Below are 51,986 nucleotides of genomic sequence, written 5' to 3' on the forward strand. Positions count from 1 at the left end.
GTGTCAAATAATTGATTTCAAAATACTCTGTTGGTCTATATTGAATGGTTTGGGGCCAAAACCCAAAATGTATTTCTGATCTTGTACGATATCACAAACCATCCAGACCTCTCAGGTCATCTGGGATAAAAGATCTGCTCTCTGTCTCTAAAACCAAACATAAACGTGGGGAAGCAACATTTAGTCGTTATGCACCACATATAAAGCCTAGAAAAGGGCTGTATAAATCATATGTATTATTATAATTATTATTATTATTATATCTGGAACAAAAGCTTGAAGATCTGCTATTCTTTTTAAATCGTGTTTTTTTTTCTTCAAATCTTTGAATATATATATTTTTTTAAAGCAAACATTTTTAAGTAAAGTCAAATAATTGGAGTAATCTTTCCACCACTGCGTGGTAATAACATACACAGCATGCACACGCAAACGAGACAGATGTAGAGAGCAATTACATGCAGTACCTACCTACTACTAATTACCTGTATATCTCTGAGATATACAGATAATTAGTAGTAGGTACTGTATGTAATTGCTCAGGGGTTTCAAAATAGGTGCGTCAGTGTTTATTTTCACATGTTTTCAAATTACAGACCTCTGAAAGGGGGGGTGGGGGTGTTGTTGTTGGGAGGGAGGGAGGGCTCAGGAGGAGAGGAAGTGGTATTTTTGACAAACAAATTCATCACGACAAACTAGGTCAGGCTCAGAGCAGCCCATGAAGCCAAGTTATTCTCAGAAACGCTTTCCGCATCAAAAAAGAAGGTTGAAAAACGGTGAGCACTAGGAGGAATGCAAAATAAATAAATAAAAATCCCTCAGTATGAGTAATTACTGACTTATCACTGAAATGATGCATGGCTAGTGAGCTCAAAATTGGTAATAATGGCTACTTTTCTTTTATGCATTTTCTTTGATTCAGGTAGGCCTACAAGACAAACTGTGATCTTCATGGTCGAGTCATATTTATCATTTTCCAGGGGTCGGCAACCTGCCAACATTCAGAGGTGTAAAGTAACTAAGTACATTTACTCAAATACTGTACTTAAGTACAATTTTGAGGTATTTTTTACTTTACTGGAGTATTTCCAATTTACTTTTACTTATTATTTAGAAAACTTTAGTTACTAGTTACTTTGTAGATTTGGATTGTTATTACAAAACATGCATTACCCACTTCAGCCCTATATACATTTCGACCATTTGAAAATAGCCGATCTACAAGCTCACAATGCGTTGCGATGCGACGCATTGTGAGCTTGTAGATCTGCTATTTTCAAAAGATTTTTATATACATTTGAAAACTTGGGACCTTATGCATAATACTTTCTACTTTTGGTACTTCAAATACATTTTGATACCAATAGACTTTTGTACTTTTACTCGAGTAAATTTCGAATTCCAGACTTTCACTACTACTTCTACATTGCACTATTGATACTTTTACTTAAGTAAAAAATGTGAGTACTTTTTCCACCACTGCCAACATTGGCACAGGGGAAGGTGATCACTGGCAGACTGGCATAAGTGTGAGAGAGAGGATTTTTATTTTTAAATAAACTTCTTTTTTTTTTAAATGTAGTCAAATAAATTAAGTCCCCTCATATTTGTATTTAAATTACATCCTGCACATAATTCTACATTAATTCAAACTCTCAACTCTGACTGGGGAGGGAGTCTGGGAGATAGGTGGAGTCTTTTAATAAATGTCAAAAGAAATATTTTATGTTGATGTGGTGTCATTATTAAACATAATGTTGATATGGCACACTGGAAAATAAAGAAAAGAAAAGAAAAACATGGCACTTTGTGTCAAAAAGGTTGCCAACCACTACCTACAAGCTCCAAAATCAACCATCCAGAGACAGAACTTTCTTCCTATGACTAATCCGCCAAACGTTCTTCCTGATAAGACAGTTTTCATACTCGTTTTACTGCCAACCAAACTCCCCTGCTCAGTAATCTGATTGAATTTGTCATGTTGTGGTTTTGAAATGGTTATAGAAGGGTTGGAGTATTAGCCAGGCCTCCCTCTCACAAAGTGGTGGAAAAAGTACTCAAATTCTTTACTTAGGTAAAAGTTTCAATACCACGATGTAGAAATATTCCATTACAAGTAAAAGCCCGGAATTCAGTACAAAAGTATTGGTGTCAATACATATTTAGTACCAAAAGTAAAAGTCAACCTTTTGAAAATAGCAGATCTACAAGCTCACAATGCGTCACATGTAGATCGGCTATTTTCAAATGGCGGAAATGTATATAGGGCTGAAGTGGTTAATATATGTTTTGTAATAATAATAAAAATCTACAAAGTAACTAGTAAAGTTGTCAAATAATTGTAGTGGAGTAAAAGTATAATATTTTCCTCTGAGATGTAGTGGAGTAGAAGTAAAAGTACTGGAAAATTGGACATACTCCACTAAAGTAAAAAAATACCTCAAAATTGTACTTAAGTACAGTACTTGAGTACATGTACTTAGTTACTTTACACACTGCAGTTGGTCCAGAATGCTGCAGCTTGTCCTTTTAACAGGAAACATCTCCCCCACACTGGCCTCCCTTCACCTTTCACTGACTCCCTGCATGTTTTGGGATTGATTTTCAGATCTTATTGTTTGCCTTCAAAACATTAAATGGGATTTTTTGCCACAACCTAATCTCTCTGACTTTTAACAACCACACATCCCATCACGGTCACTGGCTGTCCCAAGATGTGACAGTTATGGTGTAATTCATTTTATTTATTATCTATATTTATCTTTTTAAATATAGAATTATTCATGTTTGGGCACTTATTACAATACATTTATTGTGAATTCAGAGCAAATAATTCACAATAATGTGGGTGGAAGAGGAAACTATCAACATTATTTTAAAGATTGTTTAAGAAAAGTTTTGTTTAAACATTTAGTCTTTAAACTGGGAAGGAAGGATAGTAAGCTAATGTGTGCGTATGGTATTCTGACGATATTCATATGGAAAGAAAGAGATAAGAAATGAGGGGGATTTACAACTTTAGTTACATCATTTACATCATTCTCATGTGGCATAATAACACAAGTGTTTTTATGTAAAGGTATAACTAAGAATCATTGACTTGTGGTCTGCTTGGTTTGTTTGTATAAGCAAAGCACTGAAAGTATTATTATATTTGTAAGAGTTATGTCTCCCAACCTCTGGAATGAGTTTCCTCTTGTATGTTAAGACTGACCCCTTAATGGGGGAAATGAGACATGGGGATGAATGCATTCTACTATTATGCCACCAAACTGTGAATGCCCTACCACCAGACATCAAAAAGTGTGACTTCCACTGACTTCCTATACCCTCCTTCAAAACCACCATAAGCTCAGTGGTTCTCAAAGTGGGGTCCGGGGACCCTCAGGGGTCCTTTGGGGGGTTCCAGGGGGTCCCCAGCTAAGTAGTATTAACCTCTTTATCCATTTATATGTTGGCTATTCAAAAATAGCAGATCTACAAGCTCTCAGCATGTCACTTCCAGCGAGCTTATACATCTGCTATTTTTGAACATTTTAGAAATGTTCAAAAATAATCAAACTTTTTCATTTTTTTTTAACACAAATCTTATCTTCTGGGGGTCCCTGACACAAAACATTTTCAGATGGCGGTCCACTGTGAAATACATATACATTTGGGGGTCCTTGACGTGAAAAGGTTTGAGAACCACTGTTCTAGCTTGCCAAAAAAACTGTAGGCCTACTGCTGTACTGCTCCTAGTATTGATGACCTCATGTATAGATAGTATTGTATGTCTTTATATGTCTTGATGAATTGAATACACAGGACCACAATGGAAACAAGGCCTCAGGGCTTTTTTGTGTTATCCTTTTAGCATCATTGTATAAACTGTACTTCTGTACCTTTTGCAAACTGTTAACCCATTAAGACCTGAACGCATCTGTGTCACTTTAGATTTCTTTGACTATTCAAAAATAGCAGATCTACAAGCTCATAGCGCGGCACCGAGTGCCGCGCTATGAGCTTGTAGATCTGCTATTTTTGAAAAATCGTGAAAAATATTTTTTTAATATTTTTTTCCGATGGGTTAATGGGTTAATAAAGTATTCAATCAGCCAATCAGAAGCGCCTCCTCACCTGAGAGCTTGGCGTACTTGACCTTGTTCTTCTCCTTCACCAGGGTGACCTGCTGCTCGATGAGCTTGTCGTCCACGTCCACGCAGGGCGCCGCGCCGCCGTTCTGCGTCTCCAGGTAGTCCAGCTCGCGCTCCACGCGGTCCACCCGCGTGCCCACGCCGTCCAGGTGGGTCCTCAGCGCCTCCTTCTCCTTGTCCAGGTTCTCCAGCTGGGAGACCATCTGCTGCTTCAGCTCCCGCAGCTCCGAGGCGTAGCGGGTCGTCTGCTCGTGCCACAGAGAGATGCGATCCTGTTTGTTGCAAAAAAGGAGATCAATCAATGGAACTGTTTTCCATGTCCACAGCCCACACATATACATAGATACTGCCAGTGGCGTGCACAGACATTTTGAGGGGCAGGTGCTCAAGTAAATTATACTTTTTTTTGTTTACTTGGTCTGCTCTTTTTTCCCTCTACACCTATACCTCTTTGCCAAAAATAGCAGATCTACAAGCCCACAACGCCTCGCAGCGCGAGGCGTTGTGGGCTTGTAGATCTGCTATTTTTGGCTAAAGTTCTCCTCAGAGAAAAGGGATGCTAGGTTTCGAGTGGTTATGGTAAAAAGAAAAATCATATCACATAAAGCCCCTGTAGTAGCTCTGAGGACTCCCTAGGGGTCCCGGACCCCCTGTTGAAGACCCCTGCTGTAAACTGAAAAAAACAATGTTTTTTTTTCTTCTTTTTTTCAAAAGGGCACTTCTGGTCAAGAGGGCAAAGGGCAGGTGCTCTAGCACCACCTAGAGTTTATCTGTGCACGTCCCTGCATAGATACTGCATTTAGACATACTCATTTCGTTGGTGAAAGGGCCTTCCTGTGTGGAGTTTGCATGTACTCCCCATGACTCCTAGGGTGGGTACCCTCACCAAAAACATGCCGTAATCCTGGTCTCTATACTGCCTCCCCCTGGTCAGTCTGATGGAGGGGAAAGGAACTGGTTGGAATAACATGTTCCTTCCACACGCTACGTCCTACCAGGGAAACCCCCCCCCCTGTCAGGTGATAAGAAGCTGCCTGCTCACTATATAGCGCTTTTATCCAAAGCGCTTTACATTGATTGTGCCATTAACCCATTCACACACACATTCATACACCGATGGCGGAGGAAACCATGCAAGGCACCAACCTGCTCATTGGGAGCAATTAGGGGTTCAGCGTCTTGCTCAAGGACACTTTGACACTAACTCTAGGGGAGCGCCCCAGCCCGGGATCGATCTGGGGACCTTGCGGTTTTCCAGTTCACTCTACCCGGCCACTCTACCCCTGAGCCACTGCCACCCCGTAATGTAATAGCTAGATGTGTTTACATTTTGGGAGTTAAACTAAAGGAATTGCCTTAATGATGGGTTGAAGTTGTGTACATCTCAGGGGAAATTTAAAAAATCACACCCTGTGTGAAGAGAGTGGTGCCTTTGATGAGCCCCGTATTGATGTTGTCATCAATGTTTGTTTATTGGACATACATACGGACGGACACACAGACAAAGTCAGATATAGGAGTGGTTGGCACCACCCAAAAAGCCTTAAAAAGTAAAATATTCCAGTAGTACAGTTTTGAGTTTTTTGTCTCCGCCAGGCCGAAGGCATGGTGGAGAGTATGTTTTACCCTCCGTCCCTCCGTCCGTCCGTCCGTCCGTGTGTGTGTGTGTGTGTCCGTCCGTCTGTGAACACCTAACATTGGTCAAGCTTCACGTGACATCACAATATGTAATATAAATAGGTAAGACAGAATTAATCAGGAACAGTACTTTCTTTTACCACCTTGCCTGACGGAGACCTGTGTTCCGAGGAGCACATTTTCTAGTTTTTTCTCTTTTATCTTGCAGCATGTTTTAAGGGTTTTTAATATCAAAATAGATATGTTTTAAGGATTGTAAAAGGATAGGCAAAGAATAAGCATTGTGATTCAGCCTATTCCTTTTTTTCGGTCATTGAATTTGGATTTTGTGTGATGTACATTGGTGATGATGATTTGTGTGTGTTGTAAGTCCACACAAGTGTTTTGATTTGTTGTAAACAAAGATAAACCAAAAATAAACCATTCATTCATTCATTCATTCATTCATACTTCTCCCCCAGCCTCATGCCAACAGGTGCAATCCTTACTGCAACTCTCCTATTCCTTGTTTGCAATAGTAAAGGGGGCTTCATATAGTTAATAATATCTGGAGGGCTTGAGGGAAGGTAAAGTACAATCCAATTATGGAAGTATCCATACACCTGGCTTCATAAAGGGAAAGAATGTAAGGAAACAAGATGAGACTTGTGACTGATTAATGAGGCGTGCATATTGCAACCTCAGCATGTACAGTACAGTACAGTACAGGCACCGTTTGATGTGATTTAGATAAGCACAGTATAGACTATAGAGACAGGAAACAGAAGGTGTGAGAGAGACGCCACACAGGTCTCCAGCTGGAATCGAACCAGGGATGTTGCAACGATGTGGTTCACAGACACACTGTACCCGGTTATCTACAGCATTGGTTCTCAAAGTGGGGTCCGGGGACCCCCAGAGGTCCTGGCGGAGGTACCAGGGGGTCCCTAACAAAAGTGATTAATATAGCGTCACAATAATTTTAACCACTTTATCCTTATTTCATACTTAGCCGATTACAGAATAGCAGATATACAAGCTCATAGCGTGTCACTTCGTGCCGCCCTATGAGCTTGTAAATCTGCTATTTTTGAAAAATCGTGAAAATGTGTGCAAATCTTTGATTATACTTTTTTTTTTTTTTAAGCGAACATTTTTAACTCTAATCTCTGCTTCTGGATGTCCCTGGCACAAAATATGTTTTGAGATGGGGGTCCGATCCGCAGCCAAATACAATACATATAATTTTGGGCGTCCTTGACAAGAAAAAGTTTGAGAACCACTGATATTCTACTCTACAGTGCTGTGCAACCCATAGCTTCAGCTGTTTTCTTTTTCTTTTGTTGCAAAGGTTACGGTTGTGGTTTTTGCTACAGTGTAGTTTCCAGGAAATGATTGTGTCTGGGAGGCATCTTGCTCTGGTTTACTGTACCTCTGACTGGTTTACTGTATCTCTGACTCAATTGCTTTCTCATGTACTTTTTATTTGGATAAATAAACACATGATACTGAATTTGTCATAAGATTAACCCATGCAATCCAGGAACCCATGTGTGTCTCTTTAGATTTCTTTGGCTATTCAAAAATAGCAGATATACAAGCTCATAGCCCAGCTCGTAGCTTGTAGATGTGCAAATCTTTGAATATATATGTTTTTTAAAGCAAACATTTTAAACTCAAATGCTACAAATGTCTTCTAAATCCTAACAGTTTTCTGAAAAACATATGTTGCTATATCAGTGGTGCTCCAACTTTTCCGTGTCAATTTCAAGGACCCCCAAAATGATATGTATTTGGCAACAGACCCCCATCTCTAAATATGTTGTTACAGGGACCCTCCAGAAGCACAGATCGGAGTTAAAAATGTTCACAATATATATATTCAAAGATTTGCACAAATTGTCACGATTGTTTTGAAAATAGCAGATCTACAAGCTCATAGCGCTATAAGCTTGTATATCTGCTATTTTTGAATAGCCAAAGAAATCTAAAATGACACCGATATGTTCCCAGTCTTAAAGGGTTAAGATAAAAGGTAGGCCTATTTAGGATCAGGAAACTTTAATCAAACCCAAACCTGCAACTTGCAATAAGCTCTCTGTGTCTCATACAGACACAGTGACAAGCTTTATGCTGCCAGACAGCAGACTTAAAAAGAAATACTGTAGCAAAGGCAGAATAAATCATAATGACCTTCATACTAAAGATGAATTCATCAACCCCTCCTTGTTCAACATCCATTTATAACATTCATGCTTCACAAAACACTTGTAACAGTCTTTCAAGTAGGCTATACTTAATTGCATCAGATCTTGCAAATTGCTCCTTTAAAAATAATAATCAATCCTCATTGACATTAACCAATTCTGCTTTGCTAATCTTAATCAGTCCCTTGAACCAGATTGCAGTACGTTTTAAGAGGAGCTGCATTTCTCTGTATTTTTCCTGAGCATTTCTCTGCACACATCTGCGTTCCATTGATGGAATCCCCATGTTCCTGGAAAATTATATTTCCTGAGAGCCACTCTCTGGACTCTGGAGCCCCGGGTTCGGAAGCAGTGGTGGGAAAAGTACTCACATTTTTAGCAATACCACATTATACAAATACTCTATTACAAGTAAAAAAGGTCTGTGTTCAAAATGTTACTTGAGTAAAAGTACAAAAGGATTGGCGTCAAAATATACTTAAAGTACCAAATATAAAAGTACTAAAATGTTTGAAAATAGATCTACAAGCTCACAACGCGTTGTGAGCTTGTAGATCTGCTATTTTCAAACAGTCTATGTATAACATCAGGGTTAAAGTGGTTCATGTATGTTTTTTAATATGGTAATTTATATCTGCAAAGCAACTAAGTAACTAAAGTTTTCAAATAATTGTAGTGGAGTAAAAAAGTACAATATTTGCCTCTGAGATGCATTGGAGTATAAAGTAAAAGTATTGAAAATTGGAAATACTCCAGTAAAGTAAAAAAAAATACCTCAAAATTTTACTTAATTACAGTACTTGAGTAAATGTACTTAGTTACTTTACACCACTGTTAGGAAGGGAGGAAGAGAAAGGGAGCGACAGTCTTACCTCAATTGCGAGCAGTCTCCTCTCCAAGTAGTCAATCAGTGCCTGGTGTTGTTGAGCGTTGGAAACGCAGGCCAACGCTGCAACAACCAACACGAGAACTGCTCTCATTTTGTCTGTCTGTCTGGATGGTAGACAGTCAGTCACTGCAGCCTCAGAGTGACGATCGAGGCTAGAGGAGAAGTGAGGGACCAACGTAGGAAGCAGACAGATTTCCCCAAAGCTTCACTGGAATGTTTTAGTAAGCACTCAGAGGAGGAGCTCAGGACTCAGCACATCTGGCACTGATGGAGCCATAATTATTATTCTCTCTGAAAGAAACACACGTTTCACAGCCCACCTACACTCTGCTAATTTAGAGACTTTGATGTGGTCGATTTACAATTTACAATTAAGGCATTTAGCAGACGTTCTTCATCCAGACCGATTTAGGCCTACAGTAAGCAAGGTAAACACAAGGTAACACATCAAATGCATAGAGACAGTGTAGTGAGTCAGTAATCTAGGATCATAGGTAAACTGAAGGTCCTATCATCAGTCTTTTTGAATATTTATTAGGCAGAAATGTAAAAAAAAAGTACAGTCAAAACACTTTGTCTAAAAGGTACGTCCAAAAAAGTCTTGCGGTCTTGTTTCCATTGGGGTTCCTGGTATTCAATTCATAAACATTATAGTATCAATAATAATATTTAATGAATATTTAATGATCAATACTCAACATAATACTGATGTTAACCTAACCTTGCATTTTGAGCTTGCAAGCTACTTTTGATGCTTTTGTGTGACGCTGTAGTATGATCAAGAAGGGTGTTCATTTACAAAAATAACATAATATATGTTTTTGCCTAGTATTTTATGTCTGTCATTAAATGTTTTGATGAATTGAGTACAAAGGACCCCAATGGAAACAAGCCATAGGCTTTCTTGGGTTTAAAATACTCTTAGCAGACCATTTATTGAAATGTACTTTCCTGTGCTTTTTTTTTGCAAACTGCTAATAAGGTATTCAATCAATCAATCAGAGGTTTCTGCCCCGACAGCAACAATATAAAAAACGTGCTTCTAGATGATTGGATTAATCAGAAAAGGTAATCGCTAAGAAGAAGATCTCTAAAGAAAATAATCGATAGTTGTTGCAGCCTTTGGGTTGCACGAAAGTCTGGAAAAACACTTTGACACAGGATCACCTTCCTCAGCATGAGAGGAGAGACAGAGAGGAAGAGGAATGAATGTGAGGGGGAAGTGAGGAGGAAGGGGGGGAGGGGGGCGATGTGAGGGGGAGTGAGAGGAAGTGAGCCCTGTAGTTTAACACAACCTGCACACCCACTTACACTACAAACCAATATAATATATGATGTATTGTTGCTGTCCAGCAGAAACCTGTTATCTCCATATTCGTTTTGTGTTTTTCTCGTAAATTAACGCCCCTACTTGATCATACTACAGCGTCACACAAAAGCATTAAAAGTAGCAGATCTACAAGCTCGAAACGCCTCGCAAAGCGACGCGTTTCGACCTTGTAGATCTGCTTTTGCTATTTTTGGAATTTGAATCCTGAAAAGTTACGGTTTTGGACATATGAGGTTTCAACCCCGAGACGATTAGGCACTGTATAAGACACCACTGTGTCATTATGTAATTAAAGACCCCAAAATGTGACCATGTCATTAACACCCACACAGCATGGCCTCTGCCTTTTTTAGGTATTTAATCATTTCTTCTTCATCAGTACTCTCTTATTTTCCTGTTTTCTTTTTTACTTCTTCTTATTGTATGTACAACACTGCCTCATCAAAGTTGATACTTTGGTGACTTAAACATTGTCAGATACTTGAATGTCTCCTTATTTTATCATCAATGAGGCGCAGTTTACGGAGCTAGTTCAGGCCAGGCAACTCAAGGGATTGGGCCAACCGATCAGGTGACTAGTCATGCACTTTTTCTCCTGGTCGGGTGGTTAAAGGTTCTGCGCTATTACGTGCTCACTCTGGCTTCCCTAGCTGAGCTGACGTGCGTCGCTACTGCTGCTCAGCTGCTGAGCAGCAGTAGCGACGCAGAGTCCCTACATTCTGGGGGGAGAACATTGAGCAAAGATGGAATCTACAAGCTCAGAATGCTTCGTGAGCTTGTAGAGTGCCAACTTGTCATCACCAAAGGGACGCCACGCCCCCTTTTGACGATGCAGCCATGACGGGGGTCAGACAGATATTATGTGTGGCGTCTCTCTCACACCTTCTGTTTCCTGTCTTTATACTATCCTTATCTAAATCACTTCAAAGACTGCCTATACATAATACATGCAATCTGCACGCCTCATTAACCAAGTCTCATCTTGTTTCCTTCAAGTTCTTGCCCTTTATGAAGCCACGGTGTATCTGATACTTTCATAACACATTAGTCTTCACGTATAACTTAAGGTTAATTTATACAAATGGTTTATGCTCTTTGTCTAAATGTCTCAATGCTTAATGCTTTGTGAATAGCACGCAACTGTTGGTGTAAATAAAAAACATCACCTGTATGCACTTGGGACGTATCATCAGTGTTGTAGCCTGGGGTCGACGGGTGTTTCGGGTCTCACAACATACACCGTCGCCCAGGTGACCCAGCCGGGGTTGATCAAGCCCCCGACTTACGCCGCAGTAGCTAGCCATGGTCAGTCCTCTTAGGGAAAGACGAGCGGCTCAGTCCGCTTCTCCGGAACTATACTCTGCTGGGACCGGGGGAGGCTCTGGCACGTGGAGGGACTAGGCTCTGTGGATGGCCCCTCCTTCGTCTCAACAGGTCCAGGACCTGAGCGTTGGACCAGACTCCCCCGTCTCCTGGGGCCGTGGTGGTACTGCAGGCTCCACTTGCGGCTTCACGGAAGACACAGGCTGGGGCGCCAACCCATACTGTACAGCTCCCGGGTGCAACGTCTACATTCCGGCTGTCATCCATCTCTCCGGTGGTCACCAGACTGTTCCTGGTTGTCACATTGTTGAAATGTGCTGTGCCTTGCCTTGCAACCATTTGGATTTGGTTCTGCTGTGTCTTTCGGTCACTTCTAGAACCAAACCATGGTTCGAGAAAAGTTCATTTAATGTTGAAAGAACAGAATGCAGAGCAGAGAGGATTAGCCACAGAATAACTAGCTTTGTTTACTTTAGTGGGAAACTGAAACCATTCATCTGTTCTCAGACTTCCCACTAAACGTTTGTCTATGCTTTCAAAACCACTTGATTGTTTACAGGCAGGTTTCATCAATTCATTCATCATCATTACTGTAATGTCATCTCAAAACATTATCTCTGTGGATGAGAGTTCATCCTCAGTGTTATAACTTAAAAATGGACTTAGGGTCCTAAATTAGACACGGGTTAAAGTACTGTGTAGCATCATTGTTTGACTGGTGAATCTTGTATCACTGTAACACATCTGGACATCTGATGCAAGACAAGGCAGTTTTATTTGTACAGCACATTTAAACAACAAGGCAATTTAATGAGCTTCACACAGAACATCAAGCAAAGGAAACGTATACAATGGCATTAGGATGCATAAAACAAAAGAAGTACAAAGTAACAGATACAGTTACAGTGCAGAAGAGAAAAGAAAAGTAACTTGATCAAAGGCAGCGGTGGGTTTGTTCCACATATGTGGTGCATACAAACTATACATGCTGCTTCCCCGTGTTTATTTGTGGTTGCAGGAACAGAAAACAGACCTTTATCCCAGATGACCTGAGAGATCTGGATGATTCATGATATCGTACAAGATCAGAAATGCATTTTGGCCCCTAAACCATTTAAAGCTTTATAGATCAATAGTAGTATTTTGAAATCAATTATTTGACACACAGGGAGCCAGTGTAAGGATTTAAGAACTGTAGTGACATGCTCCACTTTCTTGGTATTAGTAAAGAGCAGCTCAAAACTAGTCACAAAAGAGTCTCAAAACTAATACAATACAGTATGTTCAGCTTGTGCTGACTGTACTGTAGTGCAGTGGTTCTCAAACTTTGTCATGTCAAGGACCCCCATATTGACACTTATTAGCCCGCGGACCCCCATTTGAAAAGATATGCGGACCCCCATTTGAAAAGGACCCCCATAACAGAAGATTTTTATGGCTCTAGCAGTGATTCTCAACCATTTTAATTTCAAGGACCCCCAGTTTGACATGCATTAGGCCACGGACCCCCATTTAATGGCATTTCTATCTCTGGGACTCCAATTTATATTGTAAAAATCTATGTTAATTTAATTCTGAGAGTGTACAAATGGAACCAAATGGACCCGTTAGGGTCCATTTGGTTCGCTTAGGATGTATTATAGATTAATTAAAGTTAAGAAAAAGATATATTGATGGGGGTGGGGGTCGCAAATACAGACTATATATAAAGTAGTTAAAATAAGACCCTCCTTTAACAGCTGAAATATTAACTACACATTAATGCATCAGTATATTTATACTGATTACACTGAACAAACGATTGAATGTCCTATAGTTTCTTTGATGCAACCATTCTAGTGTCAGATATAACATGTGATATACAGTAACACAGCTGTGTTTTAAAGACTGTATGCGGAGCTGAGAGCTCCAAGAAGCTCCAGTGCAAGCCAGATGTTTGTTAGTGTTGGGGTTCCTGCACCTGCTCTGTGCTACGCAATATCTATGTGTAGGGCATCTGAGTCAGTGAATGACATCATTGCTGTCATAACTAACCCCGCCGGTAGTTCTGTCAGGTTCTCCTCTAGACTGTGGAACCATTGGCGCACTTGTCTATTTGAAACTGAACATGGTGGAAGTCTTTTTATTGTATTTCTTTTTCTGTAATTACATTTCTTTGTATGGTGTTTTTATTGTGATATGGATCTCCCTTGGGTCTGAAATAAAGATTGAATTGAATTGATTAAAAAATATATACGACTATAATGCTCCCCCACTACCACCATCACCACCACCACTAGTTTGTTGTTTTAAGGCAGTATATGATCATTTGCGTACAGTCAATCCTGCTCTGGGATCATTTGCCTGTAGGGTTGTGTATGTGTGCCAGTGATTGGACGGAGCATTACCTGGTCCTGGAATATGCAAACCATCAGGCAAATCTCCTGGGCTCTGAAAAGAAGAAGAAGAAGAGAGATTTGTGTGTCTGTCTGCACAGTAGATCACAGTATCCTGACTGTATGATTGATCATATTGGCGCTACATTGGTTTTTCCTCTGGCTGAATGTACGTAAGTCTCTCACGTTGACATTAATGGACCCGGTGAAGTGATTTAATGTTGTTTTCCTGTACTAAAAGGAGTTTATAAATGACAGATTGTTTATTTGATGCTTAACCACTTAAATCCCTCTAGATCAGTGGTTTTGCAAACCTTTTAGCTTGAGACTCAAAAGAGAAATTACTGCAGATGTTTGCCCCGGGACCCAAAACTAGTGAAAATAGCAGATCTACAAGTGAGCTTGTAGATCTGCTATTTTCACTACCTCTTAAACTTTCTTTAAAAAACGTGTCTATGGAATTGTTATTTGTATGTATTAATGCAGATATATATATATTTTTTTTTTTCAGAAAATCTCTATTTTGATATTTACTCGTCGTGACCCATAAAAAATGTTATCTGTGAGGGTCCCGACCCACTGTTTGGGAAACAGTGCTCTAGACTTAGTAAATTGGACCTGAGCTGGCTCTGTGTACTACCATTTCCCCTCTACACCAAAATAAATACACGTGTTGTGAAATCTGCAATTCTTGGCTATAATGTCCCCCCCCCCCCCCCCCAGACTACTGATGCTGGGGTTCTAGTGGTTAAAATCATCAATACTGTCTGATATACATATATAATTTAGTCATATATAATTTAGTCATCATTTTGACAGAGAGCTGGAGGGTTGATATAAACAATTATCTTGGAAATTCATTATTATCATTATTACATATTTGCATTTCTTCCAAAGTATTTTGAAAATGTATTTTGTGTTACTATTCTCATATGGTGATAATGATTTCTTCTTCATATTTTCCAAGAACTGGAAGAAAATTGACTCTGACGTTTTGAGCACACCTTGAGAACCATGGATTACACATTCAGAGCAGTGACTCACAACCCTGGTATTATCATCTGGAGAATTGAGGTATTTTGACTTTTGAAAATAGACATTTTAAAGGTAGGGTAAGTGATATTTTTTGATTAAAACAAAAGGTGTTTTTTCAAATGGTTAAAGCACTATATTCTGACAGTCATTGTAGAGCAGTGGTTCTCAACCAGTGGTCCGGGGACCACCAGTGGTCCCCAGCTAAATGGTGGCGAGTTTGTAGCCAAATGGACCCTTCTGTGAGATCTGTGACTTTGTCAAACATCTTGTCAAACATTTTAGTACTTTTACTTTTGGTATTTTAAGTACATTTTGAATTCTGGACTTTTACTGGTAACAGAGTACAGTATTTCTATATTGCAGTATTGGTACTTTTACTTATAAGAATTTGAGTACTTTTTCCACCACTGTCTGTACATTACACTTTTTTTTGCCGTGTTCCGAAGCACATACAGTTCCTTTTTGTTGGAAGAAACGGTAATAATACAACGTTTCTATTTGCTCCATAGAAAATGGAGCTTGTCCAAGTACCAGAGAAATCTTATGGGAATTTTTATGAGGGAGACTGCTACATACTACTCTCTGTAAGTCCTGAACGTTTATAGATGAATTACTGTTACCGTGTGCGTGTGTGTGCGTGTGCGTGTGTGTGTGTGCATGTGTGTGTGTGTGTGTGTGTGTGTGTGTGTGTGTTTGTTTAGCTCATGTGGTTTGCATATTTACAATAGGGAACTCTGACAACATGCAGTGCATTTTCTTATGACCTCATCCCAGTTGTCTTGTATTTTGTTGCTGTCGGGCAGAAACCTTCTAACTTTTTGTGTTTTTTCATAAATGAACGCCTCCAGCGTCACACAAAAGCATCAAAAGTAGCAGATCTACAAGCTCGAAACGCAACGCTAAAAGCGACACATTTTGAGCTACAGGTTTAGACATACTTTTACTGAGGTTACATTATTACGGTTATGTTTAGACATAGTTTTACTGAGGTTAAGGTTAGGTTTAGACATAGTTTTACTGAGGTTAAGGTTAGGTTTAGACATAGTTTTACTGAGGTTAAGGTTAGGAATAAGGTTAGGTTTAGACATAGTTTTACTGAGGTTACGTTTAGGAATAAGGTTAGGTTTAGGCATAGTTTTACTGAGGTTACGTTTAGGAATAAGGTTAGGTTTAGACATAGTTTTACTGAGGTTACGTTTAGGAATAAGGTTAGGTTTAGACATAGTTTTACTGAGGTTACGTTTAGGAATAAGGTTAGGTTTAGACATAGTTTTACTGAGGTTACGTAAAGGAATAAGGTTAGGTTTAGACATAGTTTTACTGAGGTTACGTTTAGGAATAAGGTTAGGTTTAGGCATAGTTTTACTGAGGTTACGTAAAGGAATAAGGTTAGGTTTAGACATAGTTTTACTGAGGTTACGTAAAGGAATAAGGTTAGGTTTAGACATAGTTTTACTGAGGTTACGTTTAGGAATAAGGTTATGTTTAGACATAGTTTTACTGAGGTTACGTTTAGGAATAAGGTTAGGTTTAGACATAGTTTTACTGGGGTTACCGTAACGTTTAGGAATAAGGTTAGGTTTAGACATAGTTTTACTGAGGTTAAGGTTAGGAATAAGGTTAGGTTTAGACATAGTTTTACTGAGGTTACGTTTAGGAATAAGGTTAGGTTTAGACATAGTTTTACTGAGGTTACGTTTAGGAATAAGGTTAGGTTTAGACATAGTTTTACTGGGGTTACGTTTAGGAATAAGGTTAGGTTAGACATAGTTTTACTGAGGTTACGTTTAGGAATAAGGTTAGGTTTAGGCATAGTTTTACTGAGGTTACGTTTAGGAATACCTATTGGCGACCGTTCCGAGGTCGCCGGATTTTGACCCGGGGCGAACGTGTTTTGGAGGGAGCGTTCTTGTATTCCATGTAACAACATTAATTACTACCCAAACCTCTTTCCTCCAGACACACAGACTGGGCGGCAGTGCTGTGACCTATGACCTCCACTACTGGATAGGCTCTCAGTCCAGCCAGGACGAACAGGGCGCGGCCGCCGTCTACACCATCCAACTGGACGAGTTCCTGGGCTCCGGTCCGGTGCAGCACCGCGAGGTGCAGAAACACGAGTCTGACACCTTCCGGGGATACTTCAAACAAGGAGTTATGTGAGACAATTTGCATATTCTGATCAAAATGCAACTATTGATTCATGATAGGTCACAGGGAAATGACAGTGTTTTCTTCTTGTCTCGGGGTGGGGGGTTACTGCTTCAGCCAGGAGAGGGCTGCTCAGATGGAAGCTGTTAGAGCTGTGAGCTTGTAGATTGGCTGTAGTGTAGATAATTTACTGTAGAGGGAAAGACATTTCGGGTTTAGTTATAGAGCCCTGGGGGTCAACTAAGTAGGTTAAGGGTTAAGTGAGTGCCTTGCTCAGGGACTCTTCGACATGCAGGCTGGTCAAGGAGAGGGTGTTGAACTGGCAACCTTCCGATTCTCAGACGGCCACAGATTTATCACATAAGCACTGTTTGTGTCATCCATCCACAAAGCAGGGAAAAGCAGAACAAAACAAAAACATTGTGTTATTTTGAACATTATTTCTATAATTTAGCCCAGTTTTTTCTCCCGTTGTTAAGTTATAGGAAAGGTGGAGTTGCATCAGGCATGAGACACACAGAGACCAACTCCTACGACATCCAGAGGTTACTGCATGTGAAAGGAAAGAAAAGAGTCACTGCCATGGAGGTGAGCAACACTGTAAAGCACTATACAGTATGTCTCAAAGTGGAACCACCTCAAGGACCTCTAGGGGTACTACTAAAGTAGCAGGATGAACTGTCTGCATCAACGTTGTGTTTCAGGTGGAGATGAGCTGGAGCAGCTTCAACACTGGAGACGTGTTTCTGTTGGACATGGGCAAGACCCTGATCCAGTGGAATGGACCAATGAGCAACAAACAAGAAAGACTGAAGGTACCGCATATCATTTATACTGCAAACTGTTTGTACGTCTGTGTAAGGCAGAGGTTCCCAAACTGGGGTTTGGGAACCCCAGTTCCAAGTGATTTTTTTGGGGGGGTCCCCAAATGATTAACTTATGTGCACATTTCTAAAGTGACAATTTAGGACTTTTAAGACCTTTTCAATACCTCTAAAATGAAAAAACATAAACTAATAATAAGACCAAAAGTAAACATTGTCCAAATTGTCAAATATTACCTAAGAAAGAAGCAAACATGTTGTAAATAGCCGATCTACTAGTAGATCATCTATTTAGACAATATTTATCTGTGGAACCGAGTCAAAGTATATGTAATGCCTCAATTTCAAGTGCTTGTCAGGGTTGGGGGTCCCCAGTTCAAATATGATTATCTTATAATAATAATAATAATAATAATAATAATAATCTTACATATTATGGAAGCTGGATTAGATGAGATTTTGAATTGGACAATAATGAATAGAGTAAATGCATTTGTAAACTTGCGTGCCAGTGTCATGCACCAAAAAATAGCTGATCTATAAGTTCACCCACAGAGTTTTGACATGACTTGGTGGTATACCTTTTCGTTCCCAGGGCATGATGCTGGCCAAAGACATCCGTGACAGAGAGCGAGGCGGACGGGCAGAGATCGGGGTGATCGAGGGAGACGTGGAAGGCGACTCCCCTCCTCACCTCATGGAAATCCTGACCAGCGTTCTTGGGCAAAGAACGTCTGAGCTGACAAGTGGAACGTCTGACGAAACATCTGACCACGAGCAGCTGGCACAGCTCACCCTGTACCAGTGAGTATTGCTGACTGTCCTTTAACCCATTAAGATCTGAGGCAAATGCCTACAAAAGGCCTTCTAAAACAGTTCTCAAACGTTTTCGTGCCAAGGAAGACCCCCAAAATGATAGGTATTTGCCTGCGGACCCCCTACCCCCCATCAGAAAATGTATTCCCCCCCAGAAGAGAAGATTTGTGTTAAAAGAAAATCAAAATTATTCAAAACTTTTCAAACACTGCAATCACCAGTCTCAATGTTTCATATGTTTTGTTCCATTAATGCAATCTGTATGTTCATTATCTTCAGTGTGACTGATGCTGAAGGTCAGATGAAGGTCACAGAAGTCGCCATCAGACCGTTGGTTCAGGACCTCTTAAATCACGACGTGAGTTTACGTGGCATAGTTTATACTTACTTATACGTACAATGGTATCGCTGGTCAGCAAGAAAATAGCCGATCCACAAGCTTGTAGACCGGCTATTTTCTTTGCTGTACTACACCGTTGTTCGATGGAGCATAAATTAGGCAAAAATATCTTTCCAGGACTGCTTCATCTTGGATCAAGGAGGGTTGAAGATCTTCGTCTGGAAAGGGAAGAAAGCGACCAAGGCTGAAAGGCAGGCAGCCATGTCCAGAGCTCTGGTAAAATGACAATGTTCAGGGTTACAAACATGTACAGTATGTCAAAAATATATATTTGTCGGTATAAGTTAGAGTTGTTCCGGTACCGCTACCAGTATCGGAGAAGCTTCCGACACTAAAAATGCTGGCAGTCTACTGGTATGCCAGTCTACGCCATTCCCATACCACATCATTTATCACAGGGGTCTTCAACGTTTTCAGGCCAAGGACCCCCTAGCTGAGAGAGAGATGAAGCAGGGACCCCCTCTATATTGTATAAAATTGTGTTTCAGATTAAACTTCTTTTTTTTTTAACTTGGTCTGCTCTTTTTCCCCTCTACACCTATACCTCTTTGCCAAAAATAGCCGATCTACAAGCTCACAACGCCTCGCAGCGCGAGGCGTTGTGAGCTTGTAGATCTGCTGTTTTTGGCTAAAGTTCTCCTCAGAAAAGGGATGCTAGGGTTCAAGTGGTTAAGGTAAAAAAATAATCATATCACACAAAGATTTGGCAGACCCCCTGTAACTCTGAGGACCCGCTAGGGGTCCCGGGCCCCCTGTTGCAGACCCCTGATTTATCACATGATGATATGTCACTAAATGTACAGTTGATTTAGTCGACTAGGATGTATTTTGTCTGTGCCTTGATGGCCTGATTTTACACTTGGTTGCCTGCTTAAAATAGCAGATCTACAAGCTCACAACGCGTTGCGTTGTGAGCTTGTAGACCTGAGCGCAACCAAACATAAAATGACGTGTCTTTTAGTTCTACTGGATCTCTTCTCCACTAGTCACTCACTAACATTTTAGTCTAGTTTTTATTTGTTGACGAAATTGTCAATATATTTAGTCTTAGTTTTTAGTCATCGTAAGTTAGTTTTCATTTAGTTTTTATTTAGTTTTCGTCAGTGAAAAAAGGTAGTCGACGAACACTTTTCGTCAAATTTTAGTCGACGAAATCAACACTGACCGTTATGATACTATTACAGGAATTCATTAAAGCAAAGAAGTACGCCGTCAGCACCAACGTGGAGGTGGTGAACGACGGGGCGGAGTCGGCGCTCTTCAAGCAGCTGTTCCACAGCTGGAGGTCCAGGGAGCAGACTGTAGGTCTGGGGAGGGTGCACACCCGGGGGAAAGTGGGTATGTGTCCGTTTCCTTTTTTTCCCCCAATTTACTTCCAATTAGAGATGTTCGATAATATCGTCCCCCCAATATTATCGTCCGATATTAACATAAAAATGTAATATCGGAAAATATCTGTATTCTTTTTTATTTATTAGTTCAACTGCTGTAGGATTTTTTTGCACAGAGAATGTTTACATTTTGTCACCTTGCTAAACTAATGGCCTAAGTCATTTTTTCCCCCATTCTTTTTGAGGAAAATTATATTTTTGCCTAAGTCAGCTCCTCATGACACTGGCCACCTCTGGTAAAAAAATCTCCTAATTGAAAAGGATCATGCTGTTCCCTCCCCTTTTAGTAAAATGGCCTCCCTAGTGTGACTTAGGCCAAAATAGGCTTTTTTTTTTGCCTACGTCACATGGTTTTGTGACTTAAGTAAAAAAAAAAAAATGGCCTAAATCAGTAAAATAATTTGGCCTAAGTCAGATTGAATCCTATTTAAACCTATTTAAATCTCTTATGTTACATAACTGACAGACAGTGTTATTTTTAGCGGCGCTAGCCGCTAGCGGATCCTGCTCTATACCTGACTTTGTCCGTGTGCGTCAACGTTCTGATTGGTCAGGTGCGTACGTCAACAAAGTGATTGGTCAAGCTTGATTCATGTGACACGTGGCTATAAACACATTATAAACACATATCGATGACAAAATGTATCAAAGGCGCCGCTACCTTCACACAGGGTGTGATTTTTTATTTTAATAGTAATAATTTGTTATAAACGTTTTGGGTGAAATGATTAATAAATATCATATAGTGTTGGATCGGTTTTTAACTTTTTCTGAAAAACTTTAAAAAATGACATAGGCCATTAGTTTAGCAAGGTGACGATTTGGAAAGCCTTGTTGTCATTTACGAATGCATCCAGTGAAGAGTTTCAAAGGGAGTGCAAAACACATGAGGAGGAGGAACGTGCTTTTCTGATTTTGGCCTAATAGCGTAATGTTGCAAAATGATTTGTTTTTACAGCCGATATCACTCAGGAGAAATTCGACGCCACTCTGATGCACGTGATGCCAGAGGTGGCTGCACAGGAACGCATGGTGGACAACGGTGATGGACAGCTGGAGGTAGGACTCTTAAGCCCCGACTTATAGGGGAACCTTAAGGCGCAACAAAAAAAGTGGGACTCGCCTCTTTCCAGCTCCCAAGAACCTGCAGCATTTTTATGGGTTTTCATGAAGAAGCCAGTGACTTCAGAGTGGGCGTTTAAGTCAGAACAATAAACCAAAGAAACCTTTAACCTGAACCATCAAACCTATCAAAAGAAACCAAGTTACAAATCACTAACCCAACACCTACTGTGATCAAAACACAGGAGAAAATCTGATCAAAAAGAATGACTCCCCACTAAAAATCCAAGGCTATTCAAACCATCAATAACTCCTAACAAACATTCTGCATAGTACAGGTTGGCTCCCAGTCTTGCTGGAACAGAAATGAAGAGCAATTAGGAAAGCAAGCCTTTTAAACTTCCCTTCAGAAGGCTGGAGCCAATCGGCTCCCTCCAGATACCTGCACAATCAGTCCCTCACTCATTCAATCAGCCAGGCACACCTGCATCCCGTTACTCACACACACACACACACACACACACACACACACACACACACACACACACAGGTGCACGCACACACGCACGCAGGCTGTCACACACACAAACACACGCACACACACACACAAACACACGTGTAGGCTCGCGCGCGCGCGCGCGCACACACACACACACACACACACACACACACACACACACACACACACACACACACACACACACACACACACACACACACACACACACAGATTAAAGACATATCCTACAGGCATAGAATTAAATTATGACCTCAGGGTCATTACAAGGATATTTTTTAACCACTTAAACCCTATACTTATAGTTGACCAGATTCTCAAGGGCTCCATAAGCGCCGGCCCCTCCTATTCTTGCTCAACACTAAAATAGCTGATCACAACACGTTGTGAACTTGTCATTGTCGTTGTGAGCTTGTCAATCGGCAATAGAATAGTGATGCTATAGGGTAGTGAATTATGACTTTTTCACATTATAACGAACAGCTGCTCCAATAATATGATCATGCATCAAACAGGTGTGGCGGATTGAGAACTTGGAGCTGGTCCCTGTGGAAGCGGAGAGGTACGGATACTTCTATGGAGGAGACTGTTACCTGCTCCTCTACACCTATGAGGTCCACAGTCAGAGGAACTACCTGCTCTACATATGGCAGGTAGGTGTGAATACAGTATCTAAAGTCCTGGGTAAACGGTTGTGCCCTTCTTTGTCCTTTGTTCAGGGTTGACTGCAGGTGCGGTGGTCTCAAAAACATAAAGGAAAACTGGCAGAAAAAGACTTGCGCTTTACATAAACTTTTAAGGAAGATTCCTTAGACAGAGACTAAGAACATATATTATATTATATATTTTAACATGCTCATAAAGTGCTCTGTGCTCAAAGTGAAAGGTGCCATAAAGCAGCAAACGTTTCTTTGTCAGTGTTGTATGCACAGTGAACTTTATGAGCATGTTAAAATAAAATACAATCTCTGTCTATACTTGCCTTTTGTTTAGTAGGGTCGTCATGCATTGCTTAAATACTTTACTTGCCTTTTGTTTCAGGGCCATCATGCATTACAAGTTCACAGATTAGCTATTTTCGCCAAATGTTTGCCCACACCAGAATAGGGATGCTTATAGGGTTCAAGTGGTTAAATATGTGTTCTTTTTGTTCCAGGGTCGTCATGCCTCACAGGATGAGGTGGCAGCCTCTGCCTTCCAGGCGGTCAGCTTGGACCAGAAGTATGACGGTCGACCTGTGCAGGTCAGACTGACCATGGGCAAAGAGACCCGGCACTTTATGGCCATGTTCAAGGGCAGAATGGTCATCTTTGAGGTACATCTGTGGTACTCAAACTTTTTTTCTTGTATTTCTAAACCTCATGTACATAATGTTTGGATGGATATCGTCTCTGTCGGGCATCCAAAACCGGAAAATCCTTTCCAGGATTCAAATCAAATAAAAAAAATAACAAGTAGCAGATCTACAAGCTCAAAACGCTTTGCTTAGTGGCGCGTTTCAAGCTTACAGATCTGCTATCTTTGGTGCTTTAGAATATGGAGATAAGAGGTTTCTGCCCGACAACAACGATATGCTATGTGTAAACGCATGGTGGACAAAACAACAAGCTCCCACTGTTTAAACACCTGTAAACCTGTGATGTGACAATAAAGACGATTCTGGTTCTAATCTGGTCTCTTTCAGGGGGGCACGTCTAGAAGCTCGACGTGTGAACCTGAACCTCCGATCAGGTTGTTCCAGGTGAGCGGCGCTGACCCCTCCAACACCAAGGCCATCGAGGTGCCGGCCCTGACCGCCTCGCTCAACTCCAACGACGTCTTCCTGCTCCAGAGTCAATCTGGGATTTATCTTTGGTATGGCAAGGTAGGAAGTCTATGTTTGTCATACATTTACACACATCCCTCTCTTGGCAACGCATTCTCACTCCCAAGACAGCAAACGGGTGACTTCTTGGGACGGATTGGACCAAACTTCAACACTAGGGATGATATGAGTTAGGATTCTGTCCCTATCGAGACATAACTCGAACGGCGCTGAGTCGACTGACTGAAGAGGACTTGGTAATGCTTGACTCGTTGCTCAAGTCCACTTTAGACGGTGTGCCTCGGTCGTTTTAACTGTTTTTAGTAGACCCGTCCCCCTTTTACGTCTTGGGTTTGAGAACGGCACTTCCGCATTCCTGGAGTGTGGAAGTGCCCGGATTGCAACTGTCGTTTTACAGTTACATACAAAAATGTTACGGGAAACATTTTGATCCTTTCCGGATCTACTTCAGGTTAAAGATTGACAAATCAGGAAGTGACATCTACTTAACTCAAATTAGTCATTGGCCTCACAGGTGGAGCCAAAGTTGAATTGAAAACTACATCTCATCTATAATTTTCATAGTCTAAAAGACTCTTGTTTCTAAAACAACCATAATAACAAAGTGAACAATATCCCATATTTCCTTTTGTGAAAAATATATAGATGGACAGGCGTCGGGCGTGGCTTGAGATGCACTCACTCAGCGGCGATCTAAAATCAGATTACTCTGAAGAAAAATAAATTCAGAGAAAATATTTATAAAGACTGAAGTTTGGGTTAAATGTGAACGCTAGAGGGTGGCAGTTTGCCATCCATCCCCTCGGGACTACAAAATGACACCCCCCTGCCTGCCTTATCACTATAGGGATCGAATGGAGACGAGAGAGCCATGGCGAAGGAGGTCAGCTCTGTGATTGGAGGAGGGAACGCAGACTCTGCTGAGACGGTGGCCGAGGGTCAAGAGCCCGCTGAATTCTGGGATCTGCTGGGAGGAAAAGCTCCTTATGCCAGTGACAAGAGGTACAGCATGGGTTCACAACTGTTAATAGAACTCGTTCAGTGTTGCCAGATTCTGTGAGAGAAACAAGCAACCAGGTCTAGGAAAACCAGCCCAGAAGAAGCGACTATGGTCCACACGAGTACTTTAACATGTACATCAGCTATTTGAAAATAGCAGATCTACAAGCTCACAACGCGTCGCGATGCGACGCGTTGTGAGCTTGTAGATCTGCTATTTTCAAATAAAATCTTGCGGGGAAATTATAATAAGCAGATCTGGCAACCCTGAACTCGTTGCTGTCGGGTAGAAACCTCTTATCTCCATATTCTAACTTTTTGTGTTTTTCCGTAAATTAAAGCCCTACTTTATCATACTGCAGCGTCACACAAAAGCATCAAAAGTAGCAGATCTACAAGTTCGAAATTTGGGGGTTGGAATTTAGAGTTAAACATGATTTATACTAAAGTTACGTGCCAGTGTCATGCACCGAAAAATTGCCGATCGATCTGCTCCAAAATATCATAAAATTGTCGTCCAAAATGTCCTCACAAAACGCGTGTGTGTGTGTGTGCGTGTGCGTGTGTGTGTGTGTGTGTGTGTGTGCGTGCGCGTGCATGTTCCCCTCCAGACTACAACAGGCCGTGTTAGATCACCAGCCTCGCCTGTTTGAGTGCTCCAACAAGACGGGCCGTTTCGCGGTGACAGAGGTGACCCAGTTCTCACAGGATGACCTCAGCGAGGATGACGTCATGCTGCTGGACACATGGGACCAGGTACTGCATGTGACTGACTGACCGGTGACACAGCGTTTGACCAACGACATTCATTTTGATCAAGTCACAAATGTATGTTTTTAGAAATCAGTTCAAACTTTTTCATGTCAAGGACCCCCAAATTAAAATGTATTTTAGCCACGGACCTCTCATCTGAAAAGGTTTTGTGCAAGGGAAGAGAAGATTCATGTTAATAAAAATTCTAAATTATTCAACATTTAACTTTCAAGATTATTATTATTATTATTTTTAAATAGCAGATGTACAAGCTCGCAGGGCGGCACATAAGTAGGTCGGGAGGTGGCTTATTGTCGGTATCAGCCGAGTAACACGCAGGAGTCTGCCCCTGTTACAATGCGCTAGACCCCTGGGAGATGGATTGCTGAGGTGGAGCGCCACACCTATCCTCAGCTCCCAGTACTTACCGCACGACTTGCCGCACCCAAGCCGTGCTACTCATGCGCTGAGTTGGCGGTGCCCGGGATTCGAACCCATGACCTTTTGGTCTGAAGGCGAGAGCTCTACCGACTGAGCTACCCGGACACTAAACATACTTGTACTCAAGTAAATTTAGAATTCCGGACGTTTATTTGTAACTAGTATTTCTACATTGCAGTATTGATACTTTTACTTAAGTAAATACTGTGAGTACGTTTTCCACCACTGGGAATAAGTACATTATGAATTAGGCACGTAAGCCCTTTTTCAAATGATATTTGAAATCTACAAGCTGACAACGAGTACTGATGTGATGTGTTGTGAGCTTTTCACTATTAATATTTTTGAAAGTATCTGGAAAATCTTTGAATTTTGTGGGGAAATCTCTAAATTTGTATACAGCAATGCATTGATAATAAAAAAGAAAATGTACTTTTCAGTACTAGTACTCCAGTACTTTAACTCAAGTACAAAATACAAATTTGACAGAGCATCTTTCACTTGTACTTGAGTAATGTTTGACCAAGACCATCTATACTTTGACTCAAGTACTTGTTGAGTTGAGCATCTTGTCCACCACTGTGTCTCCTCTCAGGTGTTCCTGTGGGTGGGCGAAGACGCCAACGAGGTGGAACGAAGGGAAACGGTGGTGACCAGCCAGGAGTACCTGCGTACCCACCCCGGGTCCAGAGACCCCGACACACCTGTCCTCCTGGTGAAGCAAGGCTACGAGCCCCCCACCTTCACCGGCTGGTTCACAGCCTGGGACCCCTACAAGTGGAGTGTGAGTCAAATGTGTTACTTCCTACTAGTGGTGTGTGTGTGTGTGTGTGTGTGTGTGTGTGTGTGTGTGTGTGTGTGTGTGTGTGTGTGTGTGTGTGTGTGTGTGTGCGTGTGTGCGCGTCTGTGTGTGTCTGTGTGCGTCTGTGTGTGTCTGTGTGCGTCTGTGTGCGTCTGTGTGTGTCTGTGTGTGTCTGTGTGCGTCTGTGTGTGTGCACGCGCGCGTGCTGTGTTTGTGTGTGCGTGTGCGTGTGCGTGTGCGTGTGCGCCATTATAATGGTCATAAAAATACATTTCTTTTTCAGGAAGGAAAAACCTATGCAGAACTGAAGAAGGAGTTGGGAGATGTAACATCTCCCATAAAAATTGTAAATGTAAGCAACATAATCATTTTTATTACTACTTTACATGTGTACTGTAAGTGATATTCTTTTATTTTTCATGGCCTTTCCTCTAGCACCACCCACAGTCCAACATATGCATGTGCACAAGGTATCTCAGAATGTAATGGGTGGAAAGAATTCTGTTAAACTCACAGATCGTGTTCATGCTCCCTGGAGGTTGAAACCCTATGACCCCATGACCTTTCCACTGGCTCCACCTGCAGGCCAAAACACAAAGATAGTTAACTTCTATTACTAGATAAGTTTATATCTAGTAGTCTAAAACATGAATTCAGAATAATTAGTCTTTGAATGTTATTCCTATCTGCAGGACCAGGACTGTGTTCCGGGCGAGTGCAGTTACCAGCTTTACCCACCAGAGGCTCTGGTCAGCAAACTTGCCAGTGAGCTACCTGATGGTGTTAACCCTGCTGAACAGGAGGTACACTCTCTCTCTCTCTCTCTATTACTCTCTCTCTCTGTGTGTGTGTGTGTGTGTGTGTGTGTGTGTGTGTGTGTGTGTGTGTGTGTGCGCGCGCGCGCGCGCGTGGGTTAGGGTTAGTTATAATGGGGCCAGTCGGACCAATGGGCCTCCAGGAACCCTGAGGGTCCCTGGACCCCACTTTGAGACGCATTGTCCAAGACTTTTTTCAATCACAAACTGTTATCGGATCGGTACTCGGTATCGACTGATTGTATCGGTACATCTCCAGTTCAAGTGATTTAAATATGATTTTCTCATTTTAAACAGAAACACCTGTGTGACGCAGACTTCAGCCAGGTGTTTGGAATGACCAGAGAGGAGTTTGACCGTCTACCTCAGTGGAAACAGTTAAACGTTAAGAAAAACAAAGGCTTGTTTTAATATGCTCCTCTGTTATGATTATACTGTACATGCCAGTGGAAAGAAACAATAAAGTCATCTTAAAGATGTCATGAAATAAAAAAAATAAGATATAATTAACAATAGTGCAAATGGCAAAAATGTGTATATTTATGTCAAAATCCCTAAAAAGTTCAATTTTTTTATTACTTCCTGTCAAACCTGTGTGATTGATTCCCATAGCTCATGTTCTTCCGCACGCAGCTGATTATCATTAAGGACACAGTGTTGGCCTGCCACTCTGTTCTGAATCTAATTCAAGATGGCGGTTGTACGCTGCATTACAAATTTTTGTTTAATTTTAGTTTTAAACCTAAACAGCTAGTACACTAAAAATATGTATATGGGGAAAAAAATGGTGAGAAATAGGCAATGCAGAAGTAACAAACATGCTTCGTTACTGCCTCTCTATCTCTGCCTCATGAGTGCAGTGTCGTTTTACATTCCATAGGCCGAGGGGACGGTATAGACTGTGATTGGCTGAGACACAACCAGCCTCTGTTTGACTGGGATTTTCTAAATCAAGGTAGCAAAAAAAAGCTATTTCATGTGACTACTACAGTATGTTTTAAATGTATCTACATTACTCTGTTAAAATTATGCATGCCAGTGACTATGTTTGAAATGTATTTACATTATTTAAAAAGCATTTGGAACTTACTTTGTGGCCATGATAAATTGATTGAACTCCATCGATAATGTTATACAGGTATTCTCTTATTATTGTTTGTAAGGCAAATCCGGATGATTGTTGTTCTAATAGTTCTGTGACAGTTTTATAACTTCAAAATGTGAGACAATAAAGGGCTTTTGTTCTTGTCCTGTTCAGTTTATTTGCCCTGGAGCAGCCTGCTGTGAGCAATGAGCGTCAGAAAACATATCTGTAGATGTATAGAGGCTATGACGTGACATCATTGTACACAGAAGTTATGCGAGAACGCCTACAGAGTGGCAAAAAAACACAACTTACTGGCCTTGACAGCCCATATAGCCAAACAGAAAGGTCATTTCTGAATGTATTAAAACAACGTTACGCTCACCAACATGGCAGCTGTACGGAAAGCTTGAATTATCCTCTTTCTATCTGCAAAGTTTTTGTTTCATAAAAATCCACTGTAGACATGTTTTTGAGCTACTTTGTCTATACATTCCGTGTCAGAGGTTGAAAGCTCTCATTTTCAACAACGCAACGTCCTGCTGCCGTCGGACTTATGTGCAATAGGCTCTATGCACAGCAGCCATATTATCACTTCCTTCACAGATGTTGCCAATGATACTAATGAAGGCTCTGTTCCATTTAGTGTAGCACAGTGGTTCTCAGATTTTTCAATTTCCACAACCCCCATAACTCTGAGTGTACAAATGGGTTCCATTTGACCATTTGTACACTCTGAGTTACACACATTTGAGACCCACTGGTGTAGCAGAGTGTTTCCAGTGAGCCAACATGCACAATATCAGCACCCTGACTCTGTTTGACCAGAATGGAACAGAGCCTTCATTAGTATCATTGCTCAATGCTAACACCTGTGAATGTCTTCACAATATGGCTGCTGTGCATAGAGTCTATTTATAAACAGGTGGTACGCAGGACTATTGAATGATTTCCAACGAGCGCTTCCAAACTCCCGAAAGTGACACACGTGCATACTCTCTATTCCAGCTTTTCTTGGATCACTGCCCTTGAGCCAGGCAGCGATCCATCTGATTTCGAATAAATATCAGTTTTAGATAAGAGATTAAAAAAAGGAAAATAAGTGTCCACATAATGATCAAGAAAGTAATATTTATTTTAGGCCTGTAAATATGAAAAATACTGATATTGGCACATCAAATTTACATTGGAATTGATACGCTGGAGTTACAAACAAGTTATTAATAGGAGCAGTAGGTCACAAATAATTTATTACATTTTACATATAATTTATATCAGTGCCTTTAAATAGAAAATAGTGCAGGTCAAAAATAAATATATTCTCTTCTTGTCACAAATGAGACATTGTAAGAAACATTTATTCATCAACTTGCAGTCATCAGGTTCCCCAGTATTCAGAATGTTTATTTCACTTTTTATTTCAACACATTGAATAGTTTATGGTTTCAGTTTATCAAACAGTGTGGCTGCTTCTGGTTTAATGCTTAAACTTGGACATTACCATAACATTTACTCTACATGGGTTAGAGCAGTGATTCTCAACCTGTCGGTCGGGACCCCCAGGGTGGTCCCCAAATGATTGTTTTGGGGGGTATTTGCTTAATGTGCAACATTGTTCTTACTTAAACAGTAAACAAACCAACATACATTATTATTATTATACAGAAGTGTATACAGGGTATCTGCACATTTCAGCTAAAATAAAAATAATATTGTGAGCTTGTAGATCGGCTATTTTCACAATATTTATCTGTGGAACTGAGTCAAACTCCTACAATTCCAAGTGCTTGTCAGGGTGGGGGGGGGGGGGGTCCCCAGTTCAAATATAATTATTTTGGGGGGACTGGGGGTTCGCGGCCTGAAAAGGTTGAGAACCTCTGGGTTAGAGTTCTATGTCTGTATGGCTACTGTGCTTATTATGGAGGTGGTGTTTTATTTGGTACTGTGTGATTTGAAGAGTCCAGTGGTGGAAAAGTAACATTTACTCAAGTACTGTACAATTTTGAAGAACTTCTACTTTACTTTTCACGACGCAGCACGTCGTGGATCGATCTGCTATTCTCAAATTCTTGACAGAAATGGTGAAATTGGGCCATTCATAATGAGTACTTTTACATTGGTACTTCAAGTATATTTTGCCACCAATACTTTTGTACTTTTACTGAAGTAAAAATTAGCAATACACGCATTTTACTTGTAACAGAGTATTTCTGTGGTAAAAAATATTTGAAGTAGTTCTTCCACCGACTGGAAGCTTTCCCGGCGGTCGTATCACACCACTCTGCCCAGTAACGGACGGCTCTCTCCGGGTGACTGTCGGCTCAGCAGGTTCCACAACAACAGAGGTACTGACGTTATCACAGAGCTGGCTCCGCCGTTGCTGTCGCCCTCCTCTGTCAGTGGATGGTACTGCTTGAACCTCCTGCTAAAAACAATACAACGTAAGGCAGGGGTCTTCAACGTTTTCAGGCCAAGGACCCCATAGCTGAGAGAGAGATGAAGCAGGGACCCCCCTCTATATTACCTAAAATTGTGTTTCAGATTAAAACAATGTTTTTACTAGGTCTGCTCTTTTGTCCCTCTACACCTTTACCTCTAAAGTTCTCCTCAGAAAAGGCATGTTAGAGTTCAAGTGGTTATGGTAAAAAAAAAAAATCATATCACACAAAGATTTGGCGGACCCCCTGTAGTAACTCTGAGGACCCCCTAGGGGTCCCGGACCCCCTGTTGAAGACCCCTGACGTAAGGTGATTTAAATTAAACTCAGATGCTTTCATTTTTACAGTAAAATGTAAGTAAGATGTGTAATTTCTTTTGTGATGATATATATTTTTTTAATGGCGAAAATAGCCGTTCTACAAGCTCACAACGTTACGCATTGTGACTGTGAGCTTGTAGATCAGCTATTATAGCCATTTTTTTGCAACACACCAGCGTATACACAAAGTACGAATTAGAGCTTACGTGGTTACACGTAATTAAATTAATAAATGTAGTCAATTATAAAAAAAATCTATGAAATGTTTTTGTTGTGTCGATTCGTTGATGTATATATAAAACATTTTATGTGTTGCTTTTTTTACATTTTTATAATTGACAACATTTATTAATGTGTAACCACGTAAACTACTTATCGATTATTTGAGAAATGGAAAAAGTTTTCCACTATTATATATATTGGATAATGGCAGCGCTACGTACCTGTACATCAAACCAATAGTGCCAACAACAGAGGCCAGAACGATGACGCTCAACACTGCAGCCACGGTCCCTCCGGGGGAGGCTCCGGAACCTGGAATGGAAGGATAGAAGGACAGGATGAGACCCAGGAAACAGATTCATATACAGTATACTTATCAGAGCAAGACCCATGCACATTTTGGGATCTGATGCCGATCTTGAGTTCGGAAAGGTGATTTCGGACCTATTCAAAATGTTTTTGTTTTTTTTATTGCGGTTCCACAAGATACAAAGCAAAATTGCATTGTGAACTAGATCAGCTATTTTTGAAAATGTTTGAAAACCTTTGAATATTTTCTCCTACAATATATTTCGCCAAAATAGGGACACCAGGGTGAATGAAGGCGGTTAACCCATTAAGGCCTGAGTCCGATTCTTAAAATGTTTTCTAAATCCTAACAGTTTTTTGAAAAAAAAAAAAAAATAGAAAAAAAAAATTCATAATTTTTCAAAAATAGCAGATCTACAAGCTCAAAGCGCGGCACTCGGTGCCGCGCTATGAGCTTGTCGATCTGCTATTTTTGAATAGCCAAAGAAATCTAAAAATGACACAGATGCGTTCCAGGTCTTAATGGGTTTAAGATCAGTACACACTGTCAGCATAATTGCCGACACCGATGTTGCCAAAAAAGTCGAATAATAATGACCGACATATCGGCCAAACTGATATATACGTATATGGGTCTGGCTCTTATATGGGTCTGGTCTCTTATACCGATGGGATGTTTCCGTCACTCACCCACTGTCACGCTGACTCGAGCGCTCGCCACGGCCAGGCTGACGTCGTTGGTCAGGGAGACGTTTACGCAGAACACTCCAGAGTCGTTGAAGAACTGGCGAAGGATGAGCTGACAGTCTGGAGAGGGCGCGGCCTCGCTGCACACCGTGTCCATGGGCGTGATGCAGTCGGCGTCCGAGATCACGGTGCAAACCGTACTGGGCAGACTGAACGACAAGATTTACAATTTTAGCAGACCAGACACTCTTCTGCAGAGTGATTTGCAAGTGCGAGATCGGAATAAGCAGAGAAAGCATGAGCTCTAGTAGTCAATAAACAACAAGGTGAATAGTAGTCACATATGTAGAGCCGAGGTAAACAATGAACCTATAGCATCTTAATTTATTTTTTTTGCACATTTTAAAACAACACATTTTTAGCAACAGCATAATATTGTGTTGGATGTGCAGGTGAGATTTAGAAAACCCTTTCGGGTTTATAAGGTTAATCTCACCTCCCTTAAGAAATACAAGAAAGACATACAAAGCATCTGTCTAAACAACCTGCTATCTAAATAACATTCTTTGTGGTGAAGAAAAAGCTAACCTATGTAACAAAAACACAAGAGAACAACTTGAAGTGACCAAGACATATCTGCATAGACAGTCTGAAGAGGTGAGTCTTCAGACTATGGTGGAAAATTGGGAGTGAGTCTGCAGTTTTGCTACAAAGTTGCAATGATAGAATTTGCATATCGAGCACTATATGAATGCCAGATTTTCATAAATTGGACTTTATAATTACTTATTTACTCATTTGAATGTTAACTTCCTTTAATCTGTGTGTAATTATACTCTTAGGAACTACTAATTTGATATATGGAACTAATACTATATTCCATATGCATTGTTGCATCGCCTTTCATCAAAGGTGAATTGAGTTTCAACAGTTGTGTGACCTGATACTCACCTTCCTTGACAAGTAATGGTGAGGTCCACAGCATTCTGCTCCAGCTCGGTGGTCAACGACACCACATTGGTCATCTGTACGATCTCCACACTCTCAATGCCCTCTGTGTGCCGGTTATAAGACAGGACAAATCACGAGAGATCACTACTTGAACCACATAGCGTCCATCCATACAGTACACTAGGCATGCCATAATAGGCGAACATTTGGTGGAAATAGGCAAGCAGTCTGTGAAAATAGCCGATCTACAAGCTGACAACGCATCATGTTGTGCAGGGCAGTGAGCTTGAAAATCGTCTATTTTCAAAAAGGAGATTTGGGGAAAAGGAGGGGGCCAGGGATAGATCCTTGGGGCACCCCGGAAGTAGGCTATTTGGGGTTTAAGTAATCTCTCAAGACAGATTCAGATCTCCTCAGTTGAATCTGTTCGGCAACTCCCATTACAACGTGTAGAGTTGTTGTTATTAGGCATGAAAACAAAGGCACGCCACCGGAAGAGGAGGGCTGAAGGAGAGTGAACGGGCCGACATCCGGTCTCTACACAGGGAATTGGGTGTTGCAGATGGGTTCCCAGATTGGGGTTTAAGTGATTGAAACTATATCCAGTGTTCCCGTTATGAAAACATGTATCATGAGAAGGATGTACCGCAGGAAAACTAATAATAATAATATCCTTGTTGTTACTCACGGATGATAGCCACAGAGGTGGCGAGGGAGCCATAGCGGTAGACCATGCAGTCAGACGTCAGCTCTGGCGCTTGTCTTTTGGCCACGATGAGAGGAACCTGCGCCGGATCAATCTCTGCCTCTGCCTCCGCTTCCACCGGAGCCGCAGTGACCACAGGTTGTTCTAGACAAGAAAGACATAACACATTGTGAAAAATTAGATTTCACGGCCAACACAGGCGTTTGCAGAGACACCTCTTCAACAGCATGTAATTATCTATATCAGTGATTCTCAACCTTTTTTAATTTCTAGGACCTCAGTTTGATATACATTCGGCCACAGACCACATTTTATTTTTACCAGCTTAGTGGTCTTGTGGTTAGAGTGTCCGCCCTGAGACTGGGAGGTCAGGGTTCGAGACCCAATGCCTCCCTGCTTGGCAGCAAGGGCTGGATTGGGGGGTAAATCCCAGCGACATACTAGCGTTATGTCCAGGGGGTGTACAGTACTTGTACATCAAGCTGCTTCACACTACAGAAACTGGAGATAGGCTCCTGCCATGTGGGCCATATGGCTCAGCAAGGCTTACTTACTAACAGACCCCATTTGATACGTTAATCGCTGGGACCCTAATCTCCACTGCAACATTCTCAGACAGTGTTCATTTAACTGTGAGGGCCCTAATAAGCACGTCTTACAGTAATTAACGCATAAGACGTGGAAATAAGACGTGCTTAATGGGGCCCTGAGAGTGTACAAATGAGAGCCAATGTGGTTCCATGTGTACACTCTCAGAGTTACATGTTTGAGTCCTAACTATCAATCACTTATAGCTGAGGACCCCCCCTGGAAACCCCATAAGGACCCTTGGCCTGGGGGTCCCCAGACGACAGGTTGAGAACCACTGACCTAATATAAATCCATACCTTCTACGTCTGCCACTTCGTTGACTATTTCAGCCTCGGCATCAGCTGCTAGCTCTAGCACCACGGCGGCCTCGGTGGCAGCGGGAACAATGACATTATCAGCAGCAGGGGGCGCTACAACCACCTAGGGACGGGACCATATGAAAATGTCATGTCACTATTATTGCGACCAAATTTTACGATATTATGGTGATAATCAAAATATGCTTAAAACTCTTAAAATGCCACTTTTATTAACCGCTTTAAACCCCAGCATCCATAGTCTGGGGTGGAACATTTGCCCAAAATAGCAGATCTACAAGCTTGTAGATCGGCTATTTTTGGCAAAGAGATTTAGAGAGCGAAAAAAGACGTTCTTTACAGGTGAGTTTTACCAATTCTAGAGGGTTTAAGTGGTACCGGTTATGCAGCTCTGCAATGGTGAATTGATCTCAGACGGAGGACAATTTCACGATAAATTAAAATCTCTGCGATACGATTATTGTGAGCGTTTTCTTATCACGATAAAGGATAATAACGATTAGCGTCCCATCCCTACAACTATACCTCTGTGGCAGCAGCTGCAGGAGCCACTTCTGTTGCTTCAACGGCAGGAACGACCTCCTCTGTTGCAGCAGCAGCTTCAGCATCAACAGCAGCATCCGTCTCCTCTGCTAGCGCTACCTCTGTCGCAGGAGCAACGGTGGCAGCAGCAGCAGCATCGGCCACGACTTCTTCTTCTTCAGGGACTGCGGCCGCCGGCTCTTCTTCTACTGCGGTCTCCTCTGCCTCTGCAGCAACGGGGGCGACGGAAGCGGCGGCGGCGGCGGCATCGACCACTGGCACTTCGACGGTGTCGGCAGCTGCTGCGTCCACGGCGGCTGTTTCATCCTCTGCGGTTTCAACTGCAACAATAGGGATGTCACGATTATGAAAAGTTTACTTGACGAATATTTGTCGCTGAAATAATTAGCGATTAACGATTTTAATGTGTTTCTGTCGTTAAACGTTGGAACATTATGCATAGAAATTAAATGTATTTTTGGCTTTTAGGCTTTCGTAAGGGCAGACCTAGCTAACTTACACTTTGAATTACTTTATACTAGGGGTGTGCCAATATATCGCGGGACGATATATCGGTTCGTTTTCGTGACGATATGTATCGTTATGGCGTTTCTTTTTTTTTCTCCAAAAAATATATATTTTTTGCAATAATAATAATGCAAAAACAGAAGTATTTGTTTACATTTTGTGGTGTACTGATCAAGGCCAAGACTCACACAGTTTGGTACAAACCCATATATGGGCATTTATTTAGAAAAAACGCACAGAAGGTAGGGGGAATAAGGGGGAATAATGCAAAATCAAAGGTAAGTATGATGTTCAACAGAGGTTCTTCCCAGGTTTGGGGCACACAGTCCAATCATCACATAAAGGAATCGATCACGTTCCAAAGGTTGCCTACAAGAATAAAATAAATAGCGTTTTAGTATAATGTTAGCCTGGCTCCAGCCCCTGAATCGCTAGTCTCTCATTCAGGGTCTGGTGACGCTGTCGAAGGCGGGGTTTTCTCGGTTGAAAATCTAACCGGCGGCCCGGCCCAATTGAATTGTTATTGTGTGTTGTATTGTATCGTGAAATGAGTGTATCGGCACACCCCTACTTTATACCAAAAAAAAACCATTAATAGTGGAAATAGCACATCTACAAGCTGAAAGCGCATCGTGATAAAAATATTGCGATTATCTCAAATAATTGCGATTAGGCGTTTATGTAATAAACAGGCCTTACCTGCGACAGCAGCCGCGTCGGTCGGCTCGACGGGAACGGCCAATGCTGCGCCGAGCGTGTCGTCCGCGGCGGCGTCTACTTCTGCGGCGGTGTCTGCCACCACGGTGGCCGCTGGGTCTTGTTCTGCCACGGGGACGTCCTCTCCTGCTGCTGCGGGGGCCACCGAGACCACCTCCACCACCGCCCCCTCCTCCTCCGCGGCCGCCGGCTCCACCGCTGCCTCCACGCCTTCAGCAGCGGGGTCTGCGGCTACGGCTACGTTAGCGTCATCCACCACCGGAGTGGCCTCAGAAGCAGCAGGAACGTCCAGAGCGATGGCGTCTCCTGTGTCTTCAGTAGAGGCCACCACAACCACGGTTGGGACGGGAGACGATTCTACAGGGATTACTGAAGGAAAAAAGTACAGTTAGAAGTATAAACCTCAGCATATTTCTTATCTTTATAAAATGACATCTGCATTGTATGAAAAGTAACTCAGCCAATACGTGGGACAGTGTAAATGTCCTGTGCTGTAAATTATGAGCACAGTCACACAAATATTACATCTCCATAAAGCCACGTAATCATTATTCGGATCAAGATCGACTTTTCTGAGCTTCCACGCCGCGAATAAAGGCCTTTCCGAACGAGGCATCAACTATATGAATAGTTTTGATAACAGAATACTTGCCGGTGAGTGTTTCGCATTTTCATATTGTTTATTCATCATGCACCTGGTATGTAATGGCCTTAAAGGGGTAGTTCACCCCTATCGATTAGTCACCCCATTCATGGATATTTTTTAGTTTTTGTCGCATTTCTAAAATAATAATTTGATGACCAGCGGAACGGTAGGCAGCGGTTCCGGTAGGAGATACAAAGGAGACTCTTTGTGTCTCCTCCCGGAACCGCTGCCGATCATCAAATCATTGGCTTAGGAATGCAACAAAAACTAAAAAATATCCATGAATTCAAGTCTCCATGGGCTGACTAATCGATAGAAAAAAAATCATTTTGGGAGTGAACTACCCCTTTAAGGTAAAAATGAAAATCCAGTGTGATGAATTGAAGCTCTCACCAGCAGTGGTGTTTCCAGTGCTAGTAGGGATGCTTGTCACAACCGCAGTTGGAACAGGAGTTGAGCTACTAGTAGGGTAGCTTGTCACAACAACCACAGTTGGAACAGGAGTTGAGATACAAGGGGTGCTTGTCACAACCACAGTTGGAACAGGAGTTGAGCTACTAGTAGTAGTGGTAGTAGTAGGGATGCTTGTCACAACCACAGTTGGAACAGGAGACGATGCTACAGGTATTACTGAAGGAAAGTACAGTAGAAATAAACTTCTAGCATATCTCTTATCTTTTTAAAATGACATCTGCATTGTATGAGAAGTAATTCAGCCAATACTTGGCAGTGTAAATGTCCTCACACGCGTGAGGGGACGTTTCTTGTTTTGCCTTCGATTAATTCTAAGAGAATATACCGTACATTTTTAAACTGTTGTTTGTTGTCATGAGCACCACAGTCACACAGAACGCAAATTTGACATGCCGATGAAGCCATGTAATCATTATTCGGATCAAGGTCGACTTTTCTGAGCTTCCACACCACAAATAAAGCATCAACTTTTGTGAACATCGTCATGCACCCGGTATGTAAAAGCCTTAAAGGTTCTATGACATTCATTTTCACTTTTTTTTTTGGGGGGGGTTTTATAACCTCAATTACACCCAAAAAAACAGAACTTTGAACATTCAGTCTGTGGTCTGGGGTTTTCTGAATAATTAGGCTGAAAAGTAATCTGAGATTGCCCCTTAGAGAGTGAAGTCACAGGCCATTAATCCCGCCCACTCTCCTCCTCGCCCCTCCCCTCTCCTTTCGGGGCGGGGGGGGGGGGGGGGGGGGGGGGGGGCGGAGCAGAGGCGATGATTGACAGGCAAAATCCCTCAACAGCGACACCCACAGGCAAAGATGTATTTTTTCATTGCAGTTGAAAAGGCTTTAGAAATGTGAGAGAAAAACACCTGCAATGGCTCACTGGAGAGGAATTTTCAGTTAAAACTTTTTATACACGTTTTAAAGGACCATGACAAAGATTTTTAATGTGTTGTAAAACTGAATGTCATGAAACCTTTAATGCAAAAAATGAAAAAGCCAGTGTGATGAATTGAAGTCTCTTACCAGCAGTGGGGTTTCCACAGGTACTGGGGATGCTGGCCATGATGACCACCTGAGGTTTGAAGGCCCCCAGGGAGACGTACGTGTGCGTGACGGTGCGCTCTCTGGAGATCAGAGTCCCACTGCTGTCCCCAAAGTCCCAGTTGAAGGTGATGTCGGAGTCGCCCAGGTACAGGCTGGGGTCGTGCACGTTGACGCTGAAGGCGATGGCTCGGTTCTGGATGAAGCTCGCGTCGTTCTGGTTGACGTCGTTCACTTGGGCCAGTGAGATGGTGAAAGGGATCTGGTCTGTTGGTGAAGACAGAGGAGATAAGACGTGGTTATCTTAAGAGCTGCAAAACTTGATGTTTAATTATTTGTCATATCTTGGCTACTAGTTTCATGTAGCCAGGCAACTGGCCATGCGACACTATAGACCAGTGTGTCCTAATCAATGAGTCGGGACAAAGGTTTAGGGGTTGATACTAAGGACTCAGAGACACTTGCCTGTCAGGCAAGTACAGGTACCGTTCTACTTGCCCAAAGGTCATGCTCACCCAATGATAGATAAACTTTGAATTACCATTCATTTTAACATTTTTTTTTACTTTCTACTTCAAATTCATGGGGCTGCACAATATGGACAAAATTTCATACCTCAATATTTATGCCAAATATCTCTGTTGCAATCCCCACTCAAACACACTTGCCCGTAGGGCCAACCTGAAAGCAAACTCCACCTGCCCGACCGTTTTATAGGGCATCGCAGTTCCCGCCCACTTCCTGGTTCCACTGCAAAATACTCAATGCAATTTTCCCATTGACATTTGCAAAAATATTTATATCAATTAATTTAAGCCTAGAATCAAGCTATCCAGGGTCCTGGTGAATCATGACCATAAAACGTTTGATTCTGTGAAAAAAACTTTTTTGAAAACGGCAAAACAAAGGGTATTTATTAAATATAGTATATCATATAATTAAATATAAAATAAAATAAATCACAGAAAAAAATGTTTAATGTTCATGATTCACCAGGACCCTGGATGGCTTGATTCTAGGCTTAAATTAATTGATATAAATATTTTTGGAAATGTCAATGGGAAAAATGCATTGACTATTTTGCAGTGGAACCAGGAAGTGGCCGCAACTGCGATGCCCTATTTACCTGCCACGGGCAGTCGTGCAATCGTTAGTGTCAACCCCTGTTTACGGTAAACATCCCTTTCTTTTCTAGTACAGCATACAGTATATCAGGACAGACAGATTTAAATATTTTAAGGGCATTGTTGGTGTTGGTTGTTGTTGTTACCTGTGATGGTGAACACAGTGGAGGCGTAGCCCAGAGGGATAAACCTGGTGCTGCTCCTCATGTGGTAGATAACAACCTCCATGTTGTAAGAGCCCAGAGGGATGTTGTCTGTTCCGATAGACAGAGAGGAGGAGGGACCGTCTGCAACCTGCCAGTAACGTCCTGGGATGAGGAAGTACAGTAGTATTTTATATTTATTTATATGTTTATTTGACAGGGACAAGGCAAAACAACATTGTTTCAAGTAACAACAAAATATATATAATAAATATAAACAGATGTATTACTTATAGAGTCTGTAGCCAGGGCTAGTATATGTAAATTATAAAAGAAATTAAAATGATAAAATCCCATTTGTGTGTGTATGTGTGTGGGTGCGCATACTGTATGTGCAGGCGAGCGTGGCATTTTTTTCTGATTCGTTTTTTAATAGGAATTGTTATTATAGTATATTTAGAATAGCCTGATGAGCAATTAGGTTTTTTTATCACTCCATTTTCATCAGGATTTTCTTATCTTTTATTTTTTCTTTATTAAAGCATCAATTACAAACCTTTATACTTAAACAAAACATACTTAATCAGTATCAGGTGTTTCTTTAGTTTATAATCCAGTGACACGCATTTGGTGCTATGTAAAATGATTGCCACAATATTTTAGATAGTATCACCATTGATTAAACTGACTCTAGATTTACACGTATGTATTACTCTCTCATATCATTCATTCATTTAATGTTATCTCAAGCCATGTTAATACTTGTGTATTTAGCTATCAAGCATCCACAGAATACTGTTAATAAAATCATCTTTACCCCAGGCCTTCCACACGTAGACATAGAAGGGTTTTCTGGGGTTGGGCATAGCGTTGAGTGGGGTTCCATCAGGGAAGACCTGAGTCCCATCAGTAGCCTGGTCAGGATACACAGCCTGACCCTCAACATACTGAGTTCCTGGAAATGAGCAACAAAACGTGTTTAAATGTTATAAAAATTAAACTGTTTTCAATTTCAAAGCAGCTTTATTGGCATGAGAAAGTTTACATTGCCAAAGCAAGAGTCAAAATATAATAAAAACAATTTAAGACAGGTACGGCATTGTGTTAAACAGAGCTACTGTATGTCACATTGCGATGTTATATACATGTTATATATACATGTTATACATGTTATATACATGTTATATATACACGTGTTACATACATTATACAGGGTATAAAGCTTTTTGAAACAAACAGCAGAAATCTTTCAATCTTTTGAGGAAAATTAGCAGCATTTTTCCCAAAACCATTTAAATAGTATACAAAAAAGCCTCAGATTTCAAATGTGTTTAAAGGTAGCAGCTCTGCTTATGTGCAGTGGTAGTAGTTACTAAGTACCATGTATTGTAATAATAATCCAAATCCACAAAGTAACTAGTGGAGTAAAAAGTAGAATATTGTATGTAGTGGAGTAGGAGTAAAAGTATTGAACATTTTAAAATACTCCAGTAAAGTAAGAAAATCCTCAAAATTGTACTTAAGTACAGTACTTGAATGCTAGTTACTTTACACCACTGATCTTACCGTTGATGGTACAGTTCCTGGCCCAAACCACCTGGCCATCAGCAAGAACCGTTTGGTTTTGTGGGAATTTGAGGTCAATATTGAAGGTGGCTTTGGCTCCAGTGAGGGTGGGGGCATCGTTTCTGATGTCAAAGGCAACTTCACCACCTGGAGATAATATGACACACACACTAATTATTCACATGACAACACAAATAATATTGGAACTTGTTTCAATGAATGAAATGTTATTTCAACCAGTTTGTGTGGTATTATGTTAATACAATATAACTAGTATCTGCAGTGGATGGAGGCGGTCTTCCAATAGGACAGCTTTCGTTCTTTTTAAGACCATTTATTTAGATTAAGGCTTATTTTCAAGACATTATTCAAAATCTCACCAAAGTCATCATACGGACAGTTCATAAAATGTTATAGGCCTATAGCAAATTACATAAATAAGTTATATAGGGGGTATTAGGGGTGGGACGATATATCGTTATCGCAATATATCGCGATACTTTCTCCCGCGATAAATAATCGATATACTGCCGAAAGAAATCGATATTAAAAAAAAATATATATATCATTTTTTTTATTCGGCAGTATATCGATTGTGATACTTTGTTTTTCCGACTCTGTATTTGTGTAATGATGATTTTGAACAGTTTGGTGCTATTTTAGGTGTTTATGAATTGAATACAAGGACTATCGTGATATATCGTTGGTGAAATTTCATGCAATATATTGTGATATCGCAATATATCGCAATACATCGAATATTGTGATATTATTGTTATCAAGGGCCTAATATCGTCACAGATATCGTATCGTGAGATACCCATATCGTCCCACCCCTATAAGGTATATAGGACAGGTATATTGTAGTAGCCCTGCCTGAAGCTGCTAAGCCCAATATCTCCTCGGGCCAAGCGGAGATGCCCTTTTGGATAAGTGGTAGAAATTCCCACACGAGTAGCTCTCGCCTTCGGACCACAAGGTCATGGGTTCGATCCCGGGCACCACCCGCCAACTCAGCGTATGAGTAGCACGGCTTGGGTGCGGCAAGTCGCACGATAAGAACTGATGGTAGGTGTGGCGCTCCACCTCAGCAATCCATCTCCCAGGGGTACTTGAGGGGGTTCATGGGGGTCCCCAGCTAAATGATAGATAGGAACCAAATGGACCCTTATGGGTCTGTAACTCTGAAAGCGTACAAATGGAACCAAATGGACCCTAACGGGTCAATTTGGTTCCATTTGTACACTCTCAGAGTTAAATGAACATCGATTTTACAATATAAATTGGGATCCCAGAGATGGAGATGCCATTAAATGGGGGTCCGCAGCCTAATGCATGTCAAACTGGGGGTCCTTGAAATTAAAATGGTTGAGAATCACTGCTAGAGAGCCGTAAAAACCTTCTCTTATTGGGGTCCCTGGCTTATCTTTTCAAATGGGGGTCCGCGGGCTAACAAGTGTCAATTAGGGGGTCCTTGACATGAAAAAGTTTGAGAACCAGAGGTCTAGCACATTGTAACAGGGACAGACTCCCGCGTTATCGGCTGATACTGACAATAAGCCTCTCTCTCTCTGACCTACTTATTACGCGGGAGACCATTGGGTTCAAATCCTGGGTGTAACAGCTGTAATTACCCCTCTCCGCCAGCAGAGGACATACAACTTACAGGCTGCAGCTTTAAAGGGATTCTAGGCAACATTAAGGCTAAATTAAAAATAAATAAATATATATATATTTTTTTTTTGCATTTTTCCCCCCTCTATCAGCCACTATATAATGATGCTGGGGTGTTTTCCTGCATTGAAACACAGACCTCTTTCTGAAATCCATATTTTCCCTACTATTCATGTTTGTCCGGGGCGTAAATGAACGCACGCATGTGCGCGTCCGTGCGCGTCCGTGTCAACTTTTTACTTTCGGTTTTAAAACGCTCTCAAACTTCGTTTTTGAGGCACAGAATTTACTTTTAAGATAGCGTTTGGATAGAATTTAGTTGTTTAACTTCATATATGTGGTCAATTTATCATGAAAGAGCCTACAAATTCAGAGAACCAGCAGGGGCGGGCAGTAACACGCATTGTATCCGAATAAAGCAACCTATTTTCGGCATGGCCCCTTCAGAAGTCCCCTTAACTCTATGGAAGTCCCTCCTGCGTCACCCCCTGGTGGTCGGGGAAACGAACTGCTGGAGGCGCGGTGTTTGTTTATCTCTGAACTTGCCGTCAATCCCTTTAAGAGAGAACCCATCTTACTCAAGAGATAGATAGAGAGAGAGAATGGTTGAGACTCACCATTCCAGCAGTTTCTGAATCTTGCGTCTCCGTCTCTCCACGCAGGATACATCCGTGAGTTCCATGAGCGGTAACGTGTGAACTGAATTCTAGACTCTGGGGAAGAAAAGTCCTTGATTTACTATTCAGAGAGAGGCAGCATCATGCAATTCATATCATTCACATTATTCTTTATCCGTCCTATAAAGCAGGGGTCTTCAACAGGGGGTCCGGGACCCCTAGGGGGTCCTCAGAGTTACTACAGGGGGTCTGCCAAATCTTTGTGTGATATGATCTTTTTTTTTTTACCTTAACCACTTGAACCACCTAGCATCCCTTTTCTGAGGAGGACTTTTGCCAAAAAGTTCTACAACTACAAGATCTACAATATCTACAAGATCTACAAGCTCTACAAGATCCAAAAATAGCAGATCTACAAGCTCACAACGCCTCGCAGCGCGAGGCGTTGTGAGCTTGTAGATCTGCTATTTTTGGCAAAGAGGTGTAGGTGTAGAGGGAAAAAAGAGCAGACCAAGTTAAAAAAAAAGTTTTACTTGGTTTAATCTGAAACACAATTTTATATAATATAGAGGGGGATCCCTGCTTCATCTCTATCTCAGCTAGGGGGTCCTTGGCCTGAAAACGTTGAAGACCCCTGCTGTACACAACATACTACATATACAATAAACAGACAATAGTTCACCTACAAAAGTTAAGAAACAGGTACATGATCTAGGAAAATAAATACATTTCAGAAATGTACAATTTTACAATATTGTACATTTCATGAGAAACATCAGAGAAAGGGGTTACCCATATCATCTTACAATTTTACAACAAATTATACATAATGACTTCTTGTGTTACTCACTGATGATCTAAAGTGCTTACTTTGCTAATTTCAAAGTCCAGCTCCATAAAATCAAACTCTAATGGAAGATGTGTTGTTTTCTTTATACTATATTTATAAAGATGATCTTTTGAAAATAATACTATAGTGCCAGATCAAACAAACCATCTTTCACTCAAGAGTGGGCATAGAACCTTATAGAATGAATGAATAAATAAGGATGAGGATATTGATACAAGTTACATCAGTAGTTCTCAAAATGGGAAATCGTGGGAAAAAATGTGGAATATTCTTGAAAACATTTTACAACACTAATCTTCTTTTTATGGGGGTCCCAAAATATTCAGCGAATTCAGGGGTATTTACTTCGGTCCGGGACCCACAAATGGGTCCCAGCCCACTGTTTGGGAAACAGTGTTCTAGATCTAGTCTATGTTTTGGGACACATACAGATATAAAACACTGAAACAACAAAAATAAGACCAAAACACAAAAGTTACATCGTGAGGTATTAGGGAGATTTTAAGAGCAGGTTATTAAATTGTCCATATAGGCAGTGTTGCCAGATTCTGTGAGAGAAACAAGCAACCGGGTCCAGGAAAACCAGCCCAAAAGAAGCGACTATGGTCCACATGAGTACTTTAACATATACATCAGCTATTTGAAAATAGCCGATCTACAAGCTCACAACGCGTCGCATTGCGACTCGTTGTGAGCTTGTAGATCGGCCATTTTCAAATAAAATCTTGCAGGGGAAATTATAATAAGTAGATTTGGCAACCCTTGCATATAGGATATTGGTGGCGTGAGTTTTTTAGCACGAGTTGTGTAGATTGTTCCATGAAACAGGAGCATCATCATCAGAGCAGAAAGCATATTTTCCCTAGGGGGGAGAGGGGGGGGCTTGGGGGTGGAGGTAGTGCTAGTCACACGACCCCTACAATCTACCCTCAATCCCTTTCATGTGATCGTCAGCTGAGCTCTCATGCATCCGTAATCCCACACAGAGGAGGAGAATGAGGAGATCTCACAGACTTTGGGGCGACCGGGGGCCTGCAGCCCCTCTCCACTGATGTGTGACTTTATGACTTTATGAATCAATGTTGGTTTGGTTGGAGGGCTTTTTCTCTTTCTTCAATTGAATTCGATTGATTGATTGATTATTAAGTTTGCAAAAAAAAAAGCACAAAGTACAGTTGAACCCATTAAAGACCTGAGGCCCATTCAAAAAATGTTTTCTAAATCCTAACGTTTTTTTGAAAAAAAAAATCTAAAAAATATTTTTTCACAATTTTTCGAAAATAGCAGATCTACAAGCTCATAGCGCGGCACTCGGTGCCGCGCTATGAGCTTGTATATCTGCTATTTTTGAATAGCCAAAGAAATCTAAAGTGACACAGATGCGTTCCAGGTCTTAATGGGTTTAATACAAATACATTGCTAAAAGGATTGAAACCCAAAGAAAGCCCTATGGCTCGTTTCCATTGGGGTCTCTGTATAATAGACCTGAATTAACTTCAGTTCAAATCACAAAATCATGTGTAATATAGGATAACATACTGTAAATACCTCCCACATATTGTTGTTGTTGTCGGGCAGAAACCTCTTACTCCGTATTTCAACTTTTGTGTTTCTTTCGTAAATTAACACCCTATACTTGATCATACAACAGCGTCACACGAAAGTGTCAAAAGTAGCAGATCTACAAGCTCGAAACGCGGCGCGAAGCTACTTTTGATACTTTTGAATTTTAGTCCTGAATATTTACGGTTTAGGACATATGAGGTTTCCACCCGACAAAGACGAAATGATACGTGGAATTGAAATAAAACTCCACAAAACCTTTTAAGTGACTTGATTTGCAACGAATTAGCGTGTGATTATATAGGGTTATGGATTCATTGAATAGTGTTACTGGGTTTATTTATCAGCATGAAACCAGTGTGAAATCATAGATAAATAAGGACATACGACTCAAACAAGGCCAATTTGAGATCAGGTATAGCAAAGTTCTGATTCATGATTAGTCCTTTAAAAGTCATCTTTTTGCACAACCTATGTCAGTTATTGTTGAAGTGTAAAAGTCTAGACTTAAAACAGTATTTTTTGCACCTTATGTCTAACCTCATGAAGTACATGTACAGTATACTGTATGCATGTATAAATGAACATAATCTTAGATTAAAATTGTGACCTGTTTCTTTCCTTGCTCTCCCCTCTCTCTGCCCCCCCCCACCTCCCTTCCTTTCTCCTGAAAACTACAAATTACACAAAAACATTGTTCCATCCACTTCTTTACACCTGTAAATCTGTGATGTGACAATAAAGATAGTTTTTTCACAATAGTAATTATTTATTTAAGACATGAGGCAAATTTAAATCCTAACAGTTTTTGGAAAAAAGTCTAAAAAAATATTGTTTTCAAGATTTTTCAAAAATAGCAGATCTAGAAGCTCATAGTGCGGCACTCGGTGCCGCGCTATGAGCTTGTATATCTGCTATTTTTGAATAGCCAAAGAAATCTAAAGTGACACAGATGCGTTCCAGGTCTTAAAGGGTTTAATTATCATGTATTCATTCACAGATTGGCGTTCAAAGTTAATCTACTCCTGCCCTATAGTCACGTGTTGTGACTCATTGCCATATAAGGGAAGGTGAGTCACTAATATTGTCACCTGATGAAGGCCAACTGTGGCCGAAACGTTGCGTACCCTGGAATGTCAGTGTTTTAAATAAACAAAACAACTGTAGAGCAAAGCCGTTGTGCAGAACTTCTATTCTTTTATATACTGTCATTTTGTGTCCAGCACCAGCAAGGAACTGGATGTGTACGCAACCCACTTGTTTTGAACAATAAAGTTGATTCTCATTCTGATTTAGAGCCACAAAATGGAGGTGAATTCAAAACACATTATTGTGTAACCAATGCAATCATACGGGATAAACACCATTTTATAATAAGCAAGACAAACATACAACCAAAACAATGTTTTTCCCAGACAAACATAATAAGTAAGAAATCAAGATGTACTTACTGGCTGCAGTGGCAGCAGTGGCAAAAGCCAGCACAACAATCATCAGTGTCAAAGTCCCCATGGTTCGAGAGCGTCTTGTCCCTTTCTGAGCCCCGATTCCTCACCCTGAGTTCCTGCTGCACCCCTACACAACACAACACAACCAAAGAGACCGGAGAAAAGATATTCTGACTCTCTTAAAACACAGTCTTGTGTAATAAACCATCCATGGGGATGGGATGAAAACTGGCACCACCCCCTTTTTTACTGAACCATACATAAGCCATCAAATCCTCAGTGTTATTTTAACTCTCTGAGGGCGTACAAATGTAACTAAATGGACCATTAGGGATCGCACACTTTCTGATTATGAACAAATAAGGCCATCACACGTTTGGCACTCGCTCACAATAGCAAATGACGCTGATCATCCCCTAGATCGTCACTTCAGACTCATGCCATCTGGAGGAAGATACAGAACTTTGAAAAGGGAAAAAAGTTACCGGTAGTTTAAGTAGAAGTTTTGCCCGTTCAGCCATTGCTGCACTAAAGAAACTGCCTCGCTGATATGGTTGTTTTTGTGTACACGGGGGACTTGAAAACACGGGGTTTTCAACCCTTTTTATATCAAGGTCCATTATTTATTCGGCATTTTAGCCACGGACCACTGTTTGATGAGATTTAGACCCAAAGCGTAAGAATATTTTGTTGTCGTTGGATAAGATTTTGTCCACAATTCCATCCATGCTGTATTGATGTTGGTACCATAGGAGAGATGACAGGCAAACGTTGAACAAAATAACAATTCTTTAAGTAAGTAATGCAGATCTTTAATAATAATGTAACTCTTGAGAGCGTGAAATGAAACGGGTCCATTTGGTTTCATTTTACTCTCTCAAGACTTAAAGATCTATAAGGGTCCATTTGGTTACCAACTCTCCATCATTTAGCTGGGGACCACCTGGAACCCCCTCAAGGACCACTGGTGGTCCCCGGACCACTGGTTGAGAACCACTGCTATATGGTTATGTGTTTTTCTGTTGGAACAGGCCGTGAAGATGAATATCCCTGAGGGGACAATAAAGACTATTATTATTATCAATTGAGCAGAAGTCAAACAAGGACAATATAATGAAATTATATTGCAAAAGCCTCATTGGAAAAAATACATGTTTTTCATTAACATTTTTTGTATGATAAATTGAGATAATTTCTCAGTGTAAATAATATGTTACCATAAATGTATATAATGTGCAATGATGACAACTTTCAGAGCTTTGGTGTTCAGATGCAGTGGTGGAAAGCATGATGTACTGATATAGCATGATGTACTGATATAGCATGATGTACTGATATAGCATGATGTACTCAAGTACGATTTTTGAGGATTATTTTTGACTTTACTTGAGTATTTCCAATTTTCAATACTTTTACTTCTAGTCCATTACAGCTCAGAGGCAAATATTAAATGTTTTGATAATTAATAATAAAAACAATAGTAAAAGAAAAAAGAAAAGGGGAAAAAGGACATTTACTCGTGACACATAAAAATGGGCCTGCGACTCACAAATAGGTCCCAAACCACTGTTTGGGAAACTGTGAAGTAGTAGAGTACAAGTGAACATTTTAGGCACTTTTGCATTGAGTTTTCCTTTTTTGATACTTACAGGACTTTACTCCACTACACCTCAGAGGCAAACACTGAACTTTTTACTCCATACAATTATTTGACAACTTTAGTTAGCAGTTACTTTGGCTAATTTACAGTAGCATATTATTATTATTGCAAAACATAGATTTAACAATAAATGATAGGGTAATCTACCCAGCAGCACATAAACTCATTCAAATCAGCCTCACCTTTTTACCAGCTGCAAAGTTATGAACACATTAGTGCATTGATTTGAATGGAAATGGACCACTCTGCATAATGAGTACTTTTACGTTTGATACTGTAAGTATATCTTTATGGCAACACTTTAGAGTATTGTGGTTATTGATACTTTTAACCTCTTAAACCCTCAATATTTTAGTAAACTAGTTGACTGGGATATTGGCTCTGTATTGGATCCACTCTTCCCCCCCCCCCCTCTACACCAAATCTTTTAACCCGAAAATAGCCGATCTACAAGCTCACACAATGTGTCGTGTCGTGGTGCGTTGCGAGCATGTAGATCTGCTATTTTCTGTGAATGCTTGGCTGGGGTTCAAGTGGTTCATTAAAAACTTAAATTCTTCCAGCACTGTAAGAAGGCCTGACCTCAGAGTTATGAATGTGTGCATGGTGGGGGGTGTCACAAGATGAGTGTGTGAGGACAGATAATCAATAGCATCCTTTTATTGCCCTACGTTGCCTCCAGATCCACCCCCACCCACCCCTCCCCACCCCAGGGTATTAAACAATACCGGCAGACATTAACACCATCCAACGCGTTCGTCAGATGAAGCACAAGACCGACATTAAACCTCAGGAACTCGTTTATTCGCTGTAATAGATAGACTAGAGAAATGAAAGGTCAATGTAACATATTTGTGAATGAGTGCGTAAACCTTGAGTCACATGGACATGGATAAAGCCTTATCACACATTAAAAATGAAATATTAACATAAACCACTGGTTCTTGATGTGGTGTCCTGGGGGGTGGTCTAAGGGGTTCCCAATCTGGGAACCCATTCGGTCAAAAAGAAATCACTATATGTTTAGGGACCCCGCCCTATAGCTGCTGATCAAGAGTGTGACTGCGGACTGGGCCTCTCCATGGAGCACGACCGTGGATTCTTACTACATTACACTATACCACTACACTATACTGTATATGATCTTAACATTCTTATACACATTATGTTGTACTATATTATATTATCATATACTATCTTATGCATTATATTTACTACTATTGTTATTGTTATTACTTGTATCTCTCTCTGTCTCTCTCTCTCTCTCTTCTTTCCCCCCGACACGGTCGAGGCAGAAGGCCCCCACCCTAGAGCCTAGGGTCTGCCTGACGTTTCTTCCAGTTAAGGGGGAGTTTTTCGTTGCAAAATGTCTTGCTCAGGGTGGGACTGCCGGGTCTCTGCTCTACATGTAAAGTGTCTTGCGACAACTTGTTGTGATTTATAAAAGAATAAAATTGAATTGAATTGAATAGGGCAGTGGTGCTGAGAGATTAGGAGGTCCCTGGTTTATATGGGTCCATTAGGGGCCATTTGTAGTACACTCTCAGAGTTAAATTAAAACTGAGGATTTTACAATGTACATTGGGGTCCCAGACAATAAAAAATGCATGAAATGGGAATCCTTGTGGGGAAAATGGGAGTTTTGCATATCAAACTGGGGGTCCTTGAAATTAAAAAGAGAATCACTGACATACAGTTGACTACTCAAGTCTGCTTTCAATAATGCTGCTTGGAAATGGAAATAGTGCTAAAGATATAATCTACTCCACTGTTTCCCAATACAGAGTGGGTTGGGACCCATTTGTGAGTCGCAGGCACATTTTTTTATGAGTCACGAGTAAATATACTTTTTTCACCTTTTCTTTTTTCTTTAAAAAAAAAATATATATATTATTTCAAAACATTTTCAAAAAGTAAGAAAAATATCTAACATGTTCAGAAATTAAATAGAAAGCATGACATCTTCAGGAAATGATATAAAATATTTAAATATATATATATATATATATATATTATTTTTTTAGGAGTTGTGAAAACAGCACATCTACAAGCTCACAACACATCGCATCGCTTGTAGATC

At 40.9% G+C, this 51,986-nt stretch overlaps 3 protein-coding genes across 5 annotated transcripts in view; 1 reads left to right on the forward strand and 2 right to left on the reverse strand.

Moving 5' to 3' along the window:
- olfml3b (olfactomedin-like 3b) overlaps window positions 1-9,052 on the reverse strand; it is a 13,293-nt gene extending 4,241 nt beyond the window's left edge. The window contains exons 1-2 of the mRNA XM_084062701.1: window positions 8,833-9,052; window positions 4,120-4,408 (exon numbers count right to left, since the gene is read on the reverse strand). Coding sequence (XP_083918827.1) covers window positions 4,120-4,408; window positions 8,833-8,940 — 397 coding nt within the window. The 5' untranslated portion in view covers window positions 8,941-9,052. The remainder of the gene's footprint in view (window positions 1-4,119; window positions 4,409-8,832) is intronic.
- Window positions 9,053-13,959: 4,907 nt separating this feature from the next.
- Window positions 13,960-28,956, forward strand: avil (advillin). Of its 2 annotated transcripts, none has more exons than XM_084062661.1 (20): window positions 13,960-14,046; window positions 14,845-14,951; window positions 15,422-15,496; window positions 16,872-17,071; window positions 17,543-17,651; window positions 17,768-17,878; window positions 18,483-18,691; window positions 18,983-19,061; window positions 19,221-19,319; window positions 20,288-20,441; window positions 21,453-21,553; window positions 22,589-22,726; window positions 23,230-23,388; window positions 23,758-23,937; window positions 24,746-24,900; window positions 25,509-25,653; window positions 26,687-26,875; window positions 27,177-27,245; window positions 27,586-27,696; window positions 28,006-28,956. In XM_084062661.1, the coding sequence occupies exons 2-20, from the start codon at window positions 14,892-14,894 to the stop codon at window positions 28,117-28,119; spliced, it is 2,457 nt and encodes an 818-aa protein (XP_083918787.1). In that variant the 5' UTR covers window positions 13,960-14,046; window positions 14,845-14,891; the 3' UTR covers window positions 28,120-28,956. The 2 variants fall into 2 exon arrangements, with proteins under 2 accessions (XP_083918787.1, XP_083918788.1); XM_084062662.1 differs by having other exon boundaries at window positions 13,977-14,050.
- Window positions 28,957-29,903: 947 nt separating this feature from the next.
- On the reverse strand, window positions 29,904-48,415 carry pmela (premelanosome protein a). 2 transcript variants are annotated; one of them, XM_084062663.1, is made up of 14 exons: window positions 48,250-48,415; window positions 44,386-44,481; window positions 42,095-42,241; window positions 41,346-41,483; window positions 40,532-40,693; window positions 39,244-39,528; window positions 37,083-37,469; window positions 35,859-36,196; window positions 35,313-35,436; window positions 34,408-34,569; window positions 33,720-33,822; window positions 32,772-32,977; window positions 31,994-32,084; window positions 29,904-31,217 (listed from the first exon to the last, which is right to left on the reverse strand). In XM_084062663.1, exons 1-14 carry the CDS (start codon window positions 48,308-48,310, stop codon window positions 31,064-31,066), a joined length of 2,454 nt encoding a protein of 817 aa, XP_083918789.1. In that variant the 5' UTR covers window positions 48,311-48,415; the 3' UTR covers window positions 29,904-31,063. The 2 variants fall into 2 exon arrangements, with proteins under 2 accessions (XP_083918789.1, XP_083918790.1); XM_084062664.1 differs by having other exon boundaries at window positions 29,904-31,214; window positions 48,250-48,414.
- Window positions 48,416-51,986: the final 3,571 nt, after the last annotated feature.

Source organism: Gymnoscopelus microlampas (genome assembly GCF_963454915.1).
Source record: "Gymnoscopelus microlampas genome assembly, chromosome: 7".
In the NCBI taxonomy this organism is placed as follows: domain Eukaryota; kingdom Metazoa; phylum Chordata; class Actinopteri; order Myctophiformes; family Myctophidae; genus Gymnoscopelus; species Gymnoscopelus microlampas.

Bases quoted from the DNA above. Each gene is read 5' to 3' on its own strand.
- avil (XM_084062661.1), top strand. From the start codon at position 14,892: ATGGATTACACATTCAGAGCAGTGACTCACAACCCTGGTATTATCATC. The intron at 19,062-19,220 runs GTGAGTTTACGT...ATATCTTTCCAG, and splicing joins AGGACCTCTTAAATCACGAC to GACTGCTTCATCTTGGATCA. The intron at 25,654-26,686 runs GTACTGCATGTG...GTCTCCTCTCAG, and splicing joins TGCTGGACACATGGGACCAG to GTGTTCCTGTGGGTGGGCGA.
- pmela (XM_084062663.1), bottom strand. From the start codon at position 48,310: ATGGGGACTTTGACACTGATGATTGTTGTGCTGGCTTTTGCCACTGCT. The intron at 39,529-40,531 runs GTAACAACAACA...CTTCACCAACAG, and splicing joins CACTGTGTTCACCATCACAG to ACCAGATCCCTTTCACCATC. The intron at 32,978-33,719 runs GTGAGTATCAGG...CTTGTCGTTCAG, and splicing joins ACCATTACTTGTCAAGGAAG to TCTGCCCAGTACGGTTTGCA.